The sequence below is a fragment of the Nicotiana tomentosiformis genome, chromosome 11 (genome assembly GCF_000390325.3).
Source record: "Nicotiana tomentosiformis chromosome 11, ASM39032v3, whole genome shotgun sequence".
NCBI classification, from domain to species: domain Eukaryota; kingdom Viridiplantae; phylum Streptophyta; class Magnoliopsida; order Solanales; family Solanaceae; genus Nicotiana; species Nicotiana tomentosiformis.
The window spans coordinates 75,131,673-75,203,761 of NC_090822.1; the positions used below are offsets into that span (position 1 = coordinate 75,131,673).

Here is a 72,089-nt window from a genome sequence, read left to right on the forward strand (position 1 = left end):
CTTCATATACAAAGAAGGAAATACAAGTAAAGAGATCTGCCCTCTAACAAGGCATATACATGTCTATATATACAATGAATGTCCACAGGCAGTTAGGCTGGCTGTGGACCCGTCCAGCTGTGGTGCACTGCTTTGTGCTGGCATCATGTGATCTCCATGAATGTGTTGGCAGCCCATGTGCCAATGGTCTTGTCCAGCTGTTGTGCCCCAATTCTTGCTGGCAGATAGTTGCCTCCATGTTCGCCCAGACAGGCTGTTGTCCTACCCAGTTGTGCAACACATGCCTTTGCTGGCAGTGAGTTGCTTCCATGATTGTCCTAGCAGGCTGTGGTCCTGTCCAGATGTGCTGCATATGACTTTGCTGGTAGAGTGTGGTCTCCATGAGGGTCCGAACAGCCTGTCGGATTATTGCCTCCATGTGCAAAGACCTTATGATCTTTGGCAGCCAAGTTTGGCCCGGTTTGCAGCCCTTTAGGCGGCAAATTTGGTCAAAAAATATGCGGGGCTGTACACACTCCCCCACTTGAAATGAAGACGATTGTGACGCCACAACGGTTCAAGTAATCGTGAACTTGATCTTTGAACGGCCATAGCGCCTCATATTTTTCCCACGACGCCTCATCTAGCGGTTGCCCCTTCCAACGGACAAGAAATTGGGCGCTTGAATTGCCCCAACCTATTCCTTGTATCACCCGATGGTTGATAATGGCCTCGGCTTCCTTGTCGACGACCAGAGGGGTTACGAAAATATTTGGTCGACTCGATTGCCTCCGCTCCATATCACCCTTATCTCCATAAGGTGCCTCTGACAGACTGAAATGCCCCGACCCAAGCAACTCTTCAGGTTGCTTCCTTGAATCCTCCAACTCTGGAGGTGCCATGTACGGACCCATGGCAGGCAGCTTCACCCACGGTATGAAGTCCTTATTCTCCTTAAGGACTTGCTGATCACATAGAGTCAAGGCGTCGTCCACCTTGACCTCCTTAGTCTCTGTCCTGATTGCCAAAATCGGTGCTCCCTCTTCCTTGAAGCCTTTCACGATTTGAATCGCGGATAACTGACTAACAACTTGCGGCACCCGAACTGTCGGTACCACATATGGACCCTTCGGGTCATAAATGTAGATCTGGTTGAGATATGGGCAGATGAAGGCATTCACTTCATCCCAATAGTCCAGCCCCAATGCCAAATCAAACACACCCAGGGAAGCAACAAAGAAACTCATATTTCCCTATCAAGCTCCTAAGTTGAGTTGCACGTTACGGGCAACTCCTTTCACGTTGGTGGGTTAGGCGTTTATGGTCTTCAGCATGGAACTGCTAGGACCAAACGCAAGGCCAAGTGACTTAGCCTTTGCTTCGGACACAAAGTTGTGTGTCACACCGGTGTCTACCATGATACGGACAGATTATCCGTTCAATTTTGTATCCACGAACAGGGATCCTGGCGTCGCCTAACGAGTGAACCAGTTTAGCAATGTCATGCTTCCCTTGGGCAGCTTGATTCAAAGCAGGCTTTTTGGCTACTACCGCGCCCAGTATCATGTTTCCAAGATGAGCTATGCCCGGCGATTGTTGAACTTCTGCTTCGGCTTGTTCATCAACTTGGAATCTCTCCTCTGTTAGTCTCCTCTCGGCCACAATTAAGGCACCACAATTCTGCATTGTTGGCTCCCTTGTAGTACTAACAGGTACCAAGTCACCTAGAGGTACCAGGTCCTCATTTCCATCCACATTCCCTTTTTCTCCCCCCTGAGGCCCAGCACTCCCCAACCAGACTTCCTTCAGCAGCAATAAGCAATATATTTTCTATGGCTTATTTTTTACCCAAATCTTCCAACAATGCAGAATCAATAGAAGCTAGAGAAGCATTACCTTATGGTGATAGACTATTTAGATCAAAAGTTGGAGCAGAGGGGGTATTAGATGCACCGGATTCTTCACCAAGACTAGCAACATCCTCTTTATCTACAGTTTCTTCCTCAACCCGCTGACTCGATATCTTTGTTCCTTCTTCCCTTCCACCTGTCCTTCTTCTTCCATTTTTTTCGGCGTAGCAGATGGAGAGGTTGAAGTGACAAACTTCTTGGGTGTTTGATTTTTCTGGCTATGATGGGAACTATAACTTGATAGAGTCGGGGAAGAGATAGTGGGTGGTGGTTGGTTGGAGATGGGGTTTTAATGGGTGAAGGTTGATACTCTGATTCGGGCTGCTGTGCTTTGTGAGATGAAGACACAGTAGGGATGTAAGTGGTGGCTTTAGGAGACTCTGATTTTGGAGAAGACATGGTGTTTTTTTTAGAGCAAAGACACGAAAGAGGGTTTTGGGAGAGAAGAAGAGAGTTTGACGCGACGGACTGGGTAGTCAGGTCGGTTTGTAACGGGTGTAACATTTGGGCTTAAAAGGTATGGGAAAAGGGGTAAACATATTTAATGACATGACACATTTAGCAGTTCAAAATGTGTATGAGTGTAAAAGGAACTACTAACCCGAGTCAAGGGAACCAGGTTCCCTGACTGATTTTGTAAATATGAGCATCATCCTCCTACCAAATTGCAATGTCATTAGCTGCTTGTTTGCCCTGTAATTTCCATGCGTGTTTACTTGTAACGGTATAGAATTGAGTTAGAAAGTGCCAGAAAACACTTTTTAGCAGTTTACCTTACCATTCCTTCATAGCCAGTCATTGAGCGATCAGTTCAATTTGATCAGTCCCAGCTCCAGTTGATTCTTTTAAAAATGTTCTCTGCTTAAAGCTTTGGTGAAGATATCAGCTACCTAGTCCTCTGTTTTGCAAAACTTCATACAGATGAGACCCTTTTTAACATTGTCCCTAAGGAAATGATGTCGCACATGAATGTGCTTTGTCCTCATTTGCACAACCGGGTTCTTTGCCATGTTGAGGGTATTTGTATTGTCACACAGCAATGGCACACAGTCAGAAAACACACCAAAATCTTCTAATTGTTGCTTGATCCATAGCAGTTGGGCACAACAGGAAGCAACTGCCACATATTCAGCTTCTGCAGTAGAGAGAGCTGTTGAGTTTTGTTTCTTTGTACCACATGAAATCAAGCATGACCCTAGAAAATGTGCCTTGCCAGATGTACCCTTTCTATCCACCAGACAACCAGCATAATCAATATCAGCATACCTACTTAAGTCAAAATTATCTCCTGGGAGATAATAGAGGACCAGGTCCTGTGTTCTTTTTAGATATCTTAGGATTCTCTTAAAAGCTTTCATATGAGATTCTTTTGGACTTGATTGGAATCTAGCACATAACCCCACACTAAACATAATGTCAGGTCTGTTGGCTGTAAGATACATAAGTGAACCAATGATGGCCCGATATATGGTTTTATTCACAAGGGAACCGGGTTTGTCCATGTCTAGACTTGGCAATAGGAGTATCAATGGTCTTTGAACTTTCCATCTCAAATCTCTTCAGAAGCTCCTTAATATATTTATGCTGACTTATCATCGTTTGCTTAGAGGTTTTCTTAACTTGCAGACCTAGGAAGAATTTCAGTTCCCCAATCATGCTCATTTCAATCTCACTTCCCATAAGCTTGGAAAACTCCTCACACAAGGAATCATTTGTTGCACCAAAGATGATGTCGTCAACATAGACCTGCACAATTAGCAGGTTCTTCCCTCTTTTCTTCAGAACAAGAGTGTTGTCAATTTTTCCTCTAGTAAAACCATTTTTCAGAAGGAACCTGGACAATCTTTCATACCATGCACGAGGGGCCTGCTTTAATCTATATAGTGCATAGTCGAGCTTGAATATATGTTCAGGGTGCTCATGGCATTCAAAACCAGATGGTTGTTTGACGAAGACTTCTTCCTTCAAATATCTATTTAGAAATACACTCTTGACATCCATTTGGAATAATTTGAATTCCATATGAGATGCAAACGCAATGAGAATTCTGATGGCTTCCATCCTTGCAACTAGAGAAAAAGTTTCATCATAATCAATTCCTTGTTATTGATTATAGACTTGAACCACCTTGTTTCTTGTTGTATTTCCAAACTCATCAAACTTGTTTCTGAATACCCACCTGGTTCCAATAACAATTCTATCTGAAGGTCGGGGAACCAGGTGCCACACACTGTTCCTCTCAAATTGATGGAGTTCTTCTTGCATAGAAGCAATCCAGACAACATCTTTCAATACTTCCTTGATATTTTCAGGCTCAATTTGAGACAGGAAAGCTTAGAAAAAGCAAACATGCTTCTTGTCTTTGATCTAGTCTGAATTCCTAAATCCAGAGGGGTGATTACATTCTGGAAAGGATATGAGCTTTTGTGCTTCCAGTTAGACACCTGAGTCTCATGGTGAGAAGAACCAGATTCCGTCGTGTGGGATCCATCATTAAAATCCATGGAAGTGTGAGTGCCATTCTCTGCTCAGCATCAGGGGTGTCTTGCACAACATCAGCAACTCTGTTTTCTGCTTCAGTTTTTGTAATGGAGGGACCAGGTACCTCTGAATCATCTGGAGGTTCTACTGCATCTTCTTTACTAGACTCCTTGACCTGACTCATTAAATCTGTTTTCCCATTTTCCACATCAATGACTTCTTCACGAATCTTTGAATGCTCTCTGTTTTGATCATTCTTATCATGTGAATCTTTCCCACTTGAGTGGTGTGATTCATCAAATATTACATGTACGCTTTCTTTTACACATTGAGTTCTTTTGTTTTAGACCTTGTATGCTTTGCTTTATGAAGAATATCCAATAAAAATCCCTTCATCACTCTTGGCATCAAATTTTTCCAGCGCTTCCTTACCATTATTGAGAATAAAACATTTGCAACCAAATGTTCGCAGGTAAGTCAGCTTTGGTTTTCTCCCGTTTAGCAATTCATACGGGGTCTTGTTTAGGAGGGACCTGATCATGAACCTGCTTATCAGATAGCATGCAGTGTTCATTGCCTCATCCCAAAAGCTCTTTGGTACACCACTTTCAATTAGCATCGTCCTTGCTATATCTTCAAGAGTCCATTTTTCCTCTCTACAACACCATTTTGTTAGGGTGTTCTGTGAGCTGAAAATTTATGACTTATACCATTTTCAGCACAGAATTCATCAAATTTTGCAAAGTCAAACTCGGTACCATGATCAGATCTTATGCTTACAACATTATGGCTCATCTTCACTTGAATCTGCTTCACAAAGGCAGGAAAGACTGGAAAGATTTTATCCTTGGTTCCGAGGAACAAGGTCCATGTGAATCTAGAGTAGTCATCTACAATAACAAAGATGTACTTCTTTCCTCCTCTGCTGGGCATCCTCATAGGTTCACATAGATCCATATGGAGAAGATCCAGTGACCTTGAGGTGCTTACTTCCTTCTTTGGCTTGAAGGAGGACCTGACTTGCTTCCCTTTCACACATGCATCACACACCTTGTGATCCTTGAACTTTGACTTTGGCAGCCCACGAACTAAGTCCTTCTTGACTAGCTTGTTCAACAAGGAGAAGCTTGCATGTCCCAATCTTCTGTGCCACAGTTCAACATCATCATCAACATCACTTAAACATGTAAGGTCCCCATTGATCAGAGACTCAAAGTCAGCAACATAGATATTTTTGAATCTTTTCGCCACCAGAACCACTTTACCAGTTACAAGATTGGTGGCTATGAAAGACTTATATAAGAACTCCATTTTGTTTCCTATGTCGTAGATTTGAGAGACACTCAGCAAGCTGTATTTCAGGCCATTCACATAATACACATTCTCAATTGAATGAGTGAGTGTCTTTCCATTTTTTTCAACTCCCAGAATGTATCCCTTTTTTCCATTACCAAAGGACACACTCCCACCTTGCAGGGCTTTGAGTGAAAGGAAATCGTCAGTACTTCCAGTCATGTATTTAGAGCAGCCGCTATCCATGTACCATTTTTGGCTGCTTTCTTTTACTGCTCGCTGCACAGGAAAATCAGAGATTAGACTTAGGAACCCAAACAAATTTGGGTCTCTTGTAATGAGGAAAAGGGCAAATTAAACTTCTTTTTGTCCAAGAAGGCATCACATGTTTTTTATTGTAGGAACCAGGTTTTCTAGCAGTAGATACGTTTTCAACAAAAAAAATATTTTTCTGCTGGGACTGAAACCTAGCTTTATAGGAATCGTTGAAATGACCAGTGTTACCACAGTGAGTGCAAAGCCAGTTATTAGTTACAGTAACATACTTGCTATGTAGGTTGTAAGGAGCCTTTTCCTTTTGGAACCCAATTCCCCCAATCCCATCCCCCAACCCCCCTCCCCCCTCCCCCACATTACTTTTATACATGAAAGTGTTTGTATCAGAGGACTAGGTCCACTTCATAGATTTATCTAGGTCATTTTTAAACATGCTTAGATCTTCATGAAGTTGTCTATTTCTTTCAAGTTCAACATAAAGACTCAATTTTACCTTTTTGAGTTTATTTTCAAGCTTAAGGTATGCCTTACTCGCCATTTCCTTTTATTTTGAAGAGTTCATGCAATTTTCTATTGAAGCTTTTACAGAAATATTGTCCCTTTTTAATTCCTCTACTGTTTCCTTCAGATCCACAACTACTACCAACAAGTTATCTCTCTCATGTTCTACCTTTTCAATTTTTTCAGTTAGAACATCCTTTTGTTTCTTTAAATCCTCAATGATTTCTTTTAAGTCAACAACTACGACCAGTAAATCATCTCTCTCATGCTCTACATCTCCTAATTCCTCAGTTAAATTATTTTTATCATTGATAAGGTTATGGTAAGCATCAATCAAGATATTAGCTAAAGATACAAACTTCTTTCGAGAGTAAGACTTCAAATTTCTTTGAATGTCTAGAAAGTTTACCTCATCGTCATCCTCATTAGATTTTTCCATCAGGGCAAAAATAGAGTCATATTCTGCTGGTACGCTTTCAACAGCCATCATAGAGGTGTCGCCTTGTATATCATCACCCTCAGATTCACTAGAGGAATCTCCCCATGCAACAAGAGCTTGTTTTACAATATTATAAGCGGCATCTTTTCTCTTGAATTTCCTGTAAAGAACCAGGTTCCTCTTGGTCGTCTTGTCTGTGTTGTGCTTGTAATGGTCCTACTTGTGGAGAGGACAATCTTTGATGAAATATCCTGGCTTCCCGTATTTGTGACAGCAATCATAGCCTTTTGTTCTGCTAGAGCTGCCCTTTTTTGGAATACCTCCATTTCTACGAACCATTTTCTAAATCCTCCGTGTCAAATAGGCTATGTCAGCATCATCACCACTTGAGTCACTGTTGTCTTCTTTGAGAACCAGGTTCTTATCTTTTTTGGATTCTCTTCATTCATGATCCTTCTTCTTCTTCATTTCGTAGGTCTTCAGATTTCCAATGAGTTCGTTAGTCGTCAGCTTTTGCAGATATTTTTCCTCCGTGATAGTATTGACTTTGTTCTCCCAAGAACCATGTAACACACTGAGTATTTTTCTGACCAGTTTGTTTCGTGGAATAATCTCTCCTAGAGAATGGAGCTCATTGATGATGGAAGTGAAGCGAGTATGCATGTCCTGAATGGACTCATCATCCTTCATCTTGAAAAGTTCATACTCAGTAGTGAGCATGTCAATTTTTGACTGCTTGACTTGAGTTGTACCTTCATGTGTGGTTTGGAGAGCCTCCCAAATCTCCTTGGCAGAATGACAAGCTGAGATTCTATTATACTCGTCTGGTCCAATACCACATACGAGGATCTTCTTTGATCAGAAGTTTTTCTCGATAGCTTTGCGATCGACATCATTGTACTCCTTCCTTGTCATTGGGACTGTGACTGCTGTCTCGCCAATGGTCTTCATAGGGACAAAGGGCCCATCATAGATGACACCACAAAGCTCCGAATCTTCAGCCATGATAAAATCATGCATTCTTGTCTTCCACCAACCATAGTATTATCCATTGAATCTTGGTGGTTTGTAGGTTGATTGACCTTCTTCAAAGTTTGGTGGAGCAGCCATGTAGATCCTTTCTAGGTATTAGCCTTATAGAACAAACCTACTCTGATAGCAATTGATGTAAACTAATAGTCCACCAAAATGTATATCAGTTCCCACAAAACACACACACACACACAACGGTAAGTAAAGTACAAAACGATATTTTTACGTGGAAAGCTCCTAGCTTACGGGATTCAAAATCACGACCTACACTCATACAATTTTAACTTCACTAACGAAGCAACTTTAGATTACAACCTATTATAACCTTGAATTAAACTCTTAATCCCTCACTTACTTGCAATAACTATATTATAAGCCTCTTGGTAATAACTCTATTACAAAGCTCACCACTTTGACTAACTCTAGTCAAACACAAACACAAGGTTTATGGTTTATAAAGATATCCTACGAGATGCTTCTAACTAAGCTGAGTAGGAATAACAAGTGAATAACATTAACAAAGATACAACAATACTAAAGACACATGATGTACTCAATGTTGGGATCTGGTCCTTTGTTATGTTGCTCCTTTGTTCTTCAAGCCTGGGAATAAATGAAGGCGGCTGCACACTTGAGAGTGAATAATGTTTTAGGGTTTGCAAGTGCGTGTATCCCTTGCCTCATGTTGATAATATATAAGTGAGGTCACTAGGATGATGCAAGTAAGTATCCGGTACACAGCATGTTTCAACAGTGACTGTTGCGTCTGCAGTGCAGCAGCATTAACAACTGTAAAGAGTTGACTTGTACTGTGACCGGAGGAACTGATAGCCATTTGCTCCCTCTGTTGTTCCCTTGACTGATATCATTAGAACTTGTGTCAGACATGTGACTTGTTGTTCTGAGCACTGAGAGGTTTTGTATTAGGTTTCCTATCTGGTTCTCATATGATGTTTGTTAGATCATCAAAATACAAATGCACGTAACTTATCAACTGTATTTACTAGATTATTGATAAGGAAACTTTTCATTTTAATCCTATTTAACTAAGAAATGTGCAATCGAGAATGTAAAAATTACTAAAATTGAATTTCTTTCATCAATGATGTTAGTTCAAATTTTACCCAACCTTGCAATCCCGCATTTTTACAAGACAATGTGTCCCTTTTTTGTCACATAACACAGTGCTTCTGTAATATATAGTTACTTATTTGTTTGTCTCCAGAACATTTAAGGCAATCAAAGGAGGAACTGCATATTGTACTATGTTAGTAGCATATTGCTTCTTGCTATCATAGTAGTTAGTTCATATATCACCTTGTTTCTTCCTCATATCGACTCGATTTATTTACATTTTAGTTAAGAGGAGCAGAAGTTCAAAACTGTTCTGTCATCAAATAACTCGAAAGAAAGGCAAGAATCTCATTATGAAACCAATGACAGCATAGTCGTACATGAACGTGGACATGTGGTCATTTTTCACTTTGTATTTTAATATTGGTATTGTCATCCCGACTAATTCGAATTCATACGTAAGATTTTATATATGAACGTACGTGGTTGTTCAGATACATAATTGCTTGATGTTTGAGTTGAGACTTGAGAGATCACAACTTTAAAAAAAAATGTCAAAAAGAATTTATGATAACTTTGTTGAATGACTACGTAGTACTCTTGGGCTCAACACTACATATAAAATAGCACGATTCTGATATGGACTTCTTCATCCCATAAAGCCTACACGAAAATATTGTACCGTTATTTTATTTGCTTAATAGTCATTTTTCCGGACCAAAACAATTTCCACTTCAATAAAATTAGAACAAAATACTCCCTCCGTTCTCTTTTAGTTGTCAAGTATTCTAAAAATAAATTTTTATTTTTACTTGTCTTGTCACTTTTCGCATATCAAGAGAAAAATAATTTTTTTTTCCTGTTTTTTCTTTAGCATTAATTACTCATTCCAAATCCATTAAGACAATACACCAATTAATATGGGTATCATGATAAATTATGCACTTTATATATTATTTCTTAAGGGATGTGCAAAATCAATAATGGACAAGTAAAAGTGAACGAAGAGAATAGCTAATATAATTAATTAGCAAGAAAAAAGCAAACCATTGATCTAATTTTTAATCAATACATATGGAGATTCCAATTGAAGTCATGTGTGTCGGAGAAAACTTCACTAGGGGCCACAAGTTTAAAGAAAAGAAATTAAGGTGCATGATTAGCAATGAAATAATAAACAGCTATCATTATTAGCAAACATGGAAAAACAATTTAGTTCAACGAAAAACTTATTTGTCTAATGATCAAATATCAGATGTTAATAATCAAAGCGAATCAATAATTTCCAGCTAAGAGAGCATATTATTTAATAAAAAGACTTGGACAAAGAGGTAGCCTTCCCCTGCTTTCCCCGATTTGGAGATATGACATGGTCATTTATAGTAAATTTTATTATAGTTATATGATCTTTTTCATGTTAGATCACTAGGAAGAATATATCGGGGAAGAAGCATAGAGATATTTATAAAATTAATTTCTGGTATTCAAATTGTAACTAATTATAGAAAAGTATTTCCATGAATAATTGGTCACTAATTATTTAAGAGACAGGTCGAGATTTACCCTGATATTGATATAGCTCTAAATTCGATGCAATCAAAGAGCTAAACTGTCGACGGAAAGAGCTAAACTGTCTTAGTGGGGCTAAGCAGGTCTAAAGCCTAAGTTTAATATGAGGTCTAAATTTTTAAAAAAAATTATAAGATATATTTTTATTTAAAGTTTATTTTTCTTACTATTTGATATATAAAGTTATTAATATTTTTTTTATTAATCGATTTTCTCTAATAATTCTTGCTCGATTGAAAATACAACCAACCTATTTAATTTTTCTTGAGATATTGTTAATCTTAGATAAAAAAACAATATTGTTATAGAACTATTAAAAACTTAAAAGTATTGATGGACACTTGAACTCGTGAAATCTTGAAGAAAGAAGGTGAGTAATGAAATCTTGGAGAAAGGTGAGTAAAAATATCAAGAAGAAAGACAACAAATATGTAAGGTTTTCTGAAATATGAAGATATTTGAAAGAAAAAAAAAAAGAATGGCTTGGACAAAAGTAAGGAAGAGAGCAAAATGTTTAATGAAGGAGTAAAAAGCGAAAAACTGGAGGGGAAAACTATTCATCTGTCCATTTTTAAGTAAGTCAAATATTATTACTTTATCTATATATCAAAATATTTTTTTTTTCTTTTATATTAAAAACTCTACTTTTATATTACAAGTACTAAATATTATTATTTTTAAATACTTGATGAACCTAGAGTATTTTTAAGAAATGGGGCCCCCAAATTTGGGAGCTAAGGCACAAATTTGGAGCCGGCCCTGATTGTCTAGTGTGCATCTTATGTCTTGGGTTATATGCCCTTACATCCACAAAATTCCCTACGCTTTCTGATGTTCCCTCAGTATGATCTAAGTATTTTCTTCTTAAATTTTATTTAAATATTTGTCCATATTTAACGTAATGTGTTTTTCTGTGATTTAAAATATAGTGACTTATTCTATTAGAGTAAATTAATCCAAATACTCTTGTAAGAAGTACAAGTTAAATGAGGGCAACCAAATAGGGCTCCCCGTGAAATTTTTACCAACTTAATGGTGTAGCCCAAATATATTTGGAGTATCCAGCAAATTTTCGATGTACAGAACAATATGCAAGTGTAACAAAGAGAGCAGCAAGACTTTACTGGGTCGGTTTAGGTCTGATTTGGCTAAACTTTGGGCCAGATTCATAGCAGGACTATCAACAGTGTTGATACACTGGCTGGCCCAGGAGTACCCTTCGAGCACTACTAGTTTAACTGCAATTCTGACTAAATTGCTAAATTCATTGTCTACAGTTAAACTTTGTTACACTTGTAAATGCTAAATTAATGGAGGGGAATTGATTATATGAAGATAATAACATATTTCTGCTAAGTTGGCAGAAAAGAATTTGATTGTAGCTTTTATTTGAAGACCAGGTTGTGACATGTTTTATCGCATGGATAAGCACAGTCAATTGACTTCACGCCTGCTCTATCAAAATACCAATCTCCAACTGCAAGTGCAACCGGCTGCATATCGTTCCAATGTTTGTTGATATTATTTGTCAGATTCACTTGTAAATTCAAATTATCTTTTGCACAAAGAAAATGAAATAGCATAGAGAGAAGAAAGAAAAGGATTTACAAACCGTACCTTGTTATCGATAAGGGGAGAATCATCAGCAAACCACGTATCCTGCCTCTCCGATTGGCAGTGCGCGAAGCATGAGTTTATGAAGAGACCATTTTGTGTTGAGGCAGCGAAGCCTTTAACAGCATTTAGCATGTCATTCCTGAAACCTGCTCCAAAATGTATTTCATCGACATGTAAGTCCAGCATCTAAGAATACTGAAAAGGCAAGAAATTAACAGCTTAGTGGAGCATACCTTGCAGAAATTGAATTTGTGATGCAGAACACTGTTCATTGTTGAGTTTACAATCATGCCACAAGCCCTTAGGATCAGCTACTGGAGGAGCCAAACTGGATTGAACCTATTGGAAGTTGCACAAGGAAATTTTATTATTATTTCCCAAATATTATAATATGCAATCACCAAATAGGAGAAAAGTAAGAACTATGGAGATGATAATGTACCTGCCAGGAATCATAGGCAGCATTTAGTAGAAATAGAGGGGTCTTGATATTGCTGATCAAATTCTGAGGAAAGAAGCACTGGAAAGGGAGGAATATAGGAATTGTATTAGTAATATGAACTGATATCAGATATTGAAAGGGCAATTATACCAAAAAAGTTACCGAGGTTGGATCAAGTTTGCTGGTACAAGTACTTGGTAGTGTCTTCTGAAGACCCTGTTAAAATTATGAATATTCTGCTTAGCAATGCTTGGAGATAGTTATCAAAAAATGCAAAAAAGACTCCCCTAACAGTTCTTTTATTTTGCGATTCTCTCTAATAAAGGAAAATTGTCTCAAAAAGACCTATGACCTCCCGTAAATCAATGCACATTTAGTTAAGAACATAATGCAATCAAAGTAAATGATAAGTAAGACTTAGTTGTTCTGTTACATTTGCATTAGGTCCGGTGTTCACGTTATTATTTAGTATAGGAGCAAAATGAACCTTATTAGAGTAGGAATGAGTATAGAAAATTCATATGGCCGACCCGTAATTTGGGATTGATTAAGCTGGTCAAGAAAGACATTAATGTAGGGAGAATAAGTAGCTATGAAATTGCTTCATAAGTTTTGACTCTTTTTATTTCTCCAAGGGTGCTGACTTGGTAAGAGGACTGCAGCATCTCTGTAACTATAATAGAAACTTGACAACAATTAATCCTTAAACTTAGATAAACACTTTAGTTGTTAACAGTATTTGGCAATCAACATGCAAAAGTAGTAGTTTAATGAAATTGACCAATATAGAGTTAGAGGTGTCTGGTACCTGCACACTAACTACGCCTTGAAATAAATTTCTGAGGGCGTGCCCCCCGGATACATCCGTTCTGCATATTGTCCAAAAAACGACCATTACATCATCTTGTTACTAAAGGAATTGAAGAGCACGTAAAACCTTTATTTATAGAATTGAAGTATATTAGGTGTATCAAGATTAGGAAAGTACGCATCCATAAATAATCCTGCATCACTTAGGCACTTCACTTTGGTACTACTTGGGAACAAAGTTCGGAACTCGTCACAATGCAATATTGAAGCTAGACCACCAGCAGAACATCCAGAGAGAAGAGCCTGAAACACGATTATCTATATCAGAATATGACTGACAAGAACAACCCAAATGATAAGGCAAGAAGTGATTTTGACCTGCTGGGCATTACGCATTCCTTTTGACATTAACTCGGCCATTGCCGCTTCCCATATACGCTGACCTCTAAATTGCAGCTGCGCAGCCTGGAGAGAAATGCAATATAATTCAATACAACTAGTTTACACAAAAAACAAGTTAACAAAATCTTTTATAAAGTAAATCTCATGCAATCAAATTATATAGTAAAATCAAATGTTTCTTGTACTTTATCAAGCTTTAATGTCATCACACATATATGCGTGAACTTCAGGTGATTTAATCAGTGGAGATGAATAAAGCTTGTATCATGGTTAGAGGTCAAAATTGTGAGATTTTAAGAAAGGGGCACATGCTAACCATAAAAATTTAGCATATGCTAGTATTAGTTGTTCAACCATCACTCTCGGTGTCCCCCTGAGAAAAGAACTACAGAAAGTATACACAATTATTCAAAGCCTAAGAATGAGAATATCGAATAGCAGATGCAACAGATATGTGGAACCTTGAAAATTTAAACTTCTACACATCCTCAGTCTCACAGGAAGCATGAAATGTGGGAAGAGCAGCTCAGAAATGCCAAAAGTTCAAAGACACTCTGTTTCAATAGATGTCATTGAGCTAACAGAAAAAGAAAAGGGAGTCAAAAGATCACTGTCTTTTTCCCAACCTCACACAGGAAGAGTATCGATTTCGTAAACGTCATTTCCCTCCAACTACCACTCAAAATGCCAAAAGAGAAAGAAACAAAAAAGACCAGACGACAAAGAACGTAAAGAAGGCAAAATGGTTAAAACGTAGTATATTATTTGGATTCATCATGCGTTAGTATGACAAGTTTCAGCTGTCATTTTCTTCTCCGTCTAATTACTATTGCAGACAAACCGCACCTCTACATGATAAATGGATACTAAAAGAAGAAAATGGTGCATGCTGTTACACACCTTATTCTCACTGTCCCCTGCAAAGGAGGCGCCGTCGCAGTAACGAACTTTTACTCTATTCCAGTTAAAAAAATCTGCAACCAGAGAAGAGACAATAAAGAAAAGCCCCAAATGCAGAATCTATAAAAGTCTTAGTGTAAATTATTATTATCAGCGAACCTGGATTTTCTTCAGCCTTGTTACTTAAAATCCCAGTAAATGGAATCTGCTTTTCCATGAACTTTGATGAGCCGCGTCTAGTCGTTTTGCGATAAACACAATTTCTAACACTGTTACACCATCCTCCACCCTGTCCACAAGAGGCATCACTCAGTTTAGGTTCTGAATCAGTAAATGCAATTATGGAGCTGGAAATTTTTGTAAAATGCTGGATGTAACATATACTTAATTCCCCAATTTAGGGAAGCAGGAAAATGGGATGCTAAAATGGGGTACAATTCCATAATCATAAAAAGAGAGTATATTAGGTGCCAAACTTCTACATTAAAAACCATCTTGTCCAACAACAAGATAACTACGCCTCAATCCCAAGCGAGTTGGGATCAGCTGTATGAATCATCATAGTCCATGTCACTCCATTCAAGCTTATCTCAATCCGACACCATAATATTACACACTTATCCGTGACATCAATTTTAACCAAGTGCTCCCACCCCACAATCAATTAATCAAGCAATCCAAATAAGCCTCAATCTCAAACAAAAATATGCAAGGCAACAATATCTAACAAGAAACCAACTCTCATAAATGGTGACAGCTAAGACAACTAATTAACTTAGCATTAAATGTAATTAATGACAGAGCTGCCATTAGCATACCTCCAATTGAATGAGCCAACTGTTTGCCCCTGACCCAGAACCTGGATGTATGTGATAACCTGGTAGAGTTCCATCTAAACACACTGTAAAAATGCAAAAGAACCAAGTCAAAAAGGAACCACAATCAGTTTCAAGACAGTCTTAATTACACAACCTTTTTTAAGGCCCACCAATAATTACAATTGACCAAAGCTAATCAAAATGTGAGGGAGAAAAAAAATTCCCTTAATCTACTAATTGGACTAATCGTTTTCAATGAGCTCATAGAAGATCAAAACAAGAAAACTTGACAAGGAGTCAGAGAGACAATTATTAATAAAAGGAGCACCAGTAATAAAATTAAAAAAAATAAACAACTGACAACTATGTCGAATCTTCCCCTCCTAGAAAATGATTAAAAAAAGATTTTAACAATGAATCCATAAGTAAAGAATAATTAATTAAAGTTGTCGTCAAATCACTGAAAAACTAAAATCTAGTGCAAGATCTAAACCTTGTAGTTACAGAATCATGGAATGAGAACTAAAAAGTAACCCTTTTGTTCCATAGCAAGACAGGAATAAAGGAAAATCAAAAAGTAAAAATGTCCCAGGTGAGCAAAACACTTGAGAAAATTAGTGAACACAATAGAAGTATATTAATACAAGAACACAGACAGCAAATCAGTATGTGTGTGCTTGTGTTTTTACCAGCTCCTCTAGCAGCAGCACCAGGGATGAGCGTAAGACCAATCATAAGAGGAGTGGGATTAATGCCAGCAGCAGCAGCAGCAGCAGAGGTTTCATAAACAGACTCAAAGAATGGGCCCTCTGTTTTATTGAAAAAGAATTCTTCTTCAACTTCATAAGAATACACCAATTTGCTAGACAAGAAAAACCCAGCAAAAAACACACCCCAGAACCCCATGAAAAGCTTCGACATAGCTGAACTCCCTAAGCCTCTCTGTCACTACCCAGCTATTATTAGATAGAGACGAGGCAAAAGGAAATAAAGAAGGGCACTAGTTGTGGACTAGTGAGTATTATAAATAGGAATCTTTTTTTGTGTTTATAAATGGGACGCCAATGTTTTACTTGCAGAGATTTAGAAGTAACAAATGTAACAAAGTTAGATCTCCGACACAGATTTGTTTACAAGACAAAGAACCTAGGGAATGGGGTAAAGTGGGGGCGAGGGGAGGGGTGTTGTGTCTGTGTAATGAAATGGGGTGTGTAAAAAGACTGAAGAGTGAAAGTTGCTCCGCAGGGAATAGTATATAAAGACCATTATTTATTACGTAATATATTTAAACATGAATTAGATCGTGTATTTATATGTATTTACTACATTAAGTTACGAATATTAAAGGAAATGTGTTTTCCCGAGCGCACGCTTAGAATCTCAACACAAGTGTATGAAATGCAAGAATTGACAGTAACTAGCTGGTGGTAAGAAAGGTTGGCAGGTGCTTAATGCTTTTGCACTTTGTGTGGTTTGGAAAAATATTTTGTCTGTTTAAGAGCCGAGTACCGTGTTTTTCTCCCATTTCACAAATTTTGACACAGCTATTAATAAAAATATTTTAATACCATTGGCCTTAAAGGGTATTCCATTAAATTACTCTTATTGTTTCTTTAAATGGGTAATTAATTAATTTTTTTATTTATTACATGCCTTTTTTGAAGAGTAATAAATGTGGAACTGAAAAAAGAAAGATATCAATGTCTTCTTGATTTATAAAGTGACAATATTCTGAACCAAATTTTGTTGGCTAAAGTGATAAATAAAAAAATCACATATATGAAGTATTTACGATACATGTTAAATATTAGTAACATTTTTGCACAGCACTTAGAAGATATTTAATAATCTTACTTACATGAGTATTCGCCTACAATATTACTTATTTTGTCTTAAATTTACTCCTGGAAATAGTAGGAGTATATATGCAAAAAAGAATGTAATAAGTAACTTTTTAATTCTCTTTCTAAGAAATTAATATATTTTGAATCATATTTAGTTTACAACTACAACAAATATTTAAACTGAAAAATAGGAGTAGTAATATGCGCATGCATAAAAATATTTGCAGTGCAAAAAGAGTAAGATTTTTTACCTATTTTCTATCCGAAAGTCTATCGAAAATATTTGTTTACCTTCAAACATAAAAGTAAGATGTGTATATATACTATATCCTGGACTCTGCTTCTGGAATTTCACGTAGGTAGGGAGTAAGATTTTCTTTAGGACTTGGTGCACGGCATGAGTCAAAAGCAGGCAAGTATTGGCCAATATAATTATTATCATTCTCACGTTGAAAAAGTATGTTATCATTCCCAAAGAACAACACCATAACAATAATAGAGAACCACTTAGTAATATCTTTTGATTTCTTCCTTCCCTGGTTAGGTTTGTTTTGTTTTGATCAGAACCTGAATTAACAAATAAGAAGTGAAGTAAAACTAAATGCACTTTAACTATTTCTGAAAATTGAATATTACTAATATGGGATGCAACTATATCTGAATAAATCATCAAGATCCACAAAATGAGGTAGGGACTTATAATATTTTTGTCAGAGGACACCTGATCAAGTTTTTTTCCCCTTGTGTTAATTCAAATAGTTTTGCAATTTGTTCCAAAACTAATACAATTGCACAAGAGAAGGGTAAAGAACCATTAACATTCACAGTATAAATTGATGCAAATATATTATGCGGATAAGTTCTTCCCATTTTCTTTTATAGTATATATATATACACACACGTAATATTTTAGAATTTTGTATTAGATACAACAAAAATTAAAGAGATTGAACAAATTATCCTTAACGAGGTGTTAGTTAATTTTTAATTTCCGAGTACTGCCATTCAAGGCGTCAAAGAATTCGAAAATTAGAAGAAAGAATTCTTGCTTCAATGTATATAGTAATCGTTGAATCTACTATAACTTGTCTATTCAGTATAACCGAGCAAATGAGGATAGCAAAATGCATTTTGAGGAACTGAGGAAGATATATGAATTTTGAAAGCAGTGCATAAGTGGAAAAAGTTGAAAACATAAAGATATAAACTAAACATTAGTTACACGAGAGTAAATAATTACTCGCATCAAGTGTTTACATATACCCAATGAATAAATAAGATATTTCTTTACATATATGATTATCACTAACCATAGTTAATTAATACAGATTCTCCCGTTAATTTAGTACTTAACTATGGTAAATTAATTAGTATGATTGAGCGTAAATAAATTTTTACCGTCACACCAGAGACCCCTCCCAAGTTTGTCAAAACACAGACGGCAATCCGCAGATGCTATTTGACGTTCAAGTTTCAGCATAGCTTATATATAAGGAGGTGTTTTTCCAATACACGGATACAAATTTCATCTACTTTGTTGCCAATTGTCCCAAGAACATAAAGACAAAGGGGCGTGTTAATGGTGGCCTTATTTTTAGGCTTTTTATTTGTGAGTCTTGTTGACACATTTGGAGCCTTTTATTTAAGACTTTGTTGGCCAAATAAATGGCTTTGTATTTTGAGAGGATGTGGCCAATTGTTGGCCAAACATTTCTTTCTTCTCTTCCTAAATAATGAGGACTCTCTACTCATTTGGAAACACACCAACAAGACTTGAGTCTTCATTTCTTGTTTCTTCCTTTCTTCCTTTATTAAGAGTGTTTTGTATGAGAGTTAGTGTTAGGAAGCACTTGTGTGAACCCTTTCTTTGGAGTGATCTTATGAGGTTATTCCCTTAGGGTATTTGGGATTAATTAGAGTATTTACTCTAATTTTGTACTCTCTTTTATACTCTTATTGTTGTAGTAAATTGCCCCTCTCCGCTTGTGAACGTAGGTCATCTTGACCGAACCACGTTAAATTTGTGTCTTCTTTATCTACTTTAATTGCCGTTATTATCAACTTCCATTGTCTTTGTTATTGTCATTATACCGTTGTTTAGCTAAATTCCGCACTACCCGAGTTCCCGATCCTAACAAATTGGTATCAGAACCGGATCTAACCGGATTAGTTTCAATAGCCAAAATGACTCTAACAAAGACCTATGTTGAGAAATTTGATCGAAGTGCAAACTTTGAAATGTGGCAATTAAAGATGGAAGCTATCCTAATTCAGGATGGCTTAGACTTGGCGTCACAAGGAAAGGAGAAGAAGCCGGATAAAATGACAGATGGGGAGTTTGCAGTCATAGACAAAAGGGCAAAAGCAGGTAATATTTTAAATCTCTCAAATGAGGTTTTACGTGAAGTTTCTGTAGAAACCACAGCCAAAAGCATGTAGAAAAATTGAAAACCTTATATATAAAGAGGACGGTGGAAAATAGACTTTACCTGAAGCAGAAGCTTTATACAATTCGTATGGGTGAAGGTACCTCTATTCTCTCTCATCTTGGCACCTTTGATTCCATTCTTATGGATTTGAGTAATATATATGCTGAAATTAAATATGAGGATCAAGTCGTGTTACTGCTTTGTTCTCTACCCCCATCTTTTAAGCATATAAGAGATACTATGTTTTATGCAAAGGATAATATCTCTTATAAGGATATTAAATCTATCTTAAAATCAAAAGAACATATAGATAGTGATATTACTGGGGAAGCTAGTGGAACTCAAGCGGAAGTTGGCTTGTTTGTTAGGGGCAAATTCGACTCCATATCCAGATACAATAATTTACAGTGTTGCTATTGTCATAAGAAAGGTCACAATATCTCTGAATGCTATAAACTGAAAAATAAAGAAAAGCATAAAGAAAGAAAAAAATGAGCACAAAAATACTGACACCGCCGAAGCTAGTGTAGCAACTGATGAGATTGAGGGAACTATATTTTTAGTAACTAAAACTAGTTTCAGATTAGACAATGAGTGAATTTTAGATTCCGGTTGTTCATATCATATGTGTCCTAGCAGGGACTTATTTTCTACATATGATTCAGTTGCAGGTGGAGTTGTCCAACTGGGTAACAATGTTACTTGCAACGTTATTGGCAAAGGTACAATTCGGTTCAGAATGCACGATGATGTGGTGAGAACTCTCACTGATTTTAGATATGTTCCTGAGTTGAAGAAAAATCTCATATCTTTGGGCACTTTAGAATCCCTAGGGTGCAAATTCACTAGTGAAGGTGGAGTTTTAAAAGTTTTTCAAGATGCTCTTGTAATCATGAAAGCACACAGATCTGGTTCGCTTTATACTTTATTGGGTTCTACTGTTATAGGCCCTACTGCAGTTTCGGTATCAGATAACTTGTCTGATTTTGATGGCATTAAATTTTGACATATGCCCATTGGGGCTTTTGCGGAGAAGGTGAAGCAAATTTACTATATCAGCCAAAATTTGGCCAAGGTGAAGATTTGTAAAAGGTGGCCTTATTTTTAGGCTTTTTATTTGTGAGCCGTGGTGGCACATTTGGAGCCTTTTATTTAATGCCTTGTATTTTGAGAGGATGTGACCAATTGTTGGCCAAGCATTTCTTTTTTCTCTTCCTATATAATGAGGACTCTCTACTCATTTGAAAACACACCAACAAGACTTGAGTCTTCATTTCTTGTTTCTTCCTTTCTTCCTTTATTAAGAGTATTTTGTATGAGAGTTAGTGATAGGAAGCACTTGTGTGAACCCTTTCTTTAGAGTGATCTTGTGAGGTTATTCCCTTAGGGTATTTGGGATTAATTAGAGTATTTACTCTAATTTTGTACTCTCTTTTGTACTCTTATTGTTATAGTAAATTGCCCCTCTCCGCTTGTGGATGTAGGTCATCTTGAGCGAACCACGTTAAATTTGTGTCTTCTTTATCTACTTTAATTGCAGTTATTATCAACTTTCATTGTCTTTGTTATTGTCATTATACCGTTGTTTGGCTAAATTCCGCATTATCCGGGTTCCCGATCCTAACAGGACGGTTCATAATTTAAGCTCTATGAATTTAATTTTTAAAATTTTTAGCATTAAGTATATTATATATTTAAGTGATGGATTTATATGTGCTATTTATTGTAATTTAGTGAATTTTACATATAAATTTATATTTTGCATCAAAAGTACTGAATGCACATGAATTCGATACTTCAAAGCTCTATATGCCCTTGCATAAAGAAATAGAGGCACTCGCAAAAGAAAAAGAAAAAAGGAGTAGAAAGATGTTACAAGAAATACGAAAAACGCATTTTCTTTTATGGGCTTCCATCTGTCATTTAGTCCTCTTCCCATCTTAATATTCAGAAGCTGATGGAAGAACAAAAAAGTTGTTGTTTTCTTCCTGATTTTCTTTTTCTTCATACCTTGTAAGTATTTATCGAGATGATGCATTTGATAAAAATAGAATGAGGAGATTTGCACGACTCTTTCTACTCGAAGATAACAAGTTGTATTCTCATCTTACCTATGTCCTCCTTCCTCTCAAAATACTTCCAAAAACAAGAAAATCGAACAAAGAGAAGTGCCTTCTTGCCTTTTGCGGAGTTAATTTCACAAGTACCTGATTATTTATACTTCAATGTCACACAAGAGGGGTGATTTGTGTGGTGTTCAATTTTTGTGTGCACTGATTATAGAAGGACCTGGTTCTTCTAAGTATTCCTTATACTACTGTTGCGAAAATAGTAAATGCGAAAAGTAAAGAACATAAGTATTTTTACGTGAAAATTAAACACCCGGCTCAAAAGGTAAAAAAACCACGACCTACTACTCAATAGGATTTTTCCCAACACTTCACTAAATTATTGAGCCAAAACAGCATTTATAAAACTCTTTGTAAACCTAAGGATTACCTCTAATCCCGTTGTGAATACCAGCCTCTAACTGTTGCGACAACTTCAAGTTAATGTAGCTTGGAACTGGTTCTTCTATATGGTTCATGTAGCTTCAGATTACCACACTTGAATCACACAAGAATTGTTTGCAAAATGCCTTGCTATTTTGCTCTCAACTCACATTTAACTTCAGCGTTTGTGCTTCTCTATAGAATGAGAACATCCTGCAATATATAGAGTTAGTAGAATAAGAAATAACTAGAGTTTTAATGCTATACTCTTCTATGGTGGAAGAGTTCTAGTTATCTTCAACTTCTAGCTCCTCCCTTATCTTGGATAAAGTTCTCTTCGAGTAAGGAGTCCTTCTCCTTATCATTTACGCAACATTTTCATCAGGAGATATCAGATATAACAACTTAAGCTTATCTCTTTCACGTACTTGTCTTCTGCTTGAATCTACTCGTGTTTGTGTACACTGTGTATGGACCTGGTTCATGCTTGAGTTCCTTTGTCAATCATCAAAACAAACTTCACTTGGGCCAACAAATTCTCCATTTTTGATGATGACAAACTCTGTGCTTTTCATAAGCATAATCCTTCTTTCAACTCAGCTCAACATCAATACAAGGTTAAAACACTTTTCATTTTAAAGTAACTAATCATCAAGAACCAGATTTATTAAGTTATAAATATCACAGTCCAAAGTAAAAGCACAACCTATCTTTCCCCTTTTGGCATCATCGAAAAGTTGCATAGAAATTATGTTAGATAACCAGATTTTAATAGAAATTACTCATGGCCACTGGGGCTACTTCAAATGCAATCATGGAGTCAAGCATCATTTATCAATCTAATGATATTAGCCATCTAAGAAGCATCAACAAACAGTTAGAGCACAAAAACAGTTAATTATCATTGATACTTAGTCATCCACAAAGTATAAAGAGAAATAAAAACATTGGATCATGAGCAAAAAAATTCCATCCGGATCACTGGTTGGTCTAACTAGGCTAGGAAGGTCTTAAGGCTGGGAAGGACCAGGTTCTTGGTTCTTGGCTTGAAGCAGTTTCAGCATATCCTGAAGAATGCCATCATTCTTTTCCTTCTCCTTTGCAAGCTTAGCTCTGAGAGCATCTCTCTCAGCTTCTACTTTTGCCAACCTTTTCTTCAGCCTTTCAATTTCAACATCCTTAGCCCCCAGTCTCTTGAACCAAGGCTCGCACTTTGCTATTCACAGGTACCTTTTTGGATGAACCATGTTCTTTTATAATCAATGAACGCGAAAATTGGACATCACACAAATCATCCCCCCTCCTCTTGTGTGGCATTGAAGTATAAAATATCATTTGGTATCAGAGCAGGTTATCCTTGAAGAGGCTAACACCTTAGGAGAAGATCAAGATGAGTGCACCACCTGGAAGCTGGGAAGGGCAATCCACTGCTAGGCCACCACTCTTTAATGGACAGTACTACTCTTGGTGGAAAAACAAGATGAGAGATCACATTATATGAGAGGACTATGAGCTATGGGACATTATCATCGATGGTCCACTGGCTACCTTGAAGATAAATGCTAAAAGAGTAGAGGTGCCAAAGACAAGAGAAGATTGCATTGCTGAGGACTTGAAGAAATGAGAGAAGAATGTTAAAGCCAAGAAATAGCTTATTTGTGGACTTGGTCTAGATGAGTACATCAGAATCCAAAGTTGTACTACTGCTAAACAAATTTGGGACACATTGCAAGATGATAAAATGTCTATGATCACCAAGGACTTCAAGAAATATTTGAGGAGAGGAAAAGGTTCTTCAAGAATTCGAAGCTATAGCAATTCAAAAGTTCCTAAGAAGCAAACAAATGATGGCTACTACAAGTGTGAAAAGACTGATCACCACATCAAGAACTGTCCTTTATGAGAAAGGAAGAAGGAAAGAGATAAACAAAGGAACAGGAAGAAGGAATAGGTTCAACCCAAGAAAAGTAACAACAAAGGATCAACCAAGGCAATGGTCGCTACTTGGGGAGAAAGCTCAGATGATGATGATGATGAACAAGCACTTATGACCATTGGAGAATCTGATGAAGAAACTAAGATAAGTGTAATTCATCTCAAAGACAAGATTAAATTGTTGTCTAAAGAAAGGTTATCTGAGTTACTTCTAGAACTAATTGATGAATCTGAGGATATAAACAATGAAAAGGAATAATTGTCTAAAGAATGTGTGATTTTGAAGGCTGAGTGCAAAAACCTAGAACTTAGGGTTAGTGAAAATACTGTGTTGAAGAACCAGGTTCATGCACTTGACTCAACTGTCCTAGAGCTTAGATCTGAAAATCTAAAACTGAAATTAGGAACAGATAAAAAGACAGCTGATCACACACAACTCACTCTAGAAGAAAATGTAGGAAAAATGAAAGATGAGTTGTATAAAAGGGATGAGCAGATAAGATTTCTAAAGGAGGATCTAAGCAAGGTCAAGAATGAGCTAGACAGAACTTGTAAATAGAACAGGTCCTCCGATGCACTTTCATGGCTACACGAACACCATAGTAGCAGTAGAAGAGGACTTGGCTTTGGGAACCTCGCACCTAAGTGGGATCCCAAAAACAATTACCTCACACTTCCTGAGAACAAGATTTGCACACACTATGGTAAAACAGGTCACTATAAAAGTGAATGCACTGCAAAATAAAAGGCAAGTCAAAAGAACAAAGCATTTGTTCAAGGAAAGAATAGGCTACTGAGTTGGGCTAAAAAGAATTTGATTCATTCTTTTGCCTATAGAAAGGGATCCAAACTAGTTTGGGTTCCTAAGACTAACCCCTGATTTCTTTTTGCAAGCCCAAGTGAAGGGGAGCAGCAAAATATGGTACATGGATAGTGGCTACTCAAAGCACATGACAGGAAACAAGAACCAGTTCCTTTCACTTGAGGACCTTAAATGAGGTAATGTCTCCTTTGGAAATGGGAAGAAAGGTGATATTATTGGGTTTGGAAAGGTAGGTAAGACTGATTCTCACTCTATTGAGAACGTCTACTTAATAGATGGACTGAAGTACAGTCTAATAAGTATATCACAATTGTGTGATAGAGGTAACATGGCAACATTCACCTCTACAAAATGTTTTGTGATTAATCTTACCACTGACAAGATAGTTTTGCAGGGAAAAAGAGTGAACAACATATATGTTGTAGATCTATCCACACTTTCAGATAATGAACTCACTTGCTTAAGTATGTTGGACAATGATCCACTCCTTTGGCATAAGAGACTTGGACATGTCAGTCTAAGTCAACTCAACAAACTAGTCTCCAAGGACTTGGTGATAGGGCTGCCTCACATTAAGTTCAAGGAAGATTAAGTTTGTGAGGCTTGTGCAAGGGGGAAGCAGGTAAGATCCTCTTTCAAAATCAAGAAAGTGGTAAGCACCACCAAGACGATGGAACTCGTCCATATGGGTCTTTGTGGACTAATGAGAGCATTGAGTAGAGGTGGTAAGAGATATGTGATGTTGCTTGTTGATGATTACTCTAGGTTTACTTGGACATTATTTTTAACATCTAAAGATGAAGCATTTGACATGTTCACTTCTTTTGTTAGAAAAACTCAAAAATAACTAGGTAATCAACTTGTATCAATTAGGTCTGATCATGGTACTGAATTTGAGAATGCTGAATTTTGTGATGAGCATGGCATAAATCATAATTTTTCTGCTCCTAGGACTCCACAACAAAATGGAGTAGTTGAAAGAAAGAATAGGACATTGGAAGAAATGGCTAGGACTATGCTTCTTTCTAGTACTCTGCCCCATAGTTTATGGGTAGAAGTTGTGAACACTGCATGTTACATCATAAATAGGTGCATGACTAGACCTCTTGTTAAGAAGACTCCCTATGAGTTACTTAAAGGAAGAAAGCCAAACATATCCCATCTTAGGGAATTTGGATACAACTGCATTATGCATAATAATGGTAAAGACTCCCTAGGTAAGTTTGATCCCAGAAGTAATAAGGGAGTATTCCTGGGATATTCTTTACATAGTAAAGCTTATAAGATCTATAACAAAAGAACTATGTGTGTAGAAGAAAGTGTAAATGTGGTTTTTGATGAAACTAACATTCTTTCTGAGAGGGAGGAACATGATGATGAAGCAATTGGGCTGGTAAGAAACTCAAATCAAACCACAACCCAGACTGAAGCTACACTAGAGGAAGGAACAGGAGATGGAACAGATCCTTCCACCCAGGGCAAATTGACAGGGGGAACTGAACAAAAAGGAAGTGATCCTCAAATCTCGAGGGAACCTGTCCATGAACCTGTTCCTCAACAACAAAACATTGAAGGAACATCTAGGGGAAACTAGCTGGTTGTGAAACCTTACAAGTATCAAAGTTCTCATCCCATTGAGAACATAACTACTGATCCAACCTCTGGAATCAAAACTAGATATTTGTTGAAGAATCTTTGTGCTTTTGATGCTTTCTTATCTCTTATTGAACCTAAAAATGTTGCTAAAGCTTTGCAAGACGTAGACTGGGTGAATGCAATGCAAGATGAACTCAACCAATTTGAGAGAAGTCAAGTTTGGCATTTGGTACTAAGACCCAAGGACAGATCAGTAATTGGCACAAAATAGATCTTCAGAATCAAACTTGATGAAGATGGAGCAGTTATAAGGAACAAGGTAAGATTTGTGGTTCAAAGATATAGTCAAGAGGAGGGCATAGACTATGATGAGACTTTTGCTCCAATTGCAAGATTGGAGGAAATTAGACTCCTTATAGCCTTTGCTGCTTATATGGAATTCACTCTCCATTAGATGGATGTCAAGAGTGCCTTCCTCAATGTATATCTAAAGGAAGAAGTGTTTGTCAAACAACCTCCGGGCTTTGAAAGCAAGGAATATCCTGATCATGTGTACAGGCTTGACAAGGCAGTTTATGGGCTCAAGCAGGCTCCAAGAGCATGGTATGAAAGATTATCAAAATTCTTGCTTGAGCATGGCTACAAGAGAGCTAAAATTGACAATACTTTATTCTTGAAAGAAAAATGTAAAGATCTCTTGGTAGTTCAAATATATGTCGATGATATAATTATTGGAGCAACTACTGATAAGTTAAGTAAAGAATTTGCTAAACTAATGGGGAGTGAATTTGAAATGAGTATGATGAGTGAGCTTAATTTCTTTTCAGGCTTACAAATTAAGCAAAATTCAAATGGAACTATGATATATCAGCATAAGTATGTGAAAGAGTTGCTTAAAAGGTTTAAAATGGAAGATTTCAAAGAAATTGACACTCTTAAAGCAACTGCCACAAAATTGGATGTAGATGAACCGGGTTCATCTATTGATCAGAAGTTGTATAGGGGAATGATTGGATCTTTGTTGTATCTCACTGCTAGCAGACCTGACATTGTTTTCAGTGTAGGCCTTTATGCTAGATTTCAGGCAAGTCCAAAGGAGTCTCACTTGACTGCTGTCAAGAGGATCTTGAGATACCTAAAAGGCACCACTGACCCTTGTATATGGTATCCAAAAAGTAGTAATTTCAACTTAGTGGGATATGTTGATGTTGATTATGCAGGTTTCTTATGGTTAGAAAGAGCACCTCAGGTATGGCACACTTGCTTGGCTCATGTCTTATGTCTTGGGCCACCAAAAAGCAAAATTCTGTGGCCTTATCTACTGCTGAAGCTGAGTATGTTGCTGCTGCCTCATATTGTGCTCAATTGTTATGGATCAAACAACAATTAATGGACTTTAGAATTGATATAGGTTGTATCCCATCTTTTGTGACAACACTAGTGCAATTAGTATGACCAAGAACCCGGTTCATCGCAAGAGAACTAAGTACATAGATGTTAGGCATCATTTTTTGAGGGACAACTATGAAAATGATTTGATCACTGTGGAATTCTTTGCTTCTAACAAGCAAATAGATGATATCTTCACAAAAGCTCTAAGTAGAGATCACTTTGAAAGGAATAGGTTAGAATTTGGGATGATTAAGATCACCTAAAAGGAACCAGTTCTAACTCAAAAATTGGTTAGAGAAATTGTGAATTTTTGTACATAATTAGATTAGATTTTGCTCAGTCTCATACTTTCATCAGTATACTATTGTGCCATTTGCTAAAATGACTCATTAATCTCTAATGATATTATCTCTATTTTCTTAAAAAATTCAGAATTACACAAGAGATTTCTCAGTGAAGAATTTGGTTCATCAAGATTACTTGGTACGTATTCTCCACTCTACATATTTTGGAATAATTATATTTGGATTATGATCAAGAGGAGAGTCCCATTTAATCCTAACCTCTATGAGCTTATCCATTACGAAATGAACCAGTTTCATTCAAAAGAGCCCCAAAAACACAATAAGTGCCTAGATTTTAGGGAGAGTCACAAAAGTCTCCTCAAACTGACTCCCAGGTTGATTAGACCTTTGAACTTCTGAACTTCTAAAAAAGTAGCCATTACCCAATTAAACTCTACCTCTTTAAATTGATTAGGCCTTAATTGTTTCTTCAATTCTTAATTTCCAAGCCGTAAAAAATTCTCTCTATTTTCTCTTATCTTCCAAACACACAAATACTCATCTTCTCTCATACCTAAACACAGCGATGGCAAACCCTTCTGAGAATCCTTCATTACCACACAAGAAACAATACCCAAACTATCCATCACACCTTCAACCACACCCACCTTTAAGAAAGGAAGGTTCAAGATGCTGGCTCGCAAGGTTGTTGATGGAAAAGAATAAATCAAGAAAATCAATAAGCAATTGAGGGCAAGTAAGGGAGTTGAACCCCAAAAATCTGAAGAATCTTTCAAATTTACAACTGAGGGGGAAGAAATAGTTTCAGCTAAAACAGAGCAGGTAAAATCTAGTCCTAATGTTACATCTGAAGTAACCTCTGAGGTTACAGCAAATCTGGAAACTAGATTTGTTTTGGTAGGAAAAGTGATTGGGATATAGACTGCTGAGTTTGAGAAAATGAGTGGTAAAAATAAAAGGAGAGTGAGGGCGCTCAAGGTGATGTGAGGGGAATGGGACAATGAGTGGCTGAATCTTCACCCACCCCTGTTGGTTTGATTGAATAAATTGGAGTTATGGAAGGAGGGAGTGAGGAATCGGGTGGAAAAGAAAAAAAGGGAAGTGGGTCTGGAGAAGCTGCTGAGGGGTTGATAGATTGGGGAAGAAGGTTCAAGAACCTATTTCATCTGAGCAGGAACCCCTTGAAGACTTACTGAAAAAGGTGTCTAACAGTTATAATCCTAAAAAGAAAAGGAGTTCAGGAGTTAGAGTCCCTAGTACTACTAGGGCAAACAAGAAAAGAAAGGTTGCCTCGTCTATCCCTATAGAGACTCCTCCTACAATAAATCATAAGAAACAAAGTGGGGCTGAACTAGGAAAGGCCTTAGAAGAAAGTAAGAGAAAACCTACTGCTAAGGGAAATAAGAAGGTGGTTGAGCTTGTTGAGGCAGTTGAAATTGATGAGATGGGCCCGGTTCTTCAGGATGAAGAGGAGGCAGAAGAAATGGAGGTTGTGACTCCAAAGGCAAAGAGCATCAAGACTTCTATAAAGAAGTTTGTTTCAAAGACAAAGTCTGCAGGGCCATCTACCTTGGTCAAAAGAACCAGGTCTGCCTTGAAGTCCAGCAAAGTGAAAATAATGAAAGAAGAAGAATGGAGTAGAGAAAAAGAAGAATACGAAGAAGAATCTGATGCAGACAAGAACAAAATGGTTAAGTTTGGGAAAAGATCTATCTTGAAAGGTAGACTTCACAGGAACTTGGAGGAGGAAGGCATGGCGATGCTGCTGGAAAAATTACAATTGCAAGGTTGGAAGGACATGGTCCTTCAGATGGATGGAAAGCTTGCCAGGACTGAGATTGTGGAGTTCATGGCAAATTGTGAGATCAAGAATGGTAGAGTCACCAGTGTAGTGAAGGGGGTGACAGTGAGTTTTGATGACATGGAACTAGGAGAGATCTTAGGTGTACCTGTTGCAGGGTACAATGACTACAAGAAATTCAAATGGCCAAGTTTAGAGAATCTCCCTACTACCCTTGCCATTACAAGAAAATTTGGTGACAATGAAGAAGAGCTTGAGCGCAAGGCTATATACAAAAGTGAGATGAAGCCACCTCATAAAGTGTTGTTCGAATTTTTTAACAAAGTTGTGCTGCCTAGGCAGGAAAGGAGGCACATTGCCACATTCATAAACCTGGTCCTTATGGAATGTCTGGACAGTGGGAGGCAAATCAATTGGCCTGGATTTATCATGCAGCTTCTCGATAGGGTTCTGATTGGCACCAAAACGCATGCCATACCCTATGGTTTTATTCTCACGGTTGTACTCATACACTTTAAGGTACCCATCAAGAAATGGGAGGTTGGTACAAGCAATTATCACTTTGGGACAAACACTTTGACTGCTTGTGACTATGAAGTCCACACCACTCCCAAAGAACCCGGTTCATCCAAAACGGTACATGTGAATAGCAAAGTGCGAGCCTTGGTACAAGAGAGTGGGGCTAAGGATATTTTATACTTCAATGCCACACAAGAGGGGAGTGATTTATGTGGTGTCCAATTTTCTCATGCACTGATTATAGAAGAACATGGTTGTTCTAAGTGTTCCTTATACTACTATTGCGAAAATAGTAAATGCGGAAAGTAAAGAACACAAGTATTTTTACGTGGAAAATACCCTGCTCAAAAGGTGAAAAAACCATGACCTACTACTCAATAGGATTTTTCCCAATACTTCACTAAATCATTGAGCCAAAATAGCATTTACAAAACTCTTTGTAAACCTAAGGATTACCTCTAATCCCGTTGTGGCAACCAATCTCTAACTGTAGCAACAACTTCACATTAACTCTAACTTGAATACTCAAAGTACCTAATACAATTTCCTTTAGATAAAGCTGAAAGGTACAACTTGAAAACACCTACTACAATTGAACTAGAATAAAAGACAGACACTAGGAACTGGTTCCTCTATCTGGTTCATGTAGATTCAGGTTAGCACACTTGAATCACACAAGAATTATTTGCAAAATGCCTTGCTATTTTTCTCTCAACTCACGTTTAACTTCAACGTTTGTGCTTCTCTATAGAATGAGAATATTCTGCAATATATAGAGTTAGTAGAATAAGAAATAACTAGAGTTCTAATGATATACTCTTCCATGGTGGAAGAGTTCTAGTTATCTTCAACCTCTAACTCCTCCCTTATCTTGGATAAAGTTCTCTTCGAGTAAGAAGTCCTTCTCCTTGTCATTTATGCAACCTTTTCGATCAGGAGATATCAGATATAACAACTTAAGCTTATCTCATTCACGTGCATGCCTTGTGCTTGAATTTTTCGTGTCTGTGTACACTGTGTATGGACCTGGTTCATGCTTGAGTTCATTTGTCAATCATCAAAATAAACTTTACTTGGTCCAACAGTACCAAAAAAAAGAGTCAATTCCACATATGGATATTGAAATATTCAATAATAATACTCTCTCTATCTGTTATTATTTGGAGAGTCAAATGTATTTTTATTTGATCGTGATTTTTTTATATTGATCATGCCTAACTCTAGTCCTAAAAAGGATAAGCGATCGCTGCAAATATAATCCGGTCTAAAAGTCATGAGTCGAATCCCACAGAGAACTAAGGCTTAGCTACAATTATTCAGTATTGCTTAGAAATACAAGTTCAAATAATTTTCTAGTTATAGAGATTGTAATTTTTATTTTAAACTAATTAATGAAAAAATTCTAAAATCAGTAAAATTATCAACTAACAAGACTAAGAGTTGGAGACAAGATTAAGGAAGCCTAGAGTTATAATTTTTCCAAATGTCAGAATCCTTCCCGCTACATCTCATATAATTTTGCCTGAGTATTTTCTACTGATGATCATGAGCTCGACTTATCATAATTTTTTCTCGAGCAACTATAATAATGTACTAGTCATATTCTCTCAAATAACGCTAGCTCACACTTTTGCATCGCTCACTATGATCACGTCAAAGCTTCGTTATCTCTAATCTCGCTTTTAAACCCACCGTATTGGTCTCTCATATACCTTGGGAGTGATGTTGTTCGACAACAACCTAAATATGTACTCTTTCTCAAGCAATACATAATAAATAGGCACAGTAAATTGAGAGCTTTTTAATTGAAATAAACGCGTAATTAAACAAGTGGAGAAATTTAAAGGCTCAATTATATAAAAATGTAACAAGAATTCATCCTCCAAAAGGTTCCATCAAAATCCTAGATAAGAAATTAGTTATTCATGCTAGTATGTAAAAATACAACACTAGAATTTTTAACAATGAAAAATAGGAAGAAAGAGAAAAAAATATGAAGTTGAATCCTTCTCCTTGCTCCTAGCGTGTTCTTGCCTCCCCAAAGTCTTCTCCCCCTCCAAAGTAGTGTCTCTCCTTCAAAAGCACGTTTTATGATGTATTTATAGCGACTTTGGCCTTTACTTCCCCCCCTCCCCCTCTTTCTTAAACTTTCTTTATTATTATTATGTAAGATGATAAGGTTAAAAATTAACCGGCGCAGGAGTTACTACAATTGCTTCAACGGGAGCTGTTGCCGGTATTGGAAATGTTTTCAATGCCTTTTTCATTCAGTCTCCCAATTAACGAAAAAGGACTTCTGGTGACACGAAAGTTGTGCTCAAAAGCAGCGGCAAGGCGGACATTGATTTTGCAGAAAAGTTGGCTTCCTTGCAGGGTCGCTTGCCTAGTTCACCGGTACTAGGCTATGAGAGGCTCAACATCGGGTCCAATGTAAAGCAAGCCTTGTGAATAATGGTGATCTGAGTAGGCTCATAATAAGGAATACTCTAACCCTGGGAACCGTGGTCCAAATCGTAGTTAGTGTCCATTATTTGATTGAGTACGACGTGGTCTGCTAGTCGTGCTAGCGCCTTACTTTCTAAAAGAAGACATATGTCCATTCAATCGGAATTTCTATTTCTAGGGTTTGTATGGGGTGAATATTTCTTCTTCTATTTCGGATTGGAGAAGTTGGTTTCTTCTGCTCCGGTCCCGATCTGGCGAAGTGAACCTCGCTTTGCTGTCAGGGACTTTTCTGTTCAGCTTTTTTTTAATCATTTTTTCTCCTATTTGATCATTTTTCGTGCAAGTTCGTTCCTACACATAAGACACACGTCATGAGTATATTTTCACTTCAAAAGCAGTGTGAACTCCCGTAACTCACACAAGAAATAATACATAAACACAGTCAAAACATGCACTTTTCACTCTTTATTACATATGCATTTTAAATATTTTGGATAGTTAATTATTGTAACTTACTTTAGTACTTTTTATGCAATCTCGAAATATATAAATTTTATTTTAAAAATCTTGAAGATTATACGTATGAATTCACACGAAAAATTAGATAGCTTGACTCTCGTACTCCAAAATCGTCACACATAGAGTGGGACAGCCGGAGGGAGTAGTAAAATTACAAAAATATTTTAACACGCTAAACTAATTGAACTATATATGAATTTATCTGAAAATAAAAATAACATGAATGGGAAATTCCGGTGTCGGGTTATAAAACATCACCCACTGACAGCATGAGCACTTTGTAATCTGTCGTTCTACATCAGCAAATTAAAACGAAAAAGAAAAAGAAAAGAAAACTTCCACCGTGAAGATTTTGATAACCCATGTTTTGCAAAAGAAAATATAAAAATCGCTTTAATTATAAAAAAACAATTACATTTTATAAACCTTAATTTCAGTTGGTAAATTTTTCAAGTAAACGCTGAATTCTAATCAGCTAACTTTGAATATGAAATTGCCGACAAATGCAAAACATATGACTTTAGTAGAAGAGGAAAGGCATCAGTCGAGAGAACTGAGGGGACTACTCCTTTATGAGAAAAGTTGGACAGAACAATAATTTTTACTCCAAAAACTTTCACTTTCCTAAATACCTAATATTAGCTTTTGAGCTGTGCCCCACACCTTTATTTCATCAACTAGCTATTTATATTTTCTAGTGACTCCACTCTTACTCCTGCTGCTATTTAATCAACTACTCCTATATCAAGACTTTAGTTGGGACATCTTTTTTTATTTTTTTTATTTTTCTCTTCGCTTGGCTCCCCATGTTGTACAACCATAAATGTTGCATGTAATTTCCACTCGTATGATAGTTTTTTGTGATGATAGTCATTTACCTCTTATTTTGTGATCTAATTTGTAAGTTCTCAAATTAAATTAATGATGTCTACTCATTTAACTGGTTGAGCAGCCGACACTGATAATATAAATTGTGCAGTTGTTCCATTTAGCATTTTATCATCAGCCATGAAACCAATAAATTTGTTGCTTGAGCTTTTCTTCCCTGTGCATTAGTCCTCTATCATAGATGATTTAATCATATTCAGTGCCACAAAACGATTGAGAACTAAGGGTGTGTTTGGTACGAAGAAAAATATTTTTTGGAAAATGTTTTTCAATTTTTCTATGTTTGGTTGGTTTAAATATTTTGAAAAATATTTTCTTTATGAACTCATTTTTCTCCAATGATAAGAAAAATGTTTTCCTTATCAACAGGGAAAATATTTTCCAAAACTTCTTCTCAACCTTCCCCACCCTCACTCACCCACCTCACACCCTCACATCCACCCACCTAACCCCACCCCCTCTCTCCAAAGTTATGAATTCGGAGATTTATGTGTTTGGAAGTTTACGGGTTTAGAAATTATAAAGTTTAGGAGTTCGAAATTTTGCGGTTTCGAAAGTTTAGCTGTTCGAAAGTTTATGAAATTTATGGGTTCAAAAAGGTTGTTGGTTCGAAAGTTTAGGGCTTCATGTTTATTGTATCTAAATTATTTATGAATACTCTTAAAAAATTATTTTCCTTAATTTGCGTACCAAACACCGAAAAATGAATAAGATTACTCCTTGTTTTCCAAGAAAACATTTTCTTGAAAAATATTTTCCACAAAAAATATTTTCTTGAAAAATATTTTCTACAGAAAACATTTTCCGTTATACCAAACACACCCTAAATGAACGAAAAAATACCATTTATCTGAAAACAACAAATTAAGGAACATGTTTAGGTCACCCATAATGCGGTGGTACGTGGTGGTCACGAGAGATTTGTGATAGGATTTAAAAGCAGAGAGCTTCAAAGTTCAAACTCGTAGATCTGCTCCTAAATCTTGATAGGACAGGAACTATACGTGAGGGGATTAATTAGGGTCCCACATAGCTCACATGTCCACCTGCAGCCCGAGAGATAGAGATTCCATATATATACATCCTCCGTTTTAATTTATCTGAACATGTTTGACTTAGTACGGAATTTAAAAAAAATTAAAGATTTTTGAAATTTGTGGTCCTAAACAATTCAAAAAGGAGCTCAGAGTATTTGTGTGGTTATAAAAGCTTCTCATTAAGAATAGAATTGTAAGTTTAAGCAAAATTATTTTCAAATTTAGAAAGGAATCATTCTCTTTTTAACGGACCAAAAAAAAAATAGGTTTACGTAAACTGAAATAGAGGTAGAATTTGAGTTTGACTAGCATGCATGTTTCACATTCATAGTACCTTGTTTAGGCACTTTTCTTTAGTGTTAGGGACGAGCAATGGCCAAAATATTGTTGGAGTTGGATGAAAAAGTGGAATAATTTGATGCTCTACATCTAAAGTGCTTTTGGCATTCGTTATTATATGGATTATTCAGTCCACGCATGTGATTTATTTGTTCCAATCTTCTTCCACTGTGTTAATTTGAGTGATGCCCTCCTAAATTACCAAAGATATTGGTTCATTACCCCACTACTTATGCTCAAACAGAACCGACAGAAAAATAAAGAACAAGCAATTTAACGTGAAAAATCAGTCAACTTAAAGATATAAAAATCACGACCTACCGCATAGGATTTTAACTTCAATTTCACTAAAATAAATGAGTCAAATGTCACTAAAACAAATGAGTCAAATATGCAGATTACAACTCCCTTAATTTAATACACCCTCACACTTCAACTACTTCTGCTTATTGTATGAAAACTACAAGTTACACTAACTTACAAACTCAAACAATAATTCAACTAATATTGTTTGAATAAAACATGAATACAACTCAATTCCCTAATACACATGAACTAGACTAACTCAAGCAGAAAACGAACTGACTCTACGAACAGTCTTGGTCAGCAACTTCAAGTGTATTGTGAACTAAAAAATGCTATACTTCTTATACTCAATAGATGTGTAAAAGGATGGCCTTGAATAGTCCGTGGGAAAAGTACTTAAGTCGTCACAACTCTGAGACCTTGGGAGTCCTAGGCACAATCAAACTCTAATCCATATACAATCCTAAACCTATAAGGACTCCTCAAGATTCGTGACTCCTATATGCAGATATCTTTCATCAAAGATAGCTTCCACAAATATTAGACTGCAGTAATTTTTGTAGAAAAAAGTTACTGCTTTGTAAGGAGCCTTCTGCAAACATTGTGAGAACCTGGTTCTTAGCACATGTTCATTGCACACACTTGTTAATCATCAAGATACATAAATCATCAAATTCTCTCTTTTTGATGATGTTAAACACTATACTTATGAACCATGAGAGGACTTTATTATCAAGTATCAATATCAATCATCAATCATTAGTAAGAACAGGTAAACAAACAGATGAACCTCTCCCACTCTATCTTCCCTCTATTAGCATCATCGAAAAACTAGATAGCTATGAGATAAACTGAGTAATCCAAAAATAATACAAGATTCATGGTCACTGGGCTACATAACAACCACAAGAGAAATCATGACAAAAATGAATTAATCTAATAATATTAGCCATGTGAGAAGCGGGATAATAACACAAGAATATGCATTAGATAGTGTCAATAAGGCCTTGATAAAAAAACGTATTAAAACCAAATAGTTCAGACATTCCTGCATACTAATCAGAAACCAGACACAAAAAAAGAAAAAAAAGACACCACTAGGAACACTAGACTTAAACGACTGATAGGGGGATAAGGACCAAGTTAAGGGGTGAGAGGTGGAAGGGGTCAAGGCCTTCACAAGAGTTATAATTTTTTAAGAATGAGCTTATCTGTTCTTCCTTAACTCCTCCTTGAGCTGCTTGGATTCCTTCATGAGCTCATCATTATCTTTCTTGAGTTTTGCATTCTCCTCCCAGGCTAACTCTACCCTCTTAGAGAGTTCAGCACCCCTGCTGCTTCCAGGCAAAATAGTAGTATCAGTTGGACCACTAGCTTGATCTCACCATAACCATACTGTTTTGAGTGTGACTGCATTCAGTACATCATTGTGATTTCCAAACTTTAACTCAGGCAAGGAAATATTGAGCTTGTCAAACAACTCAATCAGCATGAAACCACAGGGCATAACATGCCTAGGTTTTGAAGTGTCAGCAACCCTGACCATGTGTTGAATCATCAAGCTAGGAAGATTTATGGCCTTTCCAATATCCAGTAGTTCCATCACAGCCATGTCAAGAAAAGTGGCCTCATGCCTCATCTCAAACCTTTGCAGAATACAGAAATTCACAACGTAAAATAATAATTTATGAAAACAATAACTTGAACTCAGCCACCCTGTACTAGTTCTAACTCAGCAGTTTTCTTTTTCCCTCTGATCTTCTTCTGAGATGAAGAGGATGTTGCTTTGACAGGCTTGGCAGCAGCTCTTTTAACTAATGATTTCTTGCCCTTATGGGAAGAGTCACTTTCCTCATCAACATTCAATTCAATAACAAGCTTAGCAGATACAACTTATTTCTGCTGTAATTTTCATTCAGCCATTTCAATGCATCAAATGATCTATGCCACTTACTTATCCTAGATAGCTCATACTTTGTCTTTTCAACATTCTCTTGAAGAGTCATATTCCTGCTATCAGCATCGTATAACCTATCCTTAAGTTTTCTTAGTTCCTTTTCAAGGTTAATTTGTAAATCACTGATTATTGCCTTTCCATTTTTAAAAGCTTGTTGTTGGTTCAGTGTTGTGAGTTCAAAAGCTTGGTCCTTAAGACTCTTAATCTATTTTTTAAGGTCAATTTTATTTGCTTCAAGATTTTTGAAATCAAGTTTGACACAAGAAAGATTACTTACTAACTGGTCATTTCACTCATCATAGTTACTATTACGGCCATTAATTATTTCTTAGACATAGTATAAATGTTCTCTTTCAGACTAGAGATACTTACCTGACTTGGATCATATTTAGCCTCTGAACTCATGGCCATCATCCCAATCACTTCCTCTTCTGAGTTATTTTCTTCAATTGCCATCAGTGCTAGGTCAATATTTTTATTTCCATATTCAGCTTCCAAGGTCCTCCATATATCTTTGGCAGAGGTGCAGGAGGATACCATGTAGAGAACATTCCTTGGAAGGCTCCTTTAGAGGATGTCCTTTTCTTTGGCATTTTTTTGAATGATCTGGCGATCTTCAACATCATATTCCTCCTCTCTTTTTTTTGATGCTCTTGTCTTTATTACTATTCACTTTTATAGGTATATCGGACAATGATTAACAATTTCTCACAAGTCATAATCAGTTGCTTGAAGGAACACTTCCAAACGCATCATCCTTTCATCATTGTGATGTCCATGAAAAATAAGGGGTCTCCTAATGCGTATTCCTGGATGTACATCATGTTTAGGCTTATCGGAATCTTCAGATTCAATCACAACGTGCATGTTTATAGTCTCATCCTCATTTCCCTCCTCATTTTAACATCCCCTATATTCATACGCTGCTAGGAAGGATTGTTTCATGGCCTCAGTGAATTCTTTGCCTATAACTTTGTTTTTGTTTGGACCACGTTCATTTAACTTATCCCTTTTCACTTTCTCATCTCTTTTTTTCTTCCATTTAACTTCTTACATTGGACAATCTTTGACCATGTGATCCAACTTATTACACTTGTAGCATCCATCGTGTGAGGATTTGTCAGCATGCTTAGGTTTGCCATTGTTTTCTCTCTTTGGTCCATTTGTGGAATTCTTCATGAATTTTTTGAATTTAGCAAATAGTGCGATATCTAGATCATCATCATTAGACTTATCTTCATATGTAGCCTTGAGAACGAATGCCTTATCCCTTTTTAGTTCTTCCTTGCGTAGTTTCAACTTTCTCATTTCATGAGTGTTTAGATACCCAATAAACTCGTCTAGTGAGATTTTGTCCAGCTCCTTCGCTTCCTGAACGGTTGCGACTTTTGTTTCCTATGAGGCACGAAGAATTCTCAAGACTTTCCTAACCAGTTCGTCAGAAGTGAATACCTTGCCTAGTAACTTTAGTTCATTAGTTATAATAGTGAACTGATAATCATCTCCTGAATAGGTTCAGAGTCCTTCATTAAGAAGAGCTCATAGTTTCTCATTAGCATTTCAATTCTTGATCTCTTTACCTGATTTGTCCCTTCATGAGCAGTTTGAATAGCATCCCAAATTTCTTTCGCATTTGAGCAAGCAGATATCTTGTTGTATTCATCAAGACCAAGTCCACAAATGGGAATTTTCTTAGCCTTGGCATTCTTTTCTATCATCCTGAAATCGGTTGCTACAAATTTTGAGGGTACCTTGGGAACAGTCTCATTTTGTCCATTTTTCTTGGCGGGAGTCAATAGTACTCGATTTACTATTGTCCATAGTTCATAGTCCTCAATAGTTTGAAAGTTGTCACGACCCAAAATGCGGCTAGTCGTGATGGCACCTAATCCAACCCGTTAGGTAAGCCAAATAACAGTCAACACAACACAAATAAGAAATATAGGAGTCAATGAATAAAATAACCGAACTTCTATACAAAATACCAAGGATTAGTAGTACAAATCACGAGCTTCTAAGACTTAAAATTTACAAAGTTTGTACGAAATAAATACATCATCTGTTCGAAATATACATAAACAGATTTTCAAATCTAAAGCTACCAAAGATAAGAGGAAGCTATATCTGAAAAGTAGTTACATCTTCAATGCCAGTTCCCACTATACAGAGCAACGTCAGCTCCAAGATCTGCACGTAAGGTGCAGAAGTGTAGTAGGAGTACTACCGACCCTATGTACTCAATAAGTAACAAACTTAACCTCAGGTTGAAAGCAGTGATGAGCTCGGAAGATAGTCGAAGTCCAATATCAATAATCGATAGTAACATATGATATGACAACATCGGAAAGAGTAATTAACTCAAGAAAATATTATGCTCAGCTTGATCATAGTTATGGGAAAATAGACATGCGTTTCAAGTATGATAATAAAAGTCTAAATCTCACCACCGAAATCAACTAAATATGAGTTTATCAATATAACTGTATTATCTAATTCACAATACCAAATAAGAATTTCCGTTTACCAATTAGCATGAGGAAAGTATATTTGTATGCCTACATGTCAATATATATGTCAAGTCATCAATTACCATATATTGTCTAGCATGAGGAATATACATTTCAAATATTCAAATGTCATATTGCCGTCTAGCATGTGAAAAAGTGTATCTCTATGCCTACATGCCAAATATTCATGCCAACTCAATATCATCACACTGAAACCATAAAAAATAACCACACTTAGCACGCTCATGGTACCTGGCACAAGGCCCTCACCATCACACACAGTAACACTTAGCACTTTACGGGTGTCTAGCATAAATGCCCATTACTAAAGCACGTATATAAAACATTGCTCATATGCCCACTACTGGTATGTCAAACTCCGGAGGGGCGGATCCTGCTCAAATGCTAATCATAATCACATAGCCCAATAGTGGGGCATGGTGCACGTGTAGCCTCAAAATTAGTAACACTTAGCCCAATGTGGGGCCAGACATATGCGCCACCTCAATATCAATATAACCGTTATGGCGTGCAATCCTGACTAGTATAAAACACACACTTAAATTATGCTCGCTAATCAAAGATAGTATAGTATAATTTCGTATCCACATCGATTGGATTTAAACAGTATTCTTATAGTTTCTAGCTTGATTGTTATCTGGGAGGATCAACAGTTGAGATTTATATGATTACTACTTAAAATTAACTCAGAATCTAAAGCTATTGACTAGTGACTATCGAGACAAGGAATAAGCAAATAAGGTTATCACTAGGAGAAGATAGGGTTTTGATAGGATAAGTGCAAGATAATTGTTCGGGATATAACTCTAGATCTTCACTTCTAATGTTCAAGTGAGTCTCTAGAATTCACTTAATTATTAGTTCATATTTTCAGTAAAAATTTCTCTCTCGATTAAGTCTTAACCTCACCAGATGAACCAATTTCAACACGTGAAGATATGCCAGAATGCGTAGTGGATTGGTCTTTAGAAAAATCTCTTTCGATTATTCTCCTAACTAGGTTTAATCAATGATTCAACTAGCCTCTTTCGATTACTAAGAAGAATTAATGAACTCAACCAACAATATAATGCAAAGATATCACAAGTTATGCCTATCTCAATTATATGAATGAGTGAATATAGATGCAACCATTAAATCATCCAAAACTATTCAATACATAAAACTAGAGTTATAATCCACAAAAAATTATCAATACACAAAATCTATCAAACCCTAAATGGAAGTACTCCATAGATATGGAGAAATTCATCACAATTAAAATTAAAGTATAGAAAAATATAGATTCGATCCAAACTCGAGTCTTGAGTGAGGAAGGAACGATGAAATCCTTGTGTTTGTGTTCTTCCAAGTCCTCCTTAGCCTCCTTAGGCCGAAAGTATGTCAAAAGTTCTGAAAATAATATTTTTCCATGTATTTATACCAAGTAGGGTCGAGCCCAGATGAAATCACCCTTTCCTAGCCGAAGTAGGATATTCACTATGTAAAAAATACACAGGCACTACATGGGGTGCCGCGCCATGCGAGGCATTAGTGCGTAAATACAGAGAGCTAACAATTTGCAGTCAGCAAGCTTTTGCACAGCTGTGGGCCCCCACACGCTGCGGCAAGGTAGTTTTCTCAGAGTACGGCTTCAAACTTGATTTTTGATATCCAGACTTGGTCCTCGACCCCCGAACATGATCCCGGCTTAATCCCTTGGGCTTTTACTCAGACTTCAAAGCTCCAAACAACTCGAATTAGCTCCACAACATATACATAAGTCGGAATCACTCCTACAAGGTATAAAACACATAATAAGTGCAAAACACTACCAATTAAAGCTTAACACAAGCGAAGTGCAGTGAATTAGAGTGCAATAAGAAACTAAAACACGAGATTATAACCTACCATCCACACTTAAACCATTGCTCGTCCTCAAGCAATCAAACTACACTTCATATAGACACGACCTTTTTAAACAACTCTACTAACTCATCACACCAAGAATAATTAAAAAAGATTAAGCACAATACCGTAACATCCTCGCCTCAAGATTTGACTCAAAAGCACCACACATTTTTCACAATCCGCTCACTTACTCTAACATAGAGGTCGATGACATTACCTTTCCTTCATGAATCAAGTGCCCTTACATAACAATAGAGAGTAGTTCCACACACAATGAAATTTAAGAACAATCAGGAACTCAAGATAGAAAGAATTCACTCACTCTCAAAAGTAACATTCATATGCCACAAAAGACGTACCATAGTCTTGCCCATAGTGTACTACTTTACTAATTGAGCTCATTCAGTCAAGGATCAAGTAGGACTTTAATTGGTTGTAATGTAGGTTGCTGGATGGGTATGATACATTTGGATATAAGAGTGACTACACCTCCCTAAGCATTTTTAATACATACAATTAACCATTTTAAAACCCCACGCTTATGTCAAACCATAACTCCACCTTCACATCAATATACGTCAACTCCCTACTTCTTTACGCACAATTACATCAAGAGTTACCACTATCAAGGAATGTTTTTCACGATCATACAACTATTTTTTTCTTTTATTTTCTTTTTCACTTTAAGTAGCTCTTACATTTTCAAAACAATGCACCTTTCTCCTTATTTCAATAGTTCCACTCAAAAGACAAACCAACACCCCACACTTTAACTTTTACAAAGTTTATAACAAATTCAAGTGCTCACGAGAGGTAAAATAGATGGTTAATTCAACCAAATGGGTAAGGCTTGTAATGTAGTTGCCAAAGAAATAGGACTACAGGCTCAAAAAGGGTAACTAAGATACATAACAACTAGGTGGGTAATAGCGCATATCTGGCTCAACAAATAAATGCCTATATCACTTCCAAGACTGAATAAAACTACTATTTTGCTTTGCAAACACACGGGGCAAGTTATATACATCAAATGCAATGCATAGAATAACACAAAAACTCACACGCACATGGCCCCTAACTCACTCCGGATCAGACTCATCAAGACATTCTAGTCAAAGTAGTTAAATAAAGTTAAGATCATACATTTTAAGATACTTATACAAGAGTCAAAAACTGAACCTAAACGTCACAACTAAAGTAATCACTATTCTCAAGGCATAATAAAGTTAAGCGATATTGCTTCCATTTCAAATCACAGCACAAGGTTTCGTACTCTTAAAAAAATAAAAACTACTACTTACTACACACGGTTCAAACAAAACCCTCGGAAAAGAACTGCGGCATAAAGGAAAACCAAGGGAGAATTATAACACTACCTACAAATGAAAATCTTTTTGTTCTTTTCCTTTCGACTTTAATCCCTCAAGAAACTTGTCGATGATATCAATCGCTGGGAAAATCGAATATTTTAAAAACTTTATGTTTTTTTCAATTTTTTCTATCTCCAACTACTACAACTAACAAAAAGAAAACTAATATACATACATACAAATATCCCCCACCCCACACTTTAAGTTATGGCATGTCCCCATGACACATAATTAAAAAGTATAAGGCAAAGGAAACTTCCCTGAATATCTAGTCGGGGTCTGAGTCGAAGTCGGGTTCTATTCCTCGCGCCCGAACTAATGCACACATCCATGCAGACAACTTCTTCTCAGCCTTTTTAGGATACACCCCACGCTTATCTTTCTTGCTCACTGCAACTTTCTCTTTTGACCCCTTCACTTTCCACTTAACACTCGCAGCTGGTTTTTCTTCTTTTTCAACCCCCTTTTCTACATTCATTTTGAAAGTCACAGTCTCCTCACCCACTCTAAGCATGAGTTTTCTCTCATGTATATCTAATATCGCTCTGCCCATCGCTAATAATGGTCTTCCTAAGATGGGGGGACCTCCTTGTTTTCCTCCATATTCAACACTATAATATCCACAGGAAATACGAACTTATCCACCCAAACTAATACATCTTCCACTATCCCCTTGGGTATTAAAGTCATTTGGTCTGCCAGCTACAAAAATATTGGTGCATATCGTATCTCTCCAATCTCTTCCGCCAGTTTTCTATAAATAGATAGAGGCATTAAATTAATTGAGGCACGAGAATCACATAAAGACTTATAAAAATTGATAGTTCCTAATGAGCAAGGTATAGTAAAACTCCTTGGATCTCCACACTTTTGTGGGATTTTATTTTGCAATATCGCACTGCAATGCTCTGTGAGCTTGACCACTGAGGTCTCCTTTGCTTTTCTCTTATTCGTAAGGATCTCTTTCAAGAATTTAGCATAAGAAGGCATTTCTGAGAGTACTTCTATGAATGGTAAGTTTGCATGAACCTGTTTCAGAACATCCAGAAATCTCTCAAATTGCTTGTCCAGCTTTTATCTACATAGCCTTTGAGGGAAAGGTAGCGCAGGCATATGCTTGCTCTCCTCATGTTCCTACTTTCTCGATTTTTCTTCCTTCTTCTTTTTCTCAGCTTTCATCTGGCCTTTCTTCTTCTAGTCATCGTCACTTTTCAGCTGCTCCCCAATTTCTTTTTTAAGTATTGCATCTTTTTGGATCGGGGTGAGATCTTTCAACACTTTCCCATTTCTCAAGGTTACAACATTCACTGTTTCTTTGGAATTTCTTTCGGTATCAGCAGGGAAAGTGCCTGGAACCCTCTCAGATAATATTGGTGCAATCTATCCCACTTGCTTCTCTAAATTTCAAATTGATGCCGCTTCTACTTCAAATCTTTCATCAGTTTTTACAATGAAGGCTTTCGTGAGATCTTCTAGACCAGGTTGATTGAACTATTGAGGTTGAAACTGCTGGCTCGGTTGATTCATAAAACCATGACCTCATTGTCCCTGAAATTTGGGGTTGGTTTGTTGCCATGCATTAGCGGTACCCCCAGGTGAACTCCATGAAATATCGGGGTACTTGTGACCCATTGCATTAAAATTATAATTTCCACATCATTCACTTCCTCAGTTGAGATTTAACACTCATGAGTAGGGTGTCCTCTTCCCCATATATTACAAGCTGCATGAGGCTCATTTTGTATCGAGGCTAAGGTGAGCTTTTGTATTTCTTTAGCTATAGTATCGAGTTGTACCCGTACATATGTGTTAGCATCAACTTGGTAAACACCAGTTGATCTTCTTCTTTCAACACTCTCAGAGGGCCACTTACCTATTTTAACTTTCGAAACAATAATGTGAACCCGATAACATCGACGTCAACTCCCGATCAAACCTATGAATTTTTTAAACCTTTAAATTGCTAATTTTTCCTAGTTAGAGCCAAAACCTTCTGGAAATATCCAAATGCGAATTCGGGCATACGTCCAAGTCTAAAATCACCATCCGGACTTAACGTAATCATCAAAACTCTGATCCAAGATCAAATACACAAAAGTCATACTTTGTCATTTCTTCCAACTTAAAGTTTTCTAGTTGAGTATCACTCTTCCAAATCAATCCCGAATCACCCGAAAATCAAAACCGATGATATACACAAGTCATAATACATCATACAAAATTACTCATGCCCTTGAACAATCGAATGGAATGCAAATTCTCAAAATGATCGATCGGGTTGTTACATTCTCCCCCACTTAAAAACGTATCAAGAGTCGTTCTAAAGCCGTCAAATCATTGTATAAACTCACCATGTACTTACCCATGGGTGATACCGCGTCACCCCAAACTACAAAAGCCTGACAACACAACATAACAGAAGATCCTTACTTCAACCTTAGTCTATAAACCTTAGAACCCAATTTCCATCATCCAGAATTCATTACAAGGCTCGAATCTCGTATCTAGACTCTGTATAAATCTAAACAAGATGTAACAATACATAACCACATTCAAAAATATAATCACATGATATACCACATAACTCAAATACTCTTGGCAATAGCCTCCGACCATAATAGTTGCTCAATAACAAATTTGGTACTAGTAATAAACCTCACATCGAATAAAACCTTGTTCTAACCCTTAATATTTTGCCAAAGATGAAAGAAACACGCATAAACTCATAACCATTCATCAGATCAACAAGTCGTAGAGCTCTCTAATCCGACAAAAACCATAGCCAAATTCTAAGCTGACTAGAAATGTTATTCTTCTAAACATACCTTAATCAACAACCATATGCATATCAAAAACAAACACGAGAAGGGTATGACCATAACCATGGAGAAACAGATAGCATAATATACTACCAACAGGAAGACCATAACCAAAGCGCCACCAACTATTCAACACCCCAAGAGCCATCTTGCTCGAATTCTATCACTAGGCCAAAACAAATGTGCACCATGTGCGTAAACAGTCAATAGTATCCCAACCCATCATAGCATAGAAGAATAACACACTGAACATAATAGACATGAATAAGATCAACTCTAACCGATGACACACACCTCAACAATAGTTGTGCTGAGTAAACAAATCCAACCCGATGTAGAATACACATTCTCATTAGGCCTACCAATGGCCTCCAAATCAATTCTGATCCTTCTGAAATAGGTAGATAACCTTCCCATAGATCCATTTAAACTTATCCATAACACATACCTTCAACTTCCTAACTCTAACCATATCTTCATAGTCCACCTTTGAGACTCCTAGTGTAATAACCCATCCGGCCATTTTGTATATTGCAGCCCACTTCCCCTATTTATTACATTTTCTATGTTCATTTATAGTTATGTCACTTCCTGGGGTGGTTGTATTAGTGTCGTCAAGGTTTCAGATTGAATTGGGACACTTAGTCCCAAGGTTGGAAGCTTAAGTTGAAAAAGTTGATTGGAGTTTGAATTATGTGTAGATGACTCTGGAATAGAGGTTTGATAGTTCCAATAGCTTCGTATAGTAATTTTGGACTAAGGCATATGTCTGGATGTTGATTCGGAGGTCCGTACGTTGATTTGGTGCTTTTTGGCAAAAGTTGAAAAGTTGAAGATTTGGAAGGTTGAGAAGTTTGACCAAGAGTTGACTTTATTGATATCGGGATCCGATTGTGATTCCAGAAGTTGGTATAGGTCCAGTGTATCATTTGGAACTTGCATTCTAAATTTGAGGTCATTCAGAGTTGTTTAGGCTTGTTCGGTGCAAGTTTTGAATTTGAAAATGTTCATTAGTTTATTATGCTTGAATTGGGGTGTAATTCATAGTTTTGATATTGTTAATTTGATTTAAGGCCTCGAGTAGGTTCGTGTTATATTTTGAGATTTGTTGGTGTAATTGGACGGGGTCCCGGGGGCCTCGGGTGTGTTTCGGATGGGTTTCAGACCATTTCTCTAAGTTTTGGATTGTTGTCAGCTGATGTCTATTTTCCTTCTTCGCGATCATGAAGAGGAAGCCGCGATCGCAATTTGGTGGCAGGTGGGATTTGTTCATAGTGTTCGCGAATAGAGGGATGAGTTGGCCAAGATTTAGGGAGGTTGTGCATCGCGAACGCGAGCGGGGAGTTGCGTTCGCGTAGAAGGAAGTTAAGGCTGAGGGGTGGGACGCATTTGTTCATCGCGATCGCGAGGGCTGGACTGCGATTCCGTAGCTTTGATCAGTTGATCAGTTGGCAGCTGGGCATTTTGTTCTTCGCGATCGCAATGCTATTTCTGCGATCTCAATGTACAACATATGGGAAGACTATATAGTACTCTGTTTCGAGAGTTTGAGTTATTATATCACGTTTTGAGTAAGAGAGCTTAGTTTTGGGCAATTTAGGAGGGAATTTTCATGATTTGGATCGGGGTAAGTGCTTTTGACTCGGATTTATCCATTATTCATGATTCCATCTTGTTTTTATTATTTAATTGGTGATTTGAATTGGAGAAATTGGGGATTTTTATAAAAACATTTTAAAACATAAATATTGGATTTGAATGTCGATTTGAGGTCGAGATTGGATGATTTTGGTATGGTTGGACTTGTATCGGAATGGGTGTTCGGAATTTGTGAGTTTTGTTGGGGTCCGAGGTACGAACCCAGGGTTGACTTTTTGAGTTGACTTTTTGATTTTCATTAAAGATTGAATCTTTATTATCCGAAATTGCTTCTTATGATTTTATTTATGATATTAAGTTATTTTGGCTAGATTCGAACCGTTCGAAGTTGGATTTTCCTAGGAAGGGCTTATTAGTTAATTGATTTGTTTGAGGTAAGTATCTTGCCTAACTTTATGGGGGGGGGGAGGGGACTATCCCTTATGATTTGGGTTGATTCTAGTATTCGAACTATGTGGAAGACATGTACATGAGGTGGCAAGTGTGTATACGGGCTTATATATAAAAATTGATCGGTTTAGACTCTTAGGTTACTTATAAGCATTTCATTGAAGTTGTTATTAATTGTCCTATCTTTCCTTGTCAAGTTTATTCTTACAAGCTTTAATTGAAGTTGTTATTACATGATCTAATTTTCATTGTCGAGATCACTCTATTATGTATTTATTAGTAGTTATTTTTTACATGCTATTCTTTCCATTGTTGAGTTATTCTCATGCATTTAGTCATAGTAGCTATTTCATGTTATCTCTTTCATTATTTTAGTCATAGTAGCTATTTCATGTTATCTCTTTCATTGTTAAGCTTATGCTGTGCATTAAAAATTTGAAGTTTTCATTTCATGAAAATACCTTCATTGTTGAGTTATTGAAGTTGTAGTTGTTGAGAGCTATTAACACGTTTGTGGTTGAAATTGTTGGTTATTGGAATACCTTTTCTTGTTGAGTTATTTCTCGTTCATTTGTTATTATTGAGATTCTTGTACATATTGTGGTTGAGCCGTGGGCTATGTGTTGTGGTGACATTGGTGATATTGATATTTGGTAATGTTGTGGCATATAAGTACATGTGGTGCGAATTAATTATTGTGTTGTGATATTGATACACATTTTGTGGTTTAAAGGTGGGTATTGATACGCATGCGGCATGATAAGGTGGGATTTATATGTGTGTTGCTAGTAAGGGAATTACTCGAAACCATGCGGTGAGATAAGGGAGCTAAAGCGCGTGAAGCTATTTCGGGAAAAATATTTTTATAAATAAATGCAAGGCTCACGGGACGATATAAGGAAGATTGTGATTATGACTTGTGAAACATGGATATGAGGTGTGGTACCTCGGTGTGATTCTTGTTGTACATTATATGTTGGAAAGGCTTGTTGATTTGAAGGGTTATTGGTTTGTTTTCCTTACCTCATTCCATTCATATTTTGATTGTAATTGGTTACTTGTTGTATTTATCACATGTACTCTCTTTGTTGACATTTGTTGCTTTTATTTCCGTTGTTGCCTTATTATCATTTATTGCCTTTACTTTTTCGTTGCTAGATTATATTAATAATCTGCACAGATTTCTATATCTAGTAGGTGTCTTGACCTTCCCTCGTCACTGCTCTACCGAGGCTAGGCTTGATACTTACTGGATACCGTTGTGGTGTAGTTATGCTACGCTTCTGCACATTGTTGTGTAGATCTAGGTATTTCTACTCATGTCGGATGACAATTAGTTGACTTAGATTTTGTGGAGACTTCAAGGTATTCCTGTTTGACGCTCGCAGGCCTCGGAGCCACCTTCTAGAGATTTTATGCTACTGTATCTTTTGTTTTCGAATAATATTGTATTAGAGATTCTTAGTATATTTCAGCAGAGCTTATGACTCAATTCTACCGATTTTGGAAATTATTTGATTGTTGTTCCATTTTGGATTATTATGATATTTTATTAGTTTAATTTAATATCTTAGTTGTTATTTCTGCCAAATTCTCAATGTGTGTTAGGCTTACCTAGTCTTAGAGACTAGGTTCCATCACGACATCCTAAGGTGAGAATTTTGGGTCGTGATACCTAGTCTCCATATCACAAGAATACAAAAATATCCATATCCGATCCCGACTCGACCACCCAAATAACCGACACATCTCCTAAGCACAATCATCTCACGAGAAATACTTCCTTAATTATTCCGTGCTACATAGCAAAATTTGAACATCAACAGTCGACCAACCAGGTGATTACCGTAATACCAGTCAAGCATTCGCAAGTCAAAACACGGTGCGCCTTCTAAAATTATGATGACCGATAGGCCATCTAGAGTTTTAAACCTTAAATCTATGTTTCAAAGCCTCTGATAGCTCCATTAAGCATTTCTCAATTTGCGTGCACTGTCCGGGTGATTTTCCGAAAGGCTTTTATGTTAAAAATTGATAAAATATGAAATTTTACCTTAGAAATCCATTGGAGTTGATTTTAATCATCATTTTGAGCAAACAGACCCGGATCTGTGTTTTGACGGTCCCAGTGGGTCCGTATCATGATTTGAAACTTGGGCGTATGCCTGGAATCGAATTCGAAGGTCCCTAGCTTGAGTTATCGCAATTTATTAAAAATTTAAAGTTTAAAGGTTTAAAGAACTTATAAATTGGACTAATATTTGACTTTGTTGATACCGGATCCAGATTTTGGTTCCGGAACTTGGTATAGGTCCATTACGATATTTATGACTTGTCTGCAAAATTTGGTGCAAAACGGAAGTGATTTGACGTGATTCGTACGTCCGATTGTTAAAATAGAAATTCTAAAATTTTATTGAAATTCTCATTTGATTTGGTGCCCGATTCGTAATTCTAGGCGTTATTTTGGTATTTCTATCGTGCGACCGAATTCGTATCAGGTTTTTGGACTTGTGTGCATATTTGGTTTGGATCCCCGAAGGCTCGGGTAAGTTTTGGATAGCCTACGGACCTTTTGAACTTAGAAAGTTTGCTGGTTTTTCACTTCTGTTGCTTTCAGTGTTTCCTTCTTCGCGGTCGCAAATATACTCCCGTGATCGCGAAGGGTAAAATGGGATGGGGGAGATTTTGTTCTACGCGAATGCGAAACCTTGGTCACGAACGCGGAGCATTGGGGGCATGCTCTATGCGAACGTGACCAATCACACGCGAACGCGTAGCGTTAGATAGGCTGGGCAGGGGAGTTGAGGTAACTCAACGCGAACGCGAGCCTACTCTTGCGAATGCGGAGGTGAGGCGGGCTAGACCTTCGCGAACGCATGGAGTTACTCGTGATCGTGTAAGCCAGTTAGGCCATGCTCTTCGCGAACGCATCAGGTTTCACGCGAACGCGATGAACACCTGACGCCAGTGATTTAAAACAGTCCCAAAACGGATTTCTTCTATTTTTCATAAACTCTTCATTAGAGCTCGTCCTAGAGGCGATTTTGAAGGGAAAACTCAACACCAATTCATAGGTTTGTACACTTTAACTCATTTTCTTCTATTTCTAACATCACCCATTAATTTCTAGCCCTAATCGTTGTTCTTCCATGGTAGAAAACTAGGAATTTATGAAGAATTGAGGGTTTTTGCAAATTAGGGATTTAAACCTCAAATTGAGGTCGGATTCCGAAACTAATTATATAATCGGGCTCGGGGGTGAATGAAAAAATAGATTTTGGTCCGAACCTCAGGTTTTGACCAAGCGAGCCCTAGGTCGATTTTTGACTTTTTGGGGAAAAGTGGGAAAATTCTAAATTTATGCATTGTAATTGATTCCTTTAGCAATATTTGACTTTATTGAGTCAATTGTGGTTAGATACGAGGGGTTTGGAGACGAATCCTAGGGGAAAGGCTTCGATAGAGCTTTGAGTTGACTTTTAGTGCCAGGTAAGTGTCGTGGTTAACCTTGACTCGAGGGATTAGGATTTGTTTCCATATTTGCTACTTGTTTAAATGTTGGATATAACGTATATGTGAGGTGACGAGTACTTATGCATTGTTATTGGGATAAAGCATGCGGGTAGGACTTGTTTCTTGTCATTTATTTATTTCTTTGATCATGATATCCATGTTTAGACTAGTTAATTACTAAATTGATCATTCTTTCCTCATTTATAGGCTATCTGTGATAATTGAATATTGTTTCTGAAGAAGAGATTGGTGTTGCGGAACCATTGTTGACATAAGGCTTGATCTTACTTATTCTATCTCCCTGTTGTTATATGTTCATTATTACATGGTAAGGGAGAGTGTTAATGCACGAAGGGTGATGTCGTGCCGTATTTGAGTGTTAATGCATAAAGGGTGATGTCGTGCCATATTTGAGAGTTAATACATGAAGGGTGATGTCGTGCCGTATCTATTGTTCATGATGAAATTGAGAGTAAAATCACGAAGGGTGATGTCGTTCCGTATTTATCATCTTATGGTGAGATTGAGAGTAAAGGCACGAAGGGTGATGCCGTGCGATTATTACTGTTTCATGGTGAGGCTGAGAGTAAAAGCACGAAGGGTGATGCCGTGCAGTTTTATTCATTATGTTTGTTCATTTTGTTGATTGAAGATTTATTGACTGTTTCTTATTATTATTCCCTGTTGTAGTTATCGTATCTTGTACCCCTTTCGCATGTCCCCTCCCACTAGTACTTGTTAATTCTTTATTTGTTATTATGTTGTACATATATTTCCGTCTGTACAGGTTTATTTACGTGGGTGTCATGTCATAACCTCGTCACTACCTCGTCGAGGTTTGGCTCGACACTTATGGAGTACATTGGGTCGGTTGTACTCATACTACACTCTGCACTTCTTGTGCAAATTTTGGTACAGGTCCCAGCTGTCCGTGAGACGTACCAGCTCGGATTGGCATTTAGAGACTCGAGATAGATCTGTTGGTGTCTGCAGACCTTAAAGTCCCCTTCCATTTTTCCTATTTACTGTTCTTTTCATTCGAGACAGTTATATTTTTTTCAAACCCTAATTTGTAGAGATTCTAGAAGCTCGTGAACTTGTGACTCCAAATCCGGGTTGTACTTAGATATTATTGGTTTTATGTCATTTGTATTCCGTTTTAGTTTCTTTTTGGCTTAATTGGTTTTACTTAATTGAATTGATTGAAAATTGTCTTAAAGATCCTCTAACGTTGGCTTGCCTAGCAAGTAAAATATTATGCGCTATCACGGCCCCGAAGGTAGAAATTTTGGGTCGTAACAGAAATGCGCACCCTTCTTAGGTAATACCAGATAGTACTGGTATTCGTCTAAACATATGAACCCGTCCATGCTGTCTAGAACTCATGACGTTTCCTTCAAAACTGAAGCACAAACTTGTACATACAAATCTCAATCCCACACGCCGCACCGCATCTATCATGCCATCATACGAAAATACGAGAACCCATTATCAACTTTGAATCACAAGCAAGATACATACTCCATCAGCCTGAAGCCTTCCATTTGACCCCATCCAGGAGAAGATCACAACACGCAACATACTCATCATACCTATAGAAGACATCCATCCCAAACCATGGTAGAAATCATCGAGAACCATTCGAAATCCATTTGCACATAACCAAGCCATCATAACTGAATTCCTCAAACTCAACTAAGTCACACAGGTCGCCAAGCCCAAGAGTATTGCCATAAAATACATGTAAAGCCTCACCACATCAAAAGAACTAAAAGAACTGATCATATCCATTACTATGTTGATCCATCCTACTACCAAGCTGTCCTATTTCTTCGAGTTCCTTCCAAATTGCCTTCAAGTTAACACTTCTCTTTGCCAGTACACCACGATCTTTAACCCAAAGCTTACCAAAAGAGGTCCTAGCATGAAACCACGTCGTCCTAAAGCCCATAAGCCACTGCATTCCCTCTTAAGCACCCCAAAAGTACCGCAACCAAAATGCCGACTCTAAAGAGACCTTCTGTGAATCTGAAGCTATTTTCTTAACCTATTTAATACTGAAATTTAGAATCCATAACGATACAGAAATACCGCAAGTTTCGACACCACCCAATACAAATCTCTGATCTTAGTCATATACAGAAATCCAGAAAAAATTCTCAAATACCACATATAAATCTAGAACTCACTAGAACTTTCTCAAGAGTCATCCACCCTATCCTAATCTCAAATGCATTGCCCAAACAAGCCGAACGACTTGTGCCCCATTAGCACACCAACACCCAAAGAAGTAACCCCACCTTAACGCAACCGAGTGACTCCCTTTTCTTAGCACATTACATCCATCACGAATAACAAACCTAAACCATTCCAAGATTTCTATATATCCATAAAGTGTACTTAATACATCATGCATTCAGAAATTTTCTTGCACACACTTGTTAATCACCAAAACACATAACTCAACACATGTTTTTTTTTCTAATTCGAATTTTCAATTCAAATTTCTATCAAATCGTCCCAAATTTGAGATTCAAACTCCTTAAGATGTATCCAACACAATCCAATAACACCAATCAAAATAAAACACAATTAAATAAATTCAATTTTTTTAACCCTAGCTCTTTTCTACAAATGCTTTTAATGGAGTTGTAGCAGAGGCGGCTCAATAACATCGAAGGCTTAAAGTAAAACCTTAATTAGGCTAAGCCCTTATATATATAAAATATTTAATGAGCATTTTTGTTTGTCAAAATAGGCAATTGAGTATGAGGAATGAAAAAAATGAGAACTTGGTTTTATAAAGTATAAAAAATTAAATGAATTAAACGTTGCAAACTTTATTTGTCGCAATACTTTTGTGATTCATTACATCACAACTGAAATGAGAGAACTCAAAAATTATTTAACTTTAGAGCGAAAACAAATGATAAGTTGGATTATTAGATATACATAAGTGACTAACTAATAAATGGAGAAAAGGAATTCAGTAAAAAGCTAAAATAAGATTAGCAGAAAATTAATAATTAGGTTATACTAATATGTGAGAAGAAGAAAATAAGTTATTAAACATTAAAATATACAAATAAGAAAATTAATTTTATCAATGACAAGAAATAATTATATGAATTATATACTATATATTAGAAAAATAATAGTAGTAATTTTGAGGCCTTTAAATTCTTGAGGCCTAAAGCAAGTGTTTTACTTGCTTTAGGGTCTAGGCGGCTATGAAGTTAATAGAATAAAAAAAGTCAGCAACGTCTTAGCGTGAGAAAGAAGCAATTCAAACTAAAAAAAGTAAATTTACTTTGGTGTTATAACTTCGATCGACATGAAAGCACTTTAATTTGCTTATTATCTAGACCGGTCAGTCTCCAAAGCTAGATTTAATTAATTCAAATGAAAGAATAAATAAGCTCTATTGATATACTTACAAATTCTGTCAATTTGATCGTATTAAAAGGCATCAAGAGGCATAGAGAAGCAGAGAACAAAGCTCACAAGGAGCAGGGATGCTCTTTAGCCACGTTGTAATAAAAATAAGATTTAAGGCCAAATTTGATGATAGTATTTTATGAGTAATGGCTAATATTAATTGTATTTTATGAATTGACTAATATTGGTAGTATTTTTGCTCTAAAAGACTAAATTGAGTAGTTTGCTCTTTTTTAAAAGAGATTTTCTTAATGGAGGTCTTAATCTTAATCATTCAGATTTCAGACATTATGTGTGTTTATTTTTAAAGTCTAAATCATAATTACTCAGATCTTAATCATTAAGTTTGTTTATTTTTTTTACTTCACAACCACTTAATGGGTCTGTATGATTAAGATCTATAACAGAGATTTAATTTTATTAAGATGCTATCATCCACATTCATTATTATCAACTACCACATTGCCACCCACCACAACCATACTGAACCACCACCACCACCATTATCATCCTCAATCATAGCCGCCATTATCGACTACCAGTACCCACTATCCCCACCACCATCATTTTCAACCACAACCAACACTCATCCACCTCAACTACCACAACTAACCACCCCATCACCATTAACAATCATTGCGGCACTGCTCATCATTATAAACTACCGCCACCACCCGCCATTACTAACTATCACCAACCCACCACCAACATCCTCAATCATAATAACCACCACTACCAATTACCACTAGCTACTACCCTGAATCACCACCATCAACCAAAACTACCACCGACCGCCGTCTTTAGTTGGCATTCACAAGCACCATTGTTAGCCATCACCATCAACAAGTACCATAGAATATTAGATTAATTAGTACTTCATTTGAATTTTATGTTTATTAATTTTCAAATAAAGATAAATTTTATACATTCAGATGTTAAAAATCAAACAGTATTAATCATTTAGTATTCAGATCTTAATACACATCTTAATATTAATATGTGTATTCAGATTCATATGTCTTAATCTTGGTACACATCTTGATATTCAGATGTGTATTCAGATTCACACGTCTTAATCTTAAAAAAACAAATGAGGCCTTATTTACCCTCAATATTGAAGTTTAAACTTAATTTCAAGTTGATATACAATTTACCAATTATAAACAAAATAATATATTAGAATCTGATATTCTAATGCAGGGATTAGAGAAATTTGAGGTTCGAATATAGTCTCTGGGAGCTGAAACAAAGACAGCTCGAAGGTCGACTATGGTGAAGAAGAATAGAGAAAGAGAGAAGAGAGGAGAGAGGAAGAAAAAGATTGTTATTGAAAGAACTGTAATTGTTATTCATACAAAGAATATGATACAATCCTTATAAGTAATAGTTGAGATGTAATGATATTCTCTTAACAACTTCTCAACTAACTTCTAACTAACTTTTGGCTCCTACTAACTAACTTCCGAAAATAACCCCTAACCACCCTAACTATCACATTCTTTATTAAAATCAGTCCACTTATACTAATTGTATCACTAATTACAATTTGTATAACAGTACATCCCCCCAAAAGAGATACTTGTCCTCAAGGATCAAAGTGAGAAAATCGAATTTTAAGCTCATTGTAATATTCCCACATAGCATCATCAGCTGGTATTCCTTGCCATTTAACAAGCACTTGAGCCATTGCCTTATTTCTCTTTTTTCACCTTTCCTCTTTGCAAGATCAACTCTGGTTCTGGGCATTGGGGGTCAGCAATGTCGACTACTGGTGGACAAGAAATATGATCAGGAATAACATGACACTTTTTCAATAAGGAGACATGGACTATTGGGTGAATTTTGACTGATGCTGGAAGAAAGAGTTGTAGGCTACAAAACCTATCCTCTTGGTCACTTGAAAAGGTCCATAGAACTTAGAAGCTAGCTTGTGATATGGCTGAGAAGATATGATTATCTATTTATAAGGATGCACTTTCAAATACACCAAATCTCCAACTTGGAAGGATCTGTCACTCCTGTATTTGTCAGCCTGATTCTTCATCCTTAGCTGGGCTCTAGACAAATGATGCTTGAGAAGTTAAAGTTTGAATTCTCTAGTAGTGAGAATGTTGTCCACTTCACTTGCAGGTGATTCACCAGGAATGTATGGTAGGTGAATAGGAGGAGGCCTGCCATATAAAGCTTCAAATGGAGTGGTATGTATGGCTGAATGATAATTGGTATTGTACCAATATTCAGTCATAGGAAGACAAGCTAACCAACCAGTAGGATCTTCTATACAAAAGCATCTCAGATAAGTTTCAAGACATTTGTTCACCACTTCTGTTTGGCCATCAGATTGTGGATGGTAAGCTGAGAACACATTGAGTTGCACTCCTTGTAGAGCAAAGATCTCCTGCCAAAAATTGCTCAAGAATATTGTATCTCTATCACTGGTTATGGCCTCAGGGAAACCATGTAACTTCACAATGTTGTCTAAGAAATCCTAGACCACTGTTTGTGCAGTATAAGGGTTTTTAAGAGCAAGGAAATGGGAATACTTGCTCAATCTGTCTACCACCACTATGATATCTTCATACCCTTTAACCTTTGGTAATCCATCAATAAAATCCATGCTAATTGAGACCAAACAGTGTCAGTTATAGGTAATGGTGATAATAGACCAGGAGAAGCTGTTAGATCAGCCATGTTCTTCTGACACACATCACAACCTAGTACATAAATTTTGACATCCTTTCTGAGGTCCTTCCAATAAAATAGTGTCTGCAGTCTTTTGAGAGTGGCTTCCACTCCTGAGTGACCTCCATGTAAGGTGTTGTGCCAGTAAGAAATGATGGTCTATCTAATGGATCATTGACCTACCACAAGTTTACCTTTCCCTCTCAGTTGCAAATGAGACCAAGTGTACTAAGGGTGTTTGTTGGAGTTTGCCTGCAATTCCTTAATTAGCTTCTTCACCTTTAGATCCTGATTCCAGCTATCAATATTGGACTACAGCATTTTAGAAGTATGAGAAAAGACTACCATGGCTAATAATTCAACACTAGTGATTCTGGAAAGTGCACCAGTCACCTTGTTTTCAGCTCCTTTCTTGTATTCTATGATGTAATCAAAAGGCATGAGTTTAGTTAGCAACCTTAATTGAGTATTAGTGTGAATTTTCTGCTCCATCAGAAACTTCAAGGCTCTTTGATCAGTCCTAATAATGAATCTTTGGCCCAATAAGTATTGAGACCACTTCATTACTACATGCCCAATGGCAAGGAGTTCTCTGTCATAGACAGACATAAGAGTTTTCTTGTGAGATAAAGCCTTGCTAATGGAAGCAATGGGATGACCCTACTGCATCAGTACTGCCCCAATGCCATACCCACTAGCATCAATCTCAACCACAAAAGTTTTAGTGAAGTCAGGTAGAGCTAAAATAGGATCTTGAGTTAATGCTTTTTTAAGCTCATTAAAAGATTCAGTAGCTTCTGGTGACCATTTGAAGCCTTCTTTCTTTAAGAGATCAGTCAATGGTCGGTTGATAATGCAAAAACTCTTAATGAACCTTTTGTAATAGCCTGCTAATCCCAAGAACCCTCTCAAATGTTTAAGGGTAGTTGGAATGGGCCAATTCTGTATAGCTATGATCTTTTGAGGGTCTGTAGAGATACCCTCAGTAGTAATGAAATGCCCCAGGTATTCAATCCTTTGAACTCCAAAAGAACACTTGATTCTCTTAGCAAATAACTGATGCTTCCTCATTTCTTCAAATACCAACTGTAAATGTTGTAGATGATCTTGTATACACTTGTTGTATATCAAGATATCATCAAATAAAACCAGAACAAACTTCCTCAAGAACTGATGGAATACAGAGTTCATAAGACCTTGGAAGGTAATTGGTGCATTAGACAAGCTAAAGGGCATAACAAGGTACTCATAATGCCATGAATGAGTCCTAAAAGCTATTTTAGGAATGTCATCAATAGCCATTCTTAGCTGATGATAACCTGATCTGAGATCTATTTTAGAAAAAACGATTGAACCTCCCAATTCATCCAACAAATCTTCCACAATAGGAATTGAAAATTTGTTCTTGATAGTCTGCTTGTTGAGATCTATGTAGTCTACACACAACCTTCAAGTATCATCCTTCTTGCCTACCAAAACTACAGGAGAAGCAAAGGGACTGCTACTAGGCTGAATTATGCCTTGGTCCAACATTTGTTTCACCAGATCTTCATCAATATCCTTTTTTACTGCAGGATATCTGTAAGGTCTTTTGTTTATAGGTTATGTTCCATTTTGAAGGATAATTTAGTGATAAAATATCCCTCTAGATGGTGGTAATGCAGTAGGTTCATCAAATAAATTCTTATACTTTTCTAACAATGCTGTCAGATCAGGATTACTGCTACTATTTTCACTATTAGTCTCTAAAGAATACCACTGCATACTCCTATCTTCAACACATGGAATAACCTGAATCATTGTAAGTTGAGATTGATTACCTGACAACTTAGCTATCTTCCCAGCATTGGCAGATTTGATTTGATTTCCAGCACCTCTGAGCACATGCTTTCTTCCCTTGTAGAAGAATTCCATAGTAAGCTTCTTGAAATTTATCTTGATATCTCCAAGAGTAACTAGACATTTCACACCTAATACCACATCATAGTTTGCCATAGGTAATAATATAAAATTGGCTTCAAACTCAGTACCCTGCAATAGCCAAGACAATCTGCAAGCCCTATCCATCTTCATGCCAGTACCATTTGCAGCAGCCACTACCTGAGAGCAGGTAGTTGTCACAGGACACCTTAGTTGTTGCACCAATTCTGAATTGATGAAGTTGTGAGTACTCCTAGTATCTATGAGAATGTGTAGAGGTTTCTTGGCATTATAGGCAGCAACCCTCAAGCATTTGAACCCCATAGATCCATTCAATGCATGAAATTGTGACGCAAAATATCATCTTTTAATTTAATAAGTAATTCTATATTCTAAGACCTCGAAAAGTACCATTTATCATTTCTTGACTTGCGTGCGTAGTCCGTACAATTTTTCGAAAAGCTTTTATGTGAAAAATGGATTAAAATGGGAAATAGAGCTTTAAAACTCACCTAAGTTGACTTTGGTCAACATTCTTAGCAAATGGACCCAGATCAGTATTTTGAAAATTTTGGTAGGTCTGTATCGTGATTTGGGACTTGGGCATATATCCGACATTGAATTCCGAGGTCCCTAGCCCGAGTTATGGAATTTTGATGAAAAAATAAAAGCTTGAAAGCTTAATAATTTCTAAGAAATTACTGATGTTGGATTTATTGACCACGGGTCTGTATTTTGGTTTTGGAACCCGATATAGGTCCACTGTAACATTTATGATGTGTCTGCCGAATTTGGTAAGAATCGGAGTTGATTTGACGTGATTCAGATGTCCAGTTGTAAAAACAAATATAAGTTTTAAAGTTTCTTGAAAACTTCCTTTGATTTAATGTCTCATTCGTAGTTCTAAGTGTTATTTTGGCAATTTGATCGCGCGAGCAAGTTCATATGATATTTTAGGACTTGTGTGCATGTTTTGTTTGGAGCCCCGAAGGCTCGGGTGGGTTTCGGATAGGCTACGAGATGTTTTGGACTTTGAAAAATCTGGTATTTTGCTGCAGCAGGTGTTCTGGCATGTTCTTCTTCGCGTTCGCGAAGGTACTCTTGCGAACGCGAAGCATAAACTGAGCAGCTGAAGTTTTCTTCTTTGCGAACGCGAAGGCTTGGTCGCGAACGCGAAGCGATAGGGGCATTACCCTTCGCGAACGCGTAGTGTTAGGCACACCTGGGGGAGGGTCGATCATTCCTTCATCGCGAATGCGAGCAATGACTCGCGAAAGCGAAGCCGCGGGGGGAGGGGGGGGGGAACCTTCGCGAACGTGAAGGAGGACTCGCGAACGCGAAAGCCATGGGCTGCTACTCATCGCGAACGCGACAGGCCCTTCGCGAACGCGAAGAAGGCCTGACTCCTGTGAATTAAAACAGAACAAAAAAGGGTTTTTTCCCATTTTTCACAAACCCTCAATTATAACTCGGCTAAGGGGCGATTTCAAAGGTGTTTTTCACGATTTCGAACTGGGTAAGTGTTCTTTATCATATAATGATTGTATTTCACAAATCCATGTCTATATTCATCATTTATTTCTAATTTAGATGGAAGAAATTGGGATTTTTGTAAAACTTTCCAAAAATAAAAAATTAAGATTTGAAGGTCCATTCGATATCGAAAATCCGCAAATTTGGTATGGTTGAACTCGTATCGGAACGGGTGTTCGGATTTCGCATGTTTTTCTGGGATTTGAGATGTGGGTCCCACTGCCGAATATTTTAATAAATTTCGGATTTTATCCGAAAAATTTGTAAATTCATATGGAATTAATTCCTATGATTAGTATTTAATATATTGAATTGTTTGTGAATAGATTTGAAGCTTTCGGAGGCAAATTTAAAAGGAAAAGTTGTGGTTGAATAATTGATTAGAATTTGCAAAGCGAGGTAAGTGTCGGGGTTAACCTTAACTTGAGGGAATAGAACCCTTAAATTGTTTGTTATGTGAATTGCATGTAAACGACGTATAGGTGAGGTGACGAGTGTCTATACGTCGTCAAATTAATTATTTGTCTGCTGACTTGAAAAATCATAAATTGTCTTTAGTCATAAATTAATTACTATAATAATTGTTTCTCTCTTATTCTTTGTCAAAATATTAATTCTTGAATTCCTGCATTAATTGTTACATGCTATTTGAATTATGTGTTTTAATTGTTATTTGACATTTAGCATATCAAATATTAAACTGCCTATTTTCTCCCTGATTTTTATAATAAATTGTTAATTGTCGTTGTTTGTTTCATAATTTAATTATAATTGTTGTATGCTTGTTGTCTTATGATTTTATATTAATTGTTGAGTTTATTGGGGAATTTCTTCTATAAGAATTGATTGAAATGAAAATATTGGAGGATCGGGTTGCACGCCGCAACAGACTTGTTAAAAAGTCAATATTGGAGGATCGGGTTGTACGCCGCAACAGACTTATTTAAAAGTCTATATATATACTTGATTGAAATAAATATATAATAGATTTGATTAAAAATGAATATATTGAAGGAGCGGGTTGCACGCCGCAACAGAATTGAATGTGAATATATTGTGAGAGTGGGTTGCACGCTGCAATAGAATTAATGGAAATGATAATTGGTTATGACTGCTGAGTTGCCTTCAATTATTATAAATGAATTACCTTATTTATTTCTATTATTGTTGTTGTTACTAATACTGCGTACATGATAATGTAAGTGAACCGCCTTAGCCTCGTCACTACTTTGTCGAGGTTAGGCTCAACACTTACCAGTACATGGGGTCAGTTATACTGATACTACACTCTGCACTTCTTGTGAAGATTTTGGAGTTAGTCCCAGCAGCGTACCGTAGACTTGCTCGGATTTCAGCTTTCAGAGGAGACTTGAGGTATAACTGCATGGCGTCCGCAGTTCTGAAGTCCCCGTCTATTGTACTTTAGCTGTGTGTTTATTTTCAGACAGCTTTATTTTATTCAGACCTGTATTTGTATTTATTCTAGAAGCTTGTGCACTTATGACACCAATTCTGTGATGGTATTTAGACACCGTTATTATTATGGATTATTTCAAAATTGCTTCCGCATTTGCTTCCTTGTTATTAATAAATTTAAAAATTATTTTAAAAATGGATAATGTTATTCTAACATTGGCTTGCCTAGCAAGTGAAATGTTAGGCGCCATCACGGTCCAAAGGTGGGAAGTTCGGATCGTGATAGTTGGTATCAGAGCACTAGGTTACATAGGTCTCATGAGTCACGAGCAAACTTAGTAGAGTCTGAAGGATCGGTACGGAGACGTCTGTACTTATCTCTCAGAGGCTATGAAGTTTAGGAACAATATCACTTCTTTCTTATTCTGTCGTGCGATTCTATTCTATCATCGATGATTGAACCATTCTACTCTTATTCTCTTGCAGATGGTAAGAACACGTAATACCTCTACCGATGGACATGGACCAGAACCCCCGGTGGCAACTATAGCCAGAGGTAGAGGTCGAGGCCAAGGTCGTGCTAGAGGCCGAGGTAAGCTCAGTCCAGAGCTCGAGCAGCTGCACCTGTTATAGAACCTCAGGTGGACCTTCAGGAGGAGGTTCCGGTTTAAAATGTACCAGTTGGACCAGTTCAGGTCCCGAAAGGATTCATAGCCACTCTAGTGCTTCAGAACACTCTAGTCCGATTGGTGAGTCTTATGGAGGGTGTGGCCCAGAATGGTACATTTTCAGTGGCACCAACCGTCTCACAGGCTGGGGGAGGAGCACAAACTCCCACTACTCCCGCTTCGGAGCAGATGGCTCCCCAGAATCAGGCTCCAGCAGCCCCGCCAATTGGGGTAGTTTAGCCAGTTGTTGCGGCACAGACCGGTGATAGGCCCGCCATGTCTTTTGAGGCCTTATTGAGATTGGATAAGTTCACTAAGCTCTTTCTAGTTCACTTCAGTGGTATACCTTCTGAGGACCCACATGATTATCTTGAACGCTGCCATGAGGTGTTGCGGAACATGGGTATAGTTGAGACCAATGGGGTTGATTTTGCTGTATTCCAGATGACGGGTTCCGCCAAGAGGTGGTGGAGAGATTACACATTGACCAGACCAGTCGGATTGCCTGCACTTACATGAGAGCAGTTCTCTCAGCTAGTTCTGGAAAAGTTCCTCCCTAACACACTGAGAGAGGAATTCCGCAAGCAATTTGAGCATTTACAGCACGGCAGTATGACTGTTACTCAGTATGAGTCCCGTTTTGTGGATTTGGCCCGTCATGCTCTCCTTTTACTACCTACGGAGGGAGAGAGAGTGAGGAGGTTCATTGAGGGACTCACTCACCCTATCAAACTTCAGATGGCCAAGGAGATCGGAAGTGAGATTTCTTTTTAGGCGGCTGCTAATGTCGAAAAGAGGATCGAGATAGTTCTTGCACAGGAAAGAGGGCAGAGGTCCAATAAAAGGCCTCGTCAGTTCGGGGGTTACAGTGGTGCCTCGTCTGGAGGCAGGGGTAATTTTGGTAGGGGTCATCCTCCCAGACCGTTTCATTCAGCACTTCATGTATCTCCCGGTGCTTCAGGGAGTCACGGTCCTATTATGCCTTACTCTTGGCAGCCATTATTTAGTGCACATTCAGCTCCTCTCAGTGTACCACCACTCCAGAGTTACTACAGTGGTTATCCGGCCCATCTGGGTCAGCTTCAGCTCCAGCAGCCATGACATCAGGATGGGTGTTATGAGTGTGGGAACATTGGTCACATCAGGAGGTATTGCCCTAGATTGGCGAGTAACAGATCTCGGCAAGATTCTCGTGCCATCATACCGGCACTGGTTGCTTCACCGGCTGTTCAGCCAGCTAGAGGTAGGGGTCAGGCAGCTAGAGGTGGAGGTCAGGCCATTAGAGGTGGAGGTCAGCCAGTTAGAGGACATCCCAGAGATGCAGTTCAGAGTGGTAGGGCCCAGCCTCGATTTTATGCTTTTCCAGCTAGGCCTGAGGCCGAGTCATCTGATGCTGCGATTACACGTATTATTCCAGTTTGCCATAGAGATGCTTCAGTTCTATTTGATCCAGGATCTACTTATTCCTATGTGTCCTCCTATTTTGCTTCATATTTGGTTGTGCCTTGTGATTCTCTAAGTGCTTCTGTATGTGTATCTACACCGGTGGGAGACTCTGTTATAGTAGATCATGTCTACCGTTCGTGTGTGGTTACTATTGGTAATCTTGAAACTAGTGTGGATCTTCTACTTCTTGATATGGTAGATTTTGATGTCATCTTGGGTATAGATTAGCTGTCTCCTTATCATGCTATATTAGAATGCCATGCCAAGATAGTGACCCTAGCTATGCCGGGGTAACCTCGGTTAGAGTGGAAAGGAACTCCTGGCCATTCTGCCAGCAGGGTTATTTCTTATATGAAAGCTCGGCGTACGGTAGAGAAAGGGTGTCTAGCCTATTTGGCTTATATTCGCGATCCCAGTGCGGATGTCCCTTCTATGGACTTAGTACTAGTTGTTCGTGAATTTTCAGAAGTATTTCCTGCAGATCTGCCGGGGATGCCACCCGACAGAGATATTGACTTCTGTATTGATTTGGTTCCGGGAACTCAGCCCATTTCTATTCCATCATACCGTATGGCCCTGCTAGAGTTGAAAGAATTGAAAGAGCAGTTACAAGACTTGCTTGATCAGGGATTCATTAGACCCTGTGTCTCACCCTGGGGTGCACCAGTATTATTTGTAAAGAAGAAAGATGGCTCAATGCGGATGTGTATAGACTATCGGCAGTTGAACAATTCCACTATCAAAAACAAATATCTGTTGCCAAGAATTGATGACTTATTTGATCAGCTTCAGGGTGCCAAGGTATTTTCGAAAATTTATTTGAGATCTGATTACCATCAGTTGAAGATTAGGGCATCTGATGTCCCTAAGACAGCTTTTCGGACTCGGTATGGGCATTACGAGTTCCTAGTGATGTTATTTGGGTTGACAAATGCTCCACCAACATTTATGGATTTGATGAATTGAGCATTCAAGCCTTATTTGGATTATTTTGTGGTTGTATTCATTGATGATATCTTGATTTACTCCAGCAGTCGAGAGGAGCATGAGCAGCATCTTCGAAGTGTGCCTCACACCTTGAAGAATAATTAGTTATATGCCAAATTTTCAAAATATGAGTTTTGGTTAGACTCAGTTGCCTTTTGGGGACATGTTGTATAGGAAGAAGGCATAAAGGTGGATCCTAAGAAGATTGAGGCTGTTCAGAATTGGCCTAGACCTACTTCGGTTACAGAGATCCGGAGTTTTCTGGGTTTGGCAGGTTATTATCGTCGGTTCGTGGAAGGGTTTTCATCTATAGCAAGAACATTGACCAGACTAACTCAGAAGTGTGTTCCATTCAGATGGTTAGATGAGTGTGAGTTGAGCTTTCAGAAGCTCAAGACCACTTTGACTACGGCGCCAGTATTGGTATTACCCACAGGTTCAGGATCATATACGGTATATTATGATGCATCTTACATTGGGCTTGGTGCAGTATTAATGCAAGATGGCAAGGTAATTGCATATGTATCGCGGCAATTGAAAGTTCACGAGAAGAATTATCCTGTTCATGACTTAGAATTGGCAGCCATTGTTCATGCGCTGAAGATTTGGAGGCATTACCTCTACGGTGTCTCGTGTGAGGTATTTACTGATCATCATAGCCTCCAGTATCTGTTCAAACAAAAGGATCTTAATTTGAGGCAGAGAAGATGGTTGGAGTTGTTGAAAGACTATAATATCAACATTTTGTATCACCCCGAAAAGGCCAATGTGGTGGCCGATGCTTTGAGTAGAAAGACTGTGAGTATGGGCAGTCTTGCGTATATTCCAGTTGGTGAGAGGCCATTAGCTGTAGATGTTTAGACTTTGGATAATCAGTTCGTGAGGTTAGATATTTCAGAACCTAGTCGGGTTCTAGCTTGTACAGTCGCTCGATCTTCTTTATATGAGCGCATCAGAGAGAGGCAGTATGATGATCCTCATTTACTTGTCCTTAAGGACATGGTGCGGCACAGTGATGCCAAACAGGTTGCTGTGGGGGAAGATGGAGTTCTGCGAATGCAGGGCCTTATTTGTGTGCCTAATGTGGATGGGCTTGGTGAATTAATTCTTGAAGAAGCACACAGTTCCAGGTATTCTATTCATCCAGGTACCGCTAAAATGTATCAAGATTTGCGGCAATATTATTGGTGGAGAAGAATGAAAAAGGATATAGTTGTACATGTAGCTCGGTGTCTGAATTGTCAGCAAGTTAAGTACGAGCATCAAAGACCTGGTGGTTTGCTTCAGAAGTTAGAAATTCCTGAGTGGAAGTGGGAGCGTATCACTATGGATTTTGTTGTTGGGCTCCCACATACACAGAGAAAATTTGACGTAGTTTGGGTCATTGTGGACGGGTTGACCAAGTCAGCCCATTTCATTCCAGTGGCAGTTACCTATTCTTCAGAGTGGTTAGCTGAAACTTACATTCATGAGATTGTCCGCCTTCACGGTGTGCCCGTGTTTATTATTTCAGATCGAGGTATGCAATTTATCTCACATTTCTGGAGGGCTGTACAGAGTGAGTTAGGCACGCGGGTGGACTTGAGTACAGCATTTCATCCACAGACAGACGAACAGTCAGAGCGCACTATTCAGATATTGGAAGATATGCTTCGCGCTTGTGTTATAGACTTTGGAGGTTCTTGGGATCATTTCTTACCACTTGCAGAGTTTGCTTATAATAATAGCTACTAATCGAGCATTCAGATGGCTCCATATGAGGCATTATACGGAAGGCGATGCCGATCGCCAGTTGGTTGGTTTGAACTGGGAAAGGCTCGATTGTTGGGTACCGATTTGGTATAGGATGCCTTGGATAAGGTCAATATTATTTAGGATCGACTTCGCACAGCTCAATCTAGGCAAAAGAGTTATGCCGACCGTAAAGTTCATGATATTGCATTCATGGTTGGAGAACGAATATTGCTCTGGTTTTCACCTATGAAAGGTGTAATGAGTTTTGGAAAGAAGGGCAAGTTGAGCCCTAGGTATATCAGACCTTTTGAAATTCTTGAAAGGGTGGGTGAAGTAGCCTACAGGCTTGCATTACCACCTAGTTTATCAGCGGTTCATCCGGTGTTCCATGTGTCTATGCTCCGAAAATATCATGGTGATCCGTCCCATGTGTTAGATTTCAGCTCAGTCCAATTGGACAAAGATTTTACTTACGAGGAAGAGCCGATGGCTATTCTAGCCCTGCAGGTCCGACAGTTGAGGTCTAAGAATTATCCTTCAGTTTGGGTGTAATAGAGAGGTCAGCAGTAGAGGCATCTACATAGGAGTCTGAGCCGGACATGCGGAGTAAATATCCATACCTTTTCTCCAGCTCAGGTACTTTTTCTAACTCCGTTCGAGGACGAACGTTTGTTTTAGAGGTGGAGAATGTGATGACTCAAAATATCATCTTTTAATTTAATAAGTAATTCTATATTCTAAGACCTCAAAAAGCACCATTTATCATTCCTCGACTTGCGTGCACAGTTCGTACAATTTTTCGGAAAGTTTTTATGTGAAAAATAGATTAAAATAGGAAATAGAGCTTTAAAACTCAACTAAGTTGTCTTTGGTCAACATTTTGAACAAACGGACTCGGATCAGTGTTTTGAAAATTTCGGTAGGTCCGTATTGTGATTTGGGACTTGGGCATATACCCGAAATCGAATTCCGAGGCCCCTAGCCCAAGTTATGGAATTTTGATAAAAAATTAAAAGCTTGAAAGCTTAATGATTTCTAAGAAATAACTGATGTTGGATTTATTGACCTCGGGTCCGTATTTTGGTTCCGGAACCCGGTATAGATCCACTATAACATTTATGACGTATCGGCCAAATTTGGTGAGAATCGAAGTTGATTTGACGTAATTCGGACGTCCGGTTGTAAAAAAATATAAGTTTTAAAGTGATTAGGACTTGTGTGCATGTTTTGTTTGGAGCCCCAAGGACTCGGGTGGGTTTCGGATAGGCTACGGGATGTTTTGGACTTTGAAAAATCTGGTATTTTACTGCAGCAGGTGTTCTAGCATGTTCTTCTTCGCGTTCGCGAAGGTACTCTCGCGAACGCGACGAGCTCCTCGCGAACGCGTAGTGTTAGGCACACCTGGGGGAGGGTCGATCATTCCTTCATCGCGAACGCGAGCAATGCCTTGCGAACGCGAAGGCCAGGGGGGAAACCTTCGCGAACGCGAAGGAGGACTCACGAACGCGAAAGCCACGGGCTGCTACTCATCGCAAATGCGACAGGCCCTTCGCGAAAGCGAAGAAGGCCTGATCCCTGTGACTTAAAACATAACCAAAACGGGATTTTTCCCATTTTTCACAAACCCTCAATTATAACTCGGCTAAGGGGCGATTTTGAAAGGCGTTTTTCACGATTTCGGATTGGGTAAGTGTTCTTTATCATATAGTGATTGTATTTCACAAATCCATGTCTATATTCATTATTTATTTCGGATTTAGATGGAAGAAATTGGGATTTTTGTAAAACTTTCCAAAAACGAAAAATTAAGATTTGAAGGTCCATTTGATACCGGAAATCCTCAAATTTGGTATGGTTGAACTCGTATCGGAACGGGTGTTCGGATTTTGCAAGCTTTTCTGGGATTTGAGATGTGGGTCCCACTGCCGAATATTTTAATAAATTTCGGATTTTATCCGGAAAATTTGTAAATTCATATGGAATTAATTCCTATGATTAGTATTGAATATATTGAATTGTTTGTGAATAGATTTGAAGCTTTCGGAGGCAAATTTAAAAGGAAAAGTTGTGGTTGAATAATTGATTGCAATATGCAAAGCGAGGTAAGTGTCGGGGTTAACCTTGACTTGAGAAAATAGAACCCTTAAATTGTTTGTTATGTTAATTGCATGTAAACGGCATATAGGCGAGGTGACAAGTGTCTATACGTTGTCAAATTAATTGTTTGCCTATTGGCTTGAAAAATCATAAATTGTCTTTAATCATAAATTAATTACTATAATAATTATTTCTCTTTTATTCTTTGTCAAAATATTAATTCTTGAATTCCTGCATTAATTGTTACATGCTATTTGAATTATGCGTTTTAATTATTATTTGACATTTAGCATATCAAATACTAAACTGCCTATTTTCTCCCCGATTTCTATAATAAATTGTTAATTTTCATTGTTTGTCTCATAATTTAATTATAATTATTGTATGCTTGTTGTCTTATGATTTTATATTAATTGTTACGTTTATTGGGAAATTTCTTCTATAAGAATTGATTGAAATGGAAATATTGGAAGATCGGGTTGCACGCCGCAACAGACTTGTTAAAAAGTCAATATTGGAGGATCGGGTTACACGCCGCAATAGAATTGAATGTGAATATATTGTGAGAGCGGGTTGCACGCTGCAACAGAATTAATGGAAATGATAATTGATTATGACTGTTTAGTTGCCTTCAATTATTATAAATGAATTACCTGATTTATATCTATTATTGTTATTATTATGAATATTGCGTACAGGATAATATAAATGAATCGCCTTAGCCTTGTCACTACTTCGTCGAGGTTGGGCTCAGCACTTACCAGTATATGGGGTCGGTTGTACTGATACTACACTCTGCACTTCTTGTACAGATTTTGGAGTTGGTCCCAGCGGCGTACCATAGACTTGCTCGGATTTCAGCTATCAGAGGAGACTTGAGGTATAATTGCATAGCGTCTGCAGTTTTGAAGTCCCTGTCTATTGTACTTTAGCTGTGTGTTTATTTCCAGACAGCTTTATTTTATTTAGACCTTTATTTGTATTTATTCTAGAAGCTCGTGCACTTGTAACACCAATTCTGGATGGTATTTAGACACCGTTATTATTATGGATTATTTCAAAATTGCTTCCGCATTTGCTTCCTTGTTATTAATAAATTTAAAAATTATTTTAAAAATGGATAATGTTATTCTAACATTGGCTTGTCTAGTAAGTGAAATGTTTGGCGCCATCACGGTCCGAAGGTGGGAATTTCGGGTCGTGACAGAAGTGAAATCTCCATATGTTATGTTTGTTCAGCCAATTCCACTATCTGTTCTGAATCCTCAAAACTCTCAACATCTTCAGAGTGTTCAGTACTTGGCAGTTCTTCAACTTCTAATGCATAAACCTGCTTAAGGTTCTTGCATTTGTGGCCGGGTACATATTTCTCATTGCAGAATCCTTAGGCCCTTTTTTCATTAGCTTCCTCAACACTTAGCCTTCTTTTGTTAAATCCTCCACTAGAGTTTGGGGGTGGATCCTTCTTGGGAGCAGGTAAGGCTAGTAATGGCTTGTTCTGGAATCTTTGATCCACATTCCTTTTAAAATTGGTAGTTTGAGCTGGAGGTAATGATATCCTTTGCACGATCTCCTTCGATTGAGCATCTATGTAGGCTTCCTGCATCCTAGCTACCTTGGATGCTTGAGCAAGTGATCTAGGATTAGTCATTTTCAAAGCTATGTTAAGTTGCTCCTTCAGCCCTCCTATGAAACAGCTGATTGCATTTTCCTGTGACAAGTTCACCACCCTTGTAAGACTCCTTCCAAAAGTTGTATGATAATCCCTCACATTACCAGACTGAACAATCTTTTTCAATTCCTCCATAGGATTATCATAATTCTCT

General features: G+C 37.5%; 2 protein-coding genes across 3 annotated transcripts; both read right to left on the reverse strand.

Moving 5' to 3' along the window:
- Positions 1–2,779: 2,779 nt before the first annotated feature.
- On the reverse strand, positions 2,780–3,331 carry LOC138901685 (secreted RxLR effector protein 161-like). The gene has a single exon (XM_070189466.1). It carries the CDS (start codon positions 3,329–3,331, stop codon positions 2,780–2,782), a length of 552 nt encoding a protein of 183 aa, XP_070045567.1.
- An 8,456-nt stretch (positions 3,332–11,787) lies between these two features.
- Positions 11,788–18,809, reverse strand: LOC104103888 (pectin acetylesterase 10). Of its 2 annotated transcripts, none has more exons than XM_070187968.1 (12): positions 18,786–18,809; positions 15,544–15,626; positions 14,885–15,014; positions 14,726–14,799; positions 13,802–13,888; positions 13,602–13,726; positions 13,422–13,482; positions 12,776–12,829; positions 12,614–12,691; positions 12,405–12,510; positions 12,172–12,317; positions 11,788–12,047 (listed from the first exon to the last, which is right to left on the reverse strand). In XM_070187968.1, the coding sequence occupies exons 3-12, from the start codon at positions 14,940–14,942 to the stop codon at positions 11,940–11,942; spliced, it is 897 nt and encodes a 298-aa protein (XP_070044069.1). In that variant the 5' UTR covers positions 14,943–15,014; positions 15,544–15,626; positions 18,786–18,809; the 3' UTR covers positions 11,788–11,939. The 2 variants fall into 2 exon arrangements, with proteins under 2 accessions (XP_070044069.1, XP_009610135.1); XM_009611840.4 differs by lacking the exon at positions 18,786–18,809 and adding an exon at positions 16,233–16,772.
- Positions 18,810–72,089: the final 53,280 nt, after the last annotated feature.

Bases quoted from the DNA above. Each gene is read 5' to 3' on its own strand.
- LOC138901685 (XM_070189466.1), bottom strand. From the start codon at position 3,331: ATGTATCTTACAGCCAACAGACCTGACATTATGTTTAGTGTGGGGTTA.
- LOC104103888 (XM_009611840.4), bottom strand. From the start codon at position 16,464: ATGTCGAAGCTTTTCATGGGGTTCTGGGGTGTGTTTTTTGCTGGGTTT. The intron at 15,627-16,232 runs GTAAAAACACAA...GCATTTTTACAG, and splicing joins TGCTGCTGCTAGAGGAGCTG to TGTGTTTAGATGGAACTCTA. The intron at 12,692-12,775 runs GTAACTTTTTTG...CTCCCTTTCCAG, and splicing joins GCAAACTTGATCCAACCTCG to TGCTTCTTTCCTCAGAATTT.